The following is a 60645-nucleotide window of genomic DNA, read 5'->3' as shown; positions in this document are numbered from 1 at the left end:
AAGTGGTTTCTGATTTTCATTTGAATGAAGACCTCGTGCTGCCTTCACTCTGTCCCAAGCTCAAGCATCCTAAGGAAATTGCCTTGTATTCTTTGGATGTGGTTCGAGCGATCAGGGATTACCTGGCAGTTACTGAGTCTTTCAGAAAGTCAGATGCTCTTTGTCCTTACTGAGGGACCTCCTAAGGGATTGGCTGTGTCTGCTGTGACCAGTTCCAGGTGGATCAGGCAGACGGTTGTATAGGCTTATTCGCTAAAGGGTCAGGTTCCTCCCTTTTCTCAGTGACGGCTCATTCTACTAGAGCGCTGAGTGCCTCTTGGGCTTTTCGCCATCAGGCGTCAGTGATGCAAGTTTGCAAACCGGCAACTTGGTCGTCTGTGCATACGCTCACAAAATTCTATAAAGTTGATGTGTCGGCTTCTTCGGATCCCTCTTTTGGCCGCAAGGTTTTGCAGGCTGCGGTTTAAAGCAAATGTTTTTTTGTTCTCTTTGAGGGTGTATGTTTATGCTAGGGGAGTTCCAGTTGTTCCTGGTTGAGCTCCATATTACCTTTTGGCTATGTTTAGCCTTTGGGGAGTTGCGTTCTTCTTTGCGTTGTCTTCCCACCCCTCGTAAAAATACTGCTTTGGGACATCCCAATGGTCTAAGAAGATATGGAGCTGCGTCTGTCGATTTGATAGAGAACTGGATTTTTGTACTTGCGTAAAATCCTTTTCTCTGCACTTCGACAGACGCAGCACCCGCCCCCCTTGTGAATGGGTTTTTTTTGTCTTCTAAACACTGCTTACAAACGAAACTGGCTGCTGTAGTAGAGTGTGTGGGGGTTATGCCTGCAGGGACAGCCCACATAGGCGTGGTAAAGCTTTTTCCTGCCTAGTCCCTATTCCTGATTGGAGGAGCATAACCTAAGGAGATATGGAGCTGTGTCTGTCGAACTTCAGAGAAAAGGATTTTATGGTGAGTTCAAATATCCATTTTTTTCCTTTTAGTCTGGCTGGTCTCCAGATGGGGGGCCATGTTTGTGTAGCCCAGTGATGTAACGGGGGCCATTTTCCCTTAGTCTGGCTTGTCTCCAGCTGGCGGCCATGTTTGTTTAGCCTGATGATGTCATGGGGACCATTTTACCTTAGTCCGGGAGATGCTGGAGACGACCCAAGCCTCGTAAGGATTCCAGCACTCCCCTTGCTCCTCCTCCTCCCCTTGCTCCTCCTCCCTTGCTCCTCCTCCTCCTCCCCTTGCTCCTCCTCCCCTTGCTCCTCCTCCTCCTCCCCTTGCTCCTCCTCCTCCTCCCCTTGCTCCTCCTCCTCCTCCCCTTGCTCCTCCTCCTCCTCCCCTTGCTCCTCCTCCTCCTCCCCTTGCTCCTCCTCCTCCTCCCCTTGCTCCTCCTCCTCCTCCCCTTGCTCCTCCTCCTCCTCCCCTTGCTCCTCCTCCTCCTCCCCTTGCTGCTCCTCCTCCTCCTCCTCCTCCCCTTGCTGCTCCTCCTCCTCCTCCTCCCCTTGCTGCTCCTCCCCTTCCACAGCCCAGGACATATGAACAGGGATGGCTTACATGGTGATGCTGGGTCCGAACTCTCGGCGCTCCTGCAATCAGCAACCAAGACCCCCAAGGACTCATCCTATCGCTCTATGCTGATTACCCTGAGCCTTTGGGGGGGGGGGGGATCCTTTAGTGGTATCAGATCAATTTTTTACTGCAAGATCTTCCTTTCTTTATGGAGCATCAGGGTCACATCTCCGCCACTGACCCCCTCATGGAGGTTCCCATGGTTGCACTGATGGTGGTCCTGCAGGCCTTAGTGTCCCGGGTGGAAGTGGCGTGTCGGCAAAGGCCCAGGAGGAAGTGTCCCCCCCCCCCCCCCACCTTTCCCTGCTGTCTCCTGATTCTGCTCCTGATGCCACCGTGGACACGGCCGTCCAGGGGGGCTTAATATCGCACCCCCAGATCTATCGGATAGTGAGGATGATTCCTCCATGGTCGCAACAGTGAATTAAAAAGTGCTAGTAGATGCACTGATCACTGCAGTGCGTGAGATTTTAAAAATGGAGGATGCTGCTGATGTAGCTGTGACATTTTGTACACATAGGTCACCTCACACTCCAAAGGTGTTTCCTTATGTTCCCTTTTTTTTTTTACAGGTTTTCCTGTAAGGCATGGGAACAACCAAAATTACCCTTTGTGGTCCCCAAACGTTTTGCTGTACATTATGCTTTTGAGGAGTCACTTGTAAAAAAGTGGACTAGTCCACCAGTGGTGGACCCTCCTATTTCCAGGTTGAACAAAGGTACCATGATCCCAGTAGAGGAATCCCTGTCCTTTAAGGACTTGGCTAACAGAAAAGCGGAGGCTGTGATATGCAGCATGGCTGGTTCGACATTGCGGCCAGTCTTTGCCTCAGCCCCCAACTGAATATGCCAAGCTTGTGCGCCAGGGCCTGGGGGGCGCAAGGTATCAGAATTGGCAGCAGTATCCTGTCGCAGTCCCTATTTAGTGATCCATAGGTATAAAATGATTCTTCGTCCCTGTCCATCATTCCTGCCCAAAGTTGTCTGTCTTCCATTTGAATTAGGAAATTGTGTTGTCTTCCTTGTGTCCCAAGCCGGCTCATCCCAAGGAATTTGCTTTGCATACCTTTTGGATGTTTTTCATGCGATTCGGGTGTATCTGGAAGCTACTGAGTCCTTTTGGAGGTCAGTCTCGCTTTTTGTGGTTACGGATGGACCAAGAAAAGGGCTGGCTGCTTCTTCGGCTACCTTCTCCAGATGGATCAGACAGACGGTGACTCAGGCCTATTCCATTAAAGGTCAGGTTCCACTTTTCCCTGTCACGGGGCATTCTACTCGGGCACTGAGTGCTTCTTGGACCTTCTGTCATCAGGCATCAATATCGCAAGTTTGCAAGGCGACCACTTGGTCGTGGGTGCATACCTTCACAAAATTCTATAAGGTAGAGGCTTTGATAATTGCGGATGCTTTTTTCTTTTTTGCAGGCTGCTGTTCAAGAGGGACTGTTCCTTCTTGAGCAGTGTTTTTTATTTATTTTTTCAGACTTTGCTCCTGTGTCCTGGTTAAGGGCACCTATGTTTAGCCTTAGGTTATTTTCCCCACCTCTTTTTTCCTTTTGGCACGGCTTTTGGACTTCCCGGTAGTTATGATTTATGGAACGCTGTCTGTCGAATGATAGAGAAAATGTGATTTTTGTACTTGCCATAAATCCATTTCTCTGAGTTCGACGGACACAGCACTCACCCCTCTATGGAGTTCTGATACTTCTCATATGCTATTGAACTGATTAACCTAGAGCAGAGAGGGGGATTATTTACCAAGCTGAGGACGGCCCATGGGCATAGCCAGGTTTTTTTTTTTTTTTTGTTTTGTCTAGTCCTACTCCTGGACGGGGCAATATAACCCAGTAGTTATTTATGGAGCGCTGCGTCCGTCAATGAACTCAGAGAAATGGATTTTACAGTAAAAAATCCCATTATTGCAACCAAAATTTTTTTCTTCCATTCAGGAACCTTTTGCAGCTCATAACTCATCCAAAGTGCAACTTCTCCCTTTTTATAAGGTACTAAAATGTTACAAAGCATTTTTAATGCAACACGTCAAAAACTAAAAAAAAATTATTAAAGTTTTGCTATGAATAGTAAAAAAAAAAAAAAAAGAGAGAGAAAAATTAAGAAAAAAAAAATAAGGTTTAGTTTGTTTTTCATGTTTCCCTGTCCTAAACACCCACTCATATTATGAGTTAAATGACCAATACAGTATATACTGCTGCCTAACAAACAGCATGTATACTTCTTATATGTTGCAGATATTGGTTTCTGCAATGTTTGTAAAGGATCAAAGCTTGGGGGGGGGGGGGCAGTGATATGATCAAATGTGGCAGAATTTGTGAACAAAATATATTTACAGCAAACAAAGAAACATACTCAAATGAAAGAAGACAGCTTGGTAAACTTTGTATTGCTTCTTTATTTTATATAAATTCTTTTAATCATAATTTAAAAATATATATCCAAATAGTAAAAAAAAAATAATAATTTGGCTTTGGTTTACAACATGAAATTATTCTCTATAAGTAAGGATAGTGGACTTTATCCGAATAGCTAAGGGAAGACAAGCTACCCATAAATTCCCCTAATAAAGACTGCATGTGGGGAAACTAACATTGCTAGCAATCAATTGCCTCTATTGAAACATATGACTGGTAATGGAAGCAAGTGTGATTTAAAGCAAAATTCAACTTTAAAAATATAATATGCTACAAAGTAGGATTTTTTGACAGAAGAGGCATGCTAACTATCTTCCTCTTTTACCTAGCAATTTTTTTTATTATCTTTGTAGTTGTACAGCGCATGCACAGTGCAGTGTACGCTCCCAGCTCATTGGGCCATGGGTCGGGGATGATGTAACTTCTGTGCGCAAATGCAGAAGTCACATTAGTTGTTGCTGAATTGCTGAGGGTTTTCAGAGTACCCAAAATAATCGTAAGCAGAGATGGCAGTGGCAGAGGATACAACTGTGATGGGTGCCTGGACCAATCATTACTTGAGCACAGCATAGAAGGGTAGGTAGGTGTGTGCCATACCTGCAAGTATGGCAAAAGCTCACCCCCTCCAACAAAGTTTACTTCCTCTTTAAAACATATAATCAAGCAAACGATCATGGGACAGTAACAAATGCTACAAATTGGTCATATTTTATCTCTGTTTGCAAAAAATAAATTCTGATACACTCCTGAATTTTAATAGAAGTTAATGTTGAAGGCATTTCACTGCTTGTCCAAGTAGATTCTTCCTTTTAAATTGGTGTCAGGGACATACCCCATCATTTATATCCACACGGGCAACTCAGTCACCTTCATCCAATCACTATGGAATGTGTCCAGACAGATTTTACACAAGTCACATTCCATGAAACTGTTGTTTATCCAGCATGTGCTTGCTTTCTGAGACGTGGGTGCCATTCTCTATAATAGCAGGATGGAGTCTTTCTACCACATAGAAAATTGGGATACAGAGTATACTTGTTATTGTAAGGTGCTTGTCTCAAACATTCAGCTAATTGTTTGTCACAATAGCACAGAATTTTTTGGCAGCGATCATTTGTTTTACCTGAAAGAAAAACATATTTTTTTTTTCATTAGTTAGAATCTAGTTGTATCATAGCTGGCATTTTATTTACCTACTAATTATAGAAGACAGATTCATATTAAACATGTACTGTATCTTGAAAAGGCCATGGACATTGCAGCCAACCACTTTCAGCATGATCCATTGCTCTAGGGCAGGAATCTCCAAACCTTCTAAACAAAGGTCCAGTTTAGTGTCCTTCAGACTTTGTGGGGGCTGGACAGTGGCCAGTGTGAGTAGAAACTGCTCTGGCGTCAATTGGAGTAAAAATGCCCCATTATTGGCATTAGTGGGAGGAATAGTGCCCCATCATTGATGTCAGTGCTAAGAATAGGCCCCATCTTTGGTGCCATTGGGAGGAATAGTCAACAGTCCATATTCCTATCGCACACATTCCTGGAATAAGCTCTTAAGGTACTGGGTGCTGTAGCAACCGCCAGCTGGATGCTGGAACCTGTACGATTTGTAGATATGCGCCTGCACACCAAGGATCATCAATTTCATCCAAACGGTTTTTATGAAAGAGAGATCACATGCCAGAGAAAGGTGTTCTGTGTGGCTCTGAAACATTGCACTACACCGTTTTTGTGATGTGATCTTTCTTTAATAAAATCAGTTTAGGACCAAATTTATGATTCTTGGTGTGCTGGCAAATATCTACATACAGTGCATCTGGAAAGTATTCACAGCTCTTCATTTTTTCCACATTTTGTTATGTTACAGTTTTTATTCCAAAATAGATTAAATTAATTTATTTTCCTCAAAAATTCTACAAACCATACCCCTTAATGACAACGTGAATGAAGTTTGTTTGAAATCTTTGCAAATTTATTAAAACAAAAAAAAAGTACACAAGTATTCACAGCCTCTGTAATTGGTGACAAAGGTTCTTCAGCAAAGTATTGGGCAGTCTTATTTATTTTATTTTTTTTGAGTATGATGCTACAAGCATGGCAAACCTATTTTTTGGCAGTTTTCACCCATTCTTCTTCGCAGGACCTCTCAAGCTCAATCCGGTTAGATGGGGAGCGTCGGTGCACAGCCATTTTCAGATCTCTCCAGAGATTTTCAATCGGGTTCAAGTCTGGGCTCTGACAGAAATGTCCTGTAGCTACTTCTTTATCTTGGCTGTGTGCTTAGGGTTGTTGTCCTGTTAGAAGATGAACCTTCACCCCAATCTGAGGTCCAGAGCACTCTGGAGCAGGTTTTCGTCAAGAATGTGTCTGTACATTGCTGCATTCATCTTTCCCTCAATCCTGACTAGTCTCCCAGTTCCTGCCACTGAAAAACATCTCCACAACATGATGCTGCCACCGCCATGCTTCACTGTAGGGATGGTATTGGCCAAATGATGAGCGGTGCATTGTTTCCTCCAAACATTACGCTTGCCATTCAGGCCAAAAAGTTCAATCTTTGTTTCATCAGACCAGAGAATTTTGTTTCTCATGGTTTAAGACTCCTTCAGGTGCCTTTTGGCAAACTCCAGGCGGGCTGCCATGTGCCTTTACTGAGGAATGGCTTCCGTCTGGTCACTCTACCATACAGGCCTGATTGGTGGAGTGCTGCAGAGATGGCTGTTCTTCTGGAAGGTTCTCTCTCCACAGGGAAACGCTGGAGCTCTGTCAGAGTGACCATTGGGTTCTTTTTCATCTTCCTGACTAAGGCCCTTCCCCAAACACTCAGTTTGGCCAAGCGGCCCGCTCTAAGAAGAGTCCTGGTGGTTCCAAACTTTTTCCATTTATGGATGATGGAGGCCACTGTGCTCATTGGGACCTTCAATGGTGCAGATATTTTTATGTACCCTTCCCCAGATCTGTGCCTCTATACAGTCCTGACTCAGTGGTATACAGACAATTCCTTGGACTTCATGGTTTGGTTTTAGCTCTAAAAAGCCCTGTTTAACTGTGGGGCCTTATATAGACAGGTGTGTGCCTTTCCAAATCATGTCCAATCAACTGAGTTTACCACAGAAGGACTCCAATCAAGTTGTAGAAACATCTCAAAGATGATCAATGGAATCAGGATGCACCTGAGCTCAGTTTTGAGTGTCATGGCAAACACTGTGAATACTTGTGTATTTGTGATTTTTTTTTTCGTTTATTTTTAATACATTTGCAAAGATTTCAAACAAACATCTTTCAAGTTGTCATTATGGGGTATTGTTCATAGAATGTTGAGAAAAAATTAATAATGTAATCCATTCTGAAATAAGGCTGTAACAATGTAGCACTGCCCTCTTGAGGGCTGCTTGATATTGCACTTTTGGGTACCCCCCTGGGTTACCATTAGCAACACTGGCATTCACAATTTAACACTTTACTTCTTGGCTCAGTCAATGATCAGTCCAGGGGTTTGTAGTGGTTTTTGGTGTTTTATTTACATCTGAAGATACAGTCAGGCTGCTTTTTCACCCTGCCACTAGGTGAATTTGGATTGATGGACTAAATTATCTTCAGGACACTCTCCTAGTATCCTCTCTCTTGACCACTGACACCCGTCCACTGACTATCTCACTCTGGGGTGGCCCTCCTCACGTAATGCCCCTTGACACGATCCCCTGTACTTGCGATACTGTTTTTCTACGGTCTCCAGTGTCTCCCCCTCAGTCAGCTTTCCTGGACCTCTGGGTTCAGTTCCGTTCCTCTGGCCCTCAGGATGACCTCCTGATACCACTGCTACAGAGGAGGAGGCAGCCGCCACCCTCCCTCCGGGATTCTGTTTACCAGCCAAAGACCTTGCAGCACATGTGCTGCTGGCTTTTATACAGTATCCAGAAAGCACCACGACAGCCTGTCTCTACCAATCACCAGGACTGTATCAAAGCCTATGTATCCATTTGGTGAGGTTTCCTCCCACTGTCCAACATGCCTCCCTATTATTGGACCAGTGTGAAACACTTCTCTAGACTCAATGAGTCACATACTGAGCAGACCTAACTCACAGATCCTGCTCTCTGCTAGACATAAAGCAATATAGATTTGCCTGCTGCTCCTTTGATAGGCAGACAGAGCCAAAAACTATACTCTCTCATGAGCACCTACCTAGGAGGGTGCTACAATAACAAAATGTGAAAAAAGTGATGCGCTCTGAATACTTTCTGGATTCCCTGTATAGTGCAAGTAATAGTGCCCTATCATTGATGTCAGTGAAAGGCCTAGTGCTCCATCATTGGTGTCAGTGGGAGGAATAGTGCCCCATGGACAAGACAAAGGCAAGCAAAGGGCTGCAGTTTGGAGACCACTGCTCTAGGGCAACCATTCTCAACTAAGGTTTCTCAAGGGGTTGCTGTGGTTCCTTGGGCTTTGGCTCATTAACCCCCCCATCTGATGGTGCTTGCGTAGTCACAGGGCTTACACGACTTGACATAGGCAGCAGCATAACACCAATTACCTTTTTTGCTGTTAGGTTCTCTTTCAAAGGGACTCTTTCCACTGACCACCAGTGTAAGGGATATTTTCTCCACTGTCGCACAGTAACTTTTAGAAGGGGTTTCCAAAGACTTAAATATTATTTTAAGGTTTCTTTTGGGGTAAAATGGTTGAGGGGCTGCTCTAGAGCTGCTTACTTTTCCCAGCTTTATGATGATGCAGACTGTTTGCCTGGTTGGCTATTGTGTTTAGCCTTGGGATTAGAATTTTTGTACTTATTGTAAAATCCATTTCTCTGAGTTCATTGACAGACAGAGCACCCACCCCTCTATGGGGTTTTGATACTTTCGACACTGCTTGTTACTAAACTGAAGGCCTATAGCAAAGAGGGGGATGTATACCACCTAGAACTGCCCATAGGCATAGCCAAGTTTTTTTTTTTTTTCTGCCTAATGTCCTACTCCTGTAGGGTTCTGAATATGGAGAGCTATGTCCGTCATTGAACTCAGAGAAATGGATTTAGGGTAAGTTCAAAATCCTATTTTTCTCCACCAACTGCCAATACACTAGCACTTCTGCTTATTGCTGCTGCACAAACTGCCACTGCACCTGCGCCTTCTAACTTCTCCACTGTATCCTGAGTCCTGACCACCACTGCAGCGTAGCACTTTTCCTCTGACCACAAATGTAGGGGTGTAGTTCTCCACAGACTGCCAATGTAACAATGCAGTTTTACACAGTACTGACGTACGATGCACTGCAACTTGGTATTGTACAATTATAGCAATGGAATTTTTTTTAATTGAGATATTTATTTAACTGAACAAGTATAGCTTTGACTAGTACAATACAATGCTTTTCTAGATACAGTATATCTAACTTATGTTATGACTAGTAACAACAGTACAAACAATAGTACAAACAAAGGGTGTTAGTTTATAGTATTCCTCCATGCTATTCGACATACATAAGCAGAGATTTTATTTTTGTCTCTGTAGAGGCGTTAATACTCAACTGTCCCACCTCCTAAGCACCACCTCTCCACTCCCTTTTTTTTAAAGAACAAGAAGCCATATTATTATGCAGGCATGGATATAGCACTATATTGTAAAGCACCGCGCTTTATAAAAAAAAAAAAGAAATCTATACGGAAAAAGAACTTTGCACACAACCGCATAATACAGTCTACGATACAAAACCTAGATTAGCCACTGCAAATGTACATCAAGGTCTACATTTTATTATAATAGAGACTATAATAGCTATATAAATGCTAAGCAGTGCTCACAATATACTGTAACATAAAGCATTGTAAAACATGGCCAGAATATAGGACCTTACTAATGCATTACAGTATCTGCCCTTTTACCTTCTATGTAGCAAGAATAGTTTGGGGAGAATAATTAAAGCACACTAGAAAACAGTGACTATCTTGTTGGTTTCTTTTTTACTAGAATGACATTCTAATATAAATTACACAGCCACTTTTTAACACTTATTAACAGTTAGGCTCCATTCACACCAATGCGTTTTTTAATGCTTTTTGCAGAAATGCAGGACATTTTTTTAACATGGGTTCCTATTAGACACATTCGCATCAATGCATTTGACTTTTTTTTTAAACGCAACCTGTTTTTTTTTTTTTTTTGCTTTAACTGAGAAGCTGCAGAAAAGCATGTAGTGCGTTTTTACTGTGATTTTGCCGCAATTTCTGCTTTGCGTTTTTTAATCTGCCCAACAACAATTTAAAAAAAAACAAACGCAAATCGCAGCAAAATCGGTGTAGAAAACCGTGGAAAGCACAGCAAAAAGCACTACAGAAACGCTAAAAAGCAACATGCATAGGTGTGAGTCAAGCCTAATGGGCCATACACACTATCAGATTTCCTGAAGACTTTTTCCTTTAGACTTACCAAAACCATATAATATGAGGTCAGACCTAAACACTTTCAATTTGCATGCAATCTGGCAGGATCTTGCACTACATAGAAAAGGTAAATCTGAAGGAAATCTAACCACAAAAGTTGGATAGTGTGTATCCAGCTTAAGATATGTTCTGTTACCTTATTTTCTCAATTATATTTAATTTACCCCTTTTCATTACTTTATTTTTTATCATGCTTGACTTTTCTATTTCCTCTTGGATCTGTAGAAGAATATAAGGTCTTTTTTTAAAGAGGATCTTCAGGCTGTATGAAAAAAAAATTGTCAGCAACCACAAATACTGTAGTTGCTGACTTTTAATAAAATGACACTTACCTGTCCAAGGATTCAGCGCTATCCTTGCCTGGGCCGGTTTTTCACCAGTCTTCGGGTTACTGGTCCTGGCAGGTTTACTAAGGGCTCCTTGCGGCTTAACAGCCAGGTTCCCACTGCGCATGTGGAAGCCAAGCAGAAGTAGGGGGCGGTATCTGTCAAAACCAGGTGCCCACTCCCAAAAAAATAAATTCACCCAAAAGTGATTGGGGAGGAGGTGGGGAAGCTGAACTTCTCCTTTTGGGTGAAGTTCTGATTTAAGTTGGGGTTGCGCCCTAAAGTTGCTTGGCCATCTTCGCATGTCCCTCACCCAGGGTATATAAGCAGTGGGGGGGGGTGGAGGGACTGGGCTTTATGGTGGGCAACAGTGCAGCAGATGAACCCTTCCTGGCTAGAGCCTGCACAGAAGACAAGAGTGCACATTGATTGATTGTGCGCCTCCCTTGGGGGGGCACTTAGACTTTTCCTCACTGGAAAGGGGAGGGAAGCCTCGCTACCCCTTAGTTGGTAAGTGTTATGCAAAAGAAAGTTAGTGCATCGTGTTGACATGTTTTTCAAAGGGAGCTTAGTCAAAGAATATGTGCCACAGAAGTAACAGATGCTGTTAGAGATTTAGAGTTTAATATTTTAAATGAAAAGTCTCTGAAATGCATATGAATGTTATAATGTAATGTTAGTTTTGAAGCCATTTTGCTATGTATGTATATTTATTTTTGAACTTTGTCAGTATGTTGAGTGGAGTTATGTCTCTTACTATAGACTCAAACCATATATGCAAGAGTGGGTGTTACTTTTATATTTAGAATTACTACCTTTTCAGGACACACTTTTTGCTGACATCGTCTAAAGACAACTATATCTACAGACCAAGCAGAAATGAGAAAAGAACATCCTACACTCTGAAGACACGTAATACTTCTCTCTCTCCTTTTGACACGTGAAAACTTTCTGTCTTGTTCTGTTTTATATGTTTTGCTTTACTTTAAGAAAATAAACAATTTTCCTGAAGTATTGTAACAGCTGAGAAGTCTATTTCGAACAGATGGCTCTGTAGATGTTGGAAGCTATGGTACTGGAAATGTACAGTAAAGCACTTATCTTGCTAAATCTAAAATTCTAGCTTGGATTGTCGATATTTCATTAGGGGAAGTTCTCTTGATCAAGAACCTGTGTGCAGTGACAGGACAGCAAAGAGTATGGATTGCTAGTGAGACTATAATCTGGTTAGGCAAGGCTGGGCCTTGCCTTGAGTTCTCAAGGGGGTGATGCCTTCTCATTGTTCCATCCTTAAAAAAGTGGTAAATCTGGGAGCTCCATGCAGAAGAATACAGTGAAGCCACATTTATTGACCCAAGCCGTCGATGCTGGACAGCAAGGAGTTAATGCCCCAATTATATCTTCCCTAGGCATGTCACAGCTCTACCCACTTATGAATTTTAAGCCTCCTACTTGTTGTTTGTAGAATCTGAACAACAATTTTTATAGACCTCTGCTTAATTTTTCACTAGGGCCTGATATTGCTTATTTCTGGAATTTTATCATCCAATTAGAATTTATTGGCCATTGAGGCACCCTTGCTGAAAATGGAAGATGGCAGTTGCCCACAAGTCAGGCCCCGGCAGCAAAGTAAAACTATTTAATTCCTAATATGTGCAGTTCTCAATATGGTAGTAACTACACAAACTATTAGAAGTATTGTAAACATTGATAATAGTATGTCAAAAAACAACATAATAAAAGACAAAAAAATATATATATACTATATAGTCCACAGTGCAGTCCAAAAATAAAAAAATAAACACTTCCAGGCATTAAACATATGATTTGGTGGACTGATTAAAGGAGGTTTAAAATACTTCTTATAGATTTTAGTTGCTACCATATTGAGCACTGCATCTTTTGTGATTTTACAAAAAAGTACAATCAGGGTTGTTAAAGTGATATTTTAGTTACAGCTGCACGTGAACTGATATTTAGTTATAGCTGCACGTGAATGCTTAAAAATTTTCAAAGTAAAACTATTATCAAGAAGTACATACAGTAAAAGAGGATTTTCTGGCAGACACGGATAATGCCATGCAACTAGTGGTATCTGCTGGTATCATGATTATTAAAAACCTAAAACATTTGAGCGGTTCACTTAAAATTACTTTCCATAAATACCAAAACCTTGTTTAAAGGACACCTGATGTCCAGTGCCGCATAAACTGTCAAACCACTTCCTCCCTATATTTAACTATGTTAAGTCTATTTAGAGATATCTAGTGTTTAAATGATAAAAATATAAAGAACTTGGATATCCGGATAAAGCCACATAATGCACGTTTTGCAGCAAACATGACTGTAATTGTTGCATGTATACTTTGTGTGGTCAGAAAATACCACTTTGAATTGACTGTACAGAAATATTTTCCATAAACAGCCCACACATAACATGCTCCTCTTTAAACAAAATTACTAGGATTACATATCCCCACATAAGGTTTAAAATGAACCCAATGACGTGAGGTGTACTTCCCTCCTTCTCGTAACTCTTCTTTAGGCCTGTTCCCTTTTTAACTTTAATTCACCAATATGGAGGAGTTATCTCATGCTATTTTTTTTTCCTGAAATTGTTCAGTCATGTGAAATCGCTATTTCGAAGCATAATATGATAACTTTTAACTGTTGAAAGCTATATTTTCTCAGGAAGCAAAAAGAAAACTGTAATTAAATTCCTTAGGTGTTATACTTTTCTGAAAATTGGGCTTTTTATGTATTTCATTTAAAGCTTATCTCAACCCCAAACACAAAAATGCTTTTCTGAAAATTGGGCTTTTTCTGTGTTACATTTAAAGTGTATCTCAGCCCCAAACACAAAAATGCAACATGTTCCAGCCTACTAATCCTTAAATATGTTGGCTGCATTAGATGTCTTTTTTTTTTCCTGCTTTGTTCATGTATTTTCATCTGGTATTCCTGTTAATAACACACATTCTTCTCATAGGGTGGCTACACTCACTTCTCCCCCATTTCTATGAAGGAGCCAAAGTTGTCACACTTCCATCTCTATTACACTGGGGTGAGAATTGATATTTTACTAACGATAGCTTGCTTTTCCTTTTAATTCACTGGCATGATCAACAGGTAGTTTCTGTACTTGCTGAAAACAAGTTCAGTGTCCACATGTAAGAACTGGTAAACTGCAATATAATAAACTTTTAAGACCAACTGAAGTTGGGCATTGTACAAATAACTACCCCTTTTTTATAGTCTCACCTTTATTTTTCTGCTACAACAATTGTCCAGGGTGTCTAGATATGACTGTGCAGGTCAACAGGCACTAGAGTTAGACCCAGTGATCTCAGTAATCAGCACCCAATCTTACATACACACTCGTCTTCTGTAACGCAAGTTTGAGTGAGGAAACTTGTAATGAGGTGTGTGGCCTTTACTCAACTATGCCAGCACAAAGCACTGAGGGCAGGAAGCAGCATTTTCACTGAGATAATTTTTTTTCCTAATAAAGATCAGTAAAGCCCCATTCACACTTGAGCAGAGCGATTTTCAGGCGTTTTTATTTGAGAGTCTTGCAAGCGTATTATGAGCATTTTAGAAACCTATTACATGCATTTTACAGTTGTGCTCATGAGTTTACATATCCTGGCAGAATTTATGATTTCTTGGTCATTTCTCAGAGAATATGAATGATAACACAAACTTTTCTTTCACTCATGGTTAGTGTTTGGTTGAAGCCATTTTTTATCAATTAACTATTTTACACTTTTTAAATCTTAATGACAAAAGAAACTATCCAAATGACCCAGATCAAAAAAGTTTACATACCCCAGTTCTTAATACCGTGTATTGCCCCCTTTAACATAATTTTCCTGGCCCACCTCAGGTCAACACACAATGAGATACCATAGCTGAATATATGGTGGGAGAGAACACATGAAAAGAGACACTTACCATCAATGAAAAGCTGCTAAAGCCAAAAAGAATTGATCTCTTGTCCTAAACTTGCTGACCACACATCTAATTTGTAAGGTTGAATGAAGGCCACGCAAGAACTTCAAGCTAGCCATCTTACATAGATCTTCCAAGTAATCCTGGCATAACTGCCCCAAAGGCTGCCACCCTGCTAGTCAAATAACCTTGCAACTGTTTCAGAGCAGAAAGGCCTACTTCCTGCATGCCAATCGAATCACCCTGGTAATCGCACAGTGGATGACTCTTGACTCTAAATGAAAAGATTGTCCACTTTTCTCTTTGATCGAGTACACCATTAGCTACTTGATTATGTGTAAGGAACTGAAGTCTTCCTGCTGTGTACCCAGTGACTCTCGTGCGAAAACTCGAGGGACTAATTCCCAATTTTGCTGGAAACTGGATACCACTTTAAAATGTAACTTTAGAGATAGACTTGGTATCAATTTTTCTGGCAAAAAAAAAAAAGGACAAATACAAAAGGGCCCTTGCAGGAAAGTGTGGCACTCTTCAACATCCTTCTGTCTGAAGTAGTTGCTGTCAGAGGAACTAGTTTTACCGCGAGGAACTTCAATGGAAATGAAACCATTGGAGCAAAGGGTGCCTTTCAGTGCTTTCAGACTCAAGCCTAAGTCCCAAAGAGCTAACAAGGATTTTCTTTGCGGTCATAGAAAGATTGTTGACATCAAGAAGCATCTGGTCACTGACTTTTCCACCCATCTCCAGCCTGTGAAAGAAAAGGTAGAGATCTGTACCTTAAATTGAGTTGTATGCAAGACCACACTCTAGAACTCACTGTAAAATATCCAAGATATTGGCTAGAGCAGGGGACACAGAGAAATCTTTTGCTGAACAAACAAAACAAACTTCTTTCATATCCTCTCATATTTAGTGTTCATGAATGATGATCTGGTCTTCACCAAGGTCTGAAAAACCTCGGATCAGAATCCCTGCACCTCTAGTCTGGCCATGCTAATAAAGTAGTCTCATTTGATTGGGATGCTGTCACTGACCTTGCCATAAAAAATGTAATTTGACCAGAAACGGGTTTGGTGGTGCTGATGACATCTAGGGGAGCAGTGAAAGCCAAGGCCTTCTCGGTAGGTGGAAAGGACCTGTATGGCATGGACTCAATTCTGTCCAAATTTTCAGAAGCACCTTTATATTTAAGGAACCCGGAGAGAGACAAAGATCAAACGGAAAATTCCATAAAACTGTGAACCTATCTTGTATGATAAAGTCTTTGCATTGGAATCCTGTTGCAAATATCAGAAGCTACATGTTTAGTGGAGTCTCCCTGAGATCTACTGCTGGAAAGCCTCATTGGGACATTATTGGTTTGAGGCACTTGTTGAAAAAGGCTCTGCCTAACCGAACTGATAGTTGATTTTTCTTCCTGGCAAGAAGACCGTTGACTTGCTGTAAGTGGCTCTCTGCCCAGCAAAAAGTTTCTGTTGCAAGATGTAACAAGAAAAAGCTTCTTGTGTCCCCTTGGCAAGCAATGTAGGCTAATGCTGTTTTGTTGTCAATCAACTTCACTCAGGCCCCCTTAAAGAAGATCCTTAAAGGCTTTCAATGCTAGAAAAGGCTTCCTTCCATTCAAGATAATTGGGGAGTTTGCATTCCACCATGCTCCAATGGCTTTGCACCTGTTGCTTCAGGTTGTGGACTCCCCAACCCCCGGAGACTGGGATCTGCCATCAGAATCATCCGATCTCCTGGGCTGAGACGCATGCCCCAAAAGAAGCACAGTGGCCATGTCCAAAATTCCAAATCTTGCAGAATTTGTATAGGCACAAAGATTTTCTGATCCATAGACAGCTCAGCTCAAAGGCAAATTGAAACGCCCAAGGTACCACCACTGCCAACAAGATCTTCAAAAGATTCTGTAAAAGGCAGACACCTGAACTGGAAGGGACATCTGGCCTTTGATCAGTACATGGAAGTATGAGTCAGCAGGTCGATTGACACTAACTGGTCCTCCAGCTGAACTATCCCTGTGACTGTCTGCATGGACTCCATCTTGAACCTCTTAGTGTGTATGTACACATTTGATTCCTTCAAACTGAAACAGGCGATAAGGCTCCTGCCTTAGATACTAGAAATACTGGGGAGAAAAGCCCCCAGATGATTCTATGTTTCTGGCATCACTGGCTTGATGGCCTTGTAGCTGTATAAATTCTTAAACACAATCTTGCAAATATTTTCTCTTCTAAGATCTATTGGTCATGAATGAAATGCATTCAGCAGTCAACTTTGGAATTCTCCATTGTGCTCCCATCTAACTGTCTTCTGGGCCCACTGGTCTTTGATGATTGTCGTCTAAACCCTCCAGAAGAAGGCTACAGTCATTAACTTCACTCAGGTCTCCTGGCCCCAACTGGAAGAGACTATTTGGGTACACCTTCAAAAAGACCTTCCAGCCATCTTAGCAACTTGCTCTGGATTTGATTTCATGTAAAAGTAACTTTGAGGCACCTCCACTGTGATCTGTTAAATCTGCAGCCTGTCCTATAAGATTTGGCCCCCTGCACCCTTCAATAGGCTTGAGTAAACGATGGCTGCCTCCTCTTACTAGTCTGTGGCCACAGTCCAGACTTTTCCTCCTGTCATTCGCTTGTGGTGTTCAGTGTTTGACCAAACAAAAACCTCCCATTATAGGAAATGTTGAAGGCTTGTGTGGAAGTTCCATCTGCCCTCCAGTGGCATAGCCACAAAGCTCTCATGGCTGTGACTGATTGTGTTAGAGCTTGTACTAGGTCTATCAGGGTATAGGTTTAATTCCTCCAGAAACTGTGACAAATCTTGCAGTTTCCAGTCTTGAATTCAATGCCATTTATAAACAGTGTACATATCAAAGTTAACCTTGTTGCTTGTTGACAGGCAAAAACCTGTCACTGTATAGATTCTCTACAAGTCTGATGGCAGATCACCACAATTTCTGGGTTCCAGATGTGTTTCTGATGCATTCCAATGCATTCAATGCATTTTGCCACTTTCCAGATGTGCTCCATACAGAAACAATGTAACATATTCTATTTTGTTGACTGCACTAGAATTGGAATCCAAATTAAACCCTGTCCATGTGTTCTTGATGCAGAATAAAAAGGTACTGGGCTGCATCTGGTGTGAACAAGTCCACTTTCCCATCCATAGGATCTTCAACAAATTCCCATTTTCTCTTTGGGATTATTAAAGTATTCTATAAAGGCAACTGAGTTATAAAAAGGCAGACACTTGATGCGCCAGACGCTAGAGGGCAGCATCCACCCCTGGAAGCACAGTGCATAAACATGCATCAGCCATCTTATTTGGATAAAGCGGAGAGAACCTTTTACTTTAATTGATCTTCTGATGGGGTCTCTGCCATTCTTCTCCAACATTCTCTTACGTTCTGCCATTATGGGAAAAGAAGGCCCTTGGAAATATCTGCATGCTTTTTGCAGTGCTAGGGCATCTGGCCCCGGGTACTAAAGGAGCCAATGAGATTGAACTCTAAAGTATGTGAACCTGACCTTTCTTCATACATTCTTCAACTCTTCCGCTCTTTTTTGTGTTGCTTGTAGCATGGATATTTGCAGCATACTTTATCCACTTAAAGCGGTAGTATCCCGCTTTTTGACACTTTTACCTACAGGTAAGCCTATAATAAGGCTTACCTGTAGGTACAAATAATATCTCCTAAACCGGCATGGTTTAGGAGATATTTACAGTGCATGCAGCCGCTCTCGCGAGCGGCGCATGCGCTCTGAAGGTCCGGGGGGACCTTCAATTAACTTGCCGGGAGCTTGCCGGAAAATCACGTGCGCATGCGCGGGAGTGACGTCATCGCAGCTTCGGCCAATCACCGCGCCGGAGCCGTCTCTTCCGGCCAATCACCGCGCCGGAGCCGCCGAACCCGGAAGAGACGCCGAGGGATCATGGCAGCGCCCGCAGCGAAGTCCGGGGGTCCGTGTCGGGGCTTCGTTCTAAGGTAAGTTACACATAATGGGCTAGTATGCGATGCATACTAGCCCATTATGCCTTTGTCTTGCAGGTTTTTTTTTTTTTTTTTTACAAGGGTTTACAGCCGCTTTAAGCCCCGGAAGATTTTACCCCCTTCCTGACCAGAGCCAATTTTGCGATTCGGCACTGCGTGACTTTAACGGACAATTGCGCTGTCGTGCGACGCTGTACCTAAAACGTCCTTTTTTCCCCACAAACAGAGCTTTCTTTTGGTGGTATTTGATCACCTGTGCGATTTTTTTTTTTTTTTTTTGATCATGCGCTCTAAACAAAAAAAGAGCGTCAATTTTGCAAAAATAACTATTTTTCACATTTTTTATATGAAATTCCCAAAAAAAATGTAAAAATCCAACTTTCTTAACATTTTAGGCCAATTTTGTTTTATGCTACATATGTTTGGTAAAAAAAAAAGCGTATTTTGATTGGTTTGCGCAAAAGTTATTGCGTTTACTAACTAAGGGAAAGATTTTTGTAATTTTTGTTGTTTTTTTTTTTTCAACGAGTAATGGCGGCGATCTGCGTTTTTTTTTTTTTTTTTTGCGGGACTGCGTCATTGCGGCGGACAGATTTGACCCTTGACTGACATTTTTGACACTTTTGGGGTTACCAGTGACATTACTACAGTAAGTGCTACACATATGCACTGTTACTGTAAAAATTACACTGGCAGGGAAGGAGTTAACTTTATTTAAGAAGGAGGGGTTAAGTGTGTCCCTAGGGGCGTGCTTCTAACTGTGATTGGATGTGGCTTGAGGTGTAAGAACAGAGATCAACGGTCCTACATAGTAGAACCGTATGATCTCAATTCTTACACAGAGGGGAATGTCAAGCGGTTGTGTTTACATTAGCCGCCTGCCTTTCTCCCGCTGTAACGGACAATCACGAGTGTCCGCCGGGCACACGCGCGGGGGGGGTCCGTGAATGAGCGGGGGCGGGAGCGCGCCTGCGGCGGCGCGCGCTCGCCCCCTAGAGCCTCACAGGCTAGCGACGTAGTACTACGTCGCTTTGCCTGTGAGGGGCGGACTGCCGCAGTAAATATACTGTGGGCGGTCGGCAAGTGGTTAAGCTATAGCCTCCTCAATAGGGCTTAGAATTTTTCATATCCACTTCCTTGTGAGGCAATTATTGCAATTTCATTTCTCTGCCACTGCAAACTGCATGCAGGTCCAAAATGCACCCTGGGCTGGCCGAGGCATTTCCTTTTTATGCTGACAAACGCATGTGAGCCAGTGCCACATGAATTGCTTGGGGAGCATGAAAGCCACCCTGTGGAGGACTGCATGGGATTGTCCTGGGCAGGAAAAGATGATCGTTGGCGGTCTTATGTTTTTTGGACCATTTGAGTTCAGGATTTCTGCTCCTAAAATAAGCCAAAACATAATTTGCAGTCCTTTAGCACTCTTTTGAAAACATGTCCCACGTTGCCCCCTCCGCCCTTTGGTTGAATTTTTGTGCCACTAACTGGTGTGGCAAGCTCATCTTTGAACAAAATATATAGAAAAAATGATATTACCTCTCACGTAAAAACATGCACACTGTCTCTTTAAAGCCCCGTACACACGTACCGATTGTCGGCCGTAAATATTCAGCCAACGACCGATCGGCCGATTGTAGGCTTGTTAGTACGATGCTTCCGACAGCCGACAGCGCATTTTCGGCCGAACAGAATCTGTCGTGCAAGCATTAAAATTTTTGTTGGCCAACACCAGAACGGCCGATTGTTCGCCAGTCAGTACAGAATTCGGCCGACAATCAGCAGATTTGCAAGACTGGGCATGCTCAGAGAAGAAAAAACACAGGGAAAGTTAACCATCACATGACATCACTTCTGAAGTCGGCGGATAAAATTCGTATGCAGTCTTTTGCACTTTTCAGCGGACAGGACAGCCCTGGACAAAAGACGGCCGATCGGTACGTGTGTACGAGGCATTGGACTCCTCTGCCTTCATCCATTTACTTTAGAAGCAGCAGCAGGTGAGCTCAAGCAGCCCTTCTAGAGGCAGACAGGAGACACAGTCGGAGTCTGACACAAAACCAGTCAGGCTGTCAAACCCACAGGAGCACACAGCATAGCAGTGGGGCCAAGACAGCACATTCAGAGGCAAACAGGAGACACATCCAGAATCTGAGAAAAAAACTGACGGCTCCCCAGGAACACACTTCACAGCAGGGAGTAACAGCAACAAGTCTTCCTCTGTAGACTTCCAAGACTGTTTACGCCATTGCTTGACACCTAGCAGATACCATTCCGTTCTGCCCCAATCTCCCTGCCCCCCATGACATCATCCACAGCTGCTCTCAGGCTGAAAATAAAGTCAGGAGTGCAGTGGGGTGCACTGCATATACAAGACAGGAAAAAAACCAGAGGGAGAGGTAATGATGACATTGCAGAGCTTTTATAATACAGCACCTGTAAAATATCAATGCTGTGTAAGCATCATTTGCCCGCAGCCTAGCGCCCAGTTTTTAGAAGGGTTTACTTCCAATATTTTGGGTCTTCCAACTCCATGAGGGGCAGAACATGGAGGGGTAGGATCCATAGGGAGTAATGTAGTTGTAGCAAACAAAGTACTTACCAACTGCAATCAACAGGTGGCCTGGAGCATGACCAAAAAAGAACAACACTTTAGTTGGGGGAGGGGCTGTCTTTTATTTGGCTAGGAAGAGGTGGTTCTGTGGGCTCCAGAGGAGTTGTTAACCCATTGTGAGCTGACGTGAGGTGGGCCTGGACATTTAGTTTTGGATGAAAGCTGACTGTAAAGCAGCCTTTCTCAACCTTTTTTAACCCAGAGAAACCTTTGAAATAATTATAAAGTCTAGGGGAACCCCTACTAAAAACAACTCATTAGATAGCATTTAAAAAATGAAGCTTACATTGATGGTCAGTGAGAAGAACACCCCCCTTAAAGACAGCTAAAAAGATAATTTGTGCCATACTGCTGGCTCTTCAAAGTGATTTGGCCCAAAAACTCTGTAGCCACCATCAAATGGGAACTCAGCCAGCCCCAGCTCAAGGAACTCCCAGAAACGTCTGCTTGATTTTTATGGGTTCCATGGAACCCTGGTTAGGAATGACTGGTGTATGGACTATACGGACACCGGTGCATGATTCAGCGCATCACACAGCTCCCTTTTTTTTTGTACAAACTTGAATTGTACAAAATGCACACTTAATTCTTAGCAACGTATAGCGGTGTGATACGCTGTGCTCCTATACAGTGCCATACTATTTTGCACGGTGCGCTGCAGCATTTCTGCATTTTATTGTAGCACTCTGCAGCGCAGCTGTAGGCTGTGTTGCAATGTTAATGGGTCACATAGGAAAAATTGTTTCCTGTGTGTCCTTGCAGTGGCGGATATTTTACCCCGCATTAAAATATCTGCTACCGCATATAGTGTAAATATGCCCTAATAGTTGGTAAATATGAGTGTCAAATGTGACACAAAACATGAAACCGGGGATGCTAAGCACCTGCGGTCCATAAAAGTTTATTGAACCTAATACTGAGATATCTTTGAATAGTATATAAAAACTAAAATAAAAAATCACCACATTAATTAAAGCATCTATAAATTATGTAGTATAGTTACCACATTTGATACATGTGTCATCGGTACAGCTCCACTCATAAATATCGGATCTAGGCAAACATCCATTTTGCTCTGCAATTCCATAACAACAGTCATGTTTATGGCAGCACCTGGCAGACAGAATGAACATTGTTCAAGAATAATTTGTGTGTTGGCATTTTCCCCAATAGTGTAAAAGCAACAAACTAAATTAGTTGAATGAGCATAGGAAAAGATTGGGAGAACAGGGGGAAGAAGGGAGATAAAAGCACATGAATTAGTGATTAAAATGAAATGCTTTTTTACAAACTGCTACATTTTTGCATTTTATGTAAAAATTGTTTAGAAACATAAAGGAAAAAATTGAGAAATATGTAGCTACCACTGTTTAACACCTTTAAGACCGCCTGCCGCAGATTTACTGTGGTAGGCTGGCTCTCCTGCGCGAACCAACGTAGCCCTACGTTGCCGCCGAGCAACCGCGATCGATCCCCGGTAAGAGAGAAGGACAATCAGCTGTTGTAAACACAGCTGACCGTTCTTTTCTCTGAAATGATTACAGAGCACCTGTGATCCTGCTATATAGGATCACAGGTCTCTATGATCATTTCACAAGCCCTTCCCCCATACAGATAGTAAACACTCCCCTAGGCTCACACTTAACCCTTTGATCACCCCTAGGTTAACCCCATTCCCTGCCAATGTCATTATTACAGTAACAGTGCATATTTTTACCACTGATCAGTGATGTAGTAATGTCACTGGTCCCCCCAAAAGTGTCAAAAATGTCAGTTAGGGGTCCGATCTGTCCACCGCAATGTCGCAGTCCCGCTAAAAATCGCAAAACGCTGCCATTACTAGTATAAATAAAAAAAATGACATAAAGCTTTCCCCTAGTTTGTAGACACAATAACTTTTGCGCAAACCAATCAAAATCCGCTTATTTTGATTTTTTTTTTGGGAATGTTATGTAGCAGAATGTGAAACATATATATATATATATATATATATATATATATAATATTTTTTTTTTTTTTTTTTTTTCAGAAATGTTGCTCTTTTTTTGTTTATAGCGCAAAAAAATAAAAATTGCACAGGTGATCAAATACCACCAAAAGAAAGCTCTATTTGTGGGAAAAGAAGGGACATAAATTTTATTTGGGTACAGCATCGCACGACTGCAAAATTTTCAGTTAAATTAACACAGTGCGTTATCGCAAAAAATGGCCTGGTCATTAATCCTTCCGGTCCAGAAGTGGTTAAAATTCCAGTTTTTAAGCTGCCACACTTATATATTCACTTACTGCTCAACAAACAGGGCCTACCTAATCCCCTTGTATTGAATTGTATTATATGTGCTCTGGCTCCTTTGCAAGGCGCCGCACAAATTGTTGGCGCTATATAAATTCAGTATAATAATAACAATAATAATGGCCTGACTCAGTATAGGGCTTTTAGTACCTTTGCAATAAGACCACTGCTTCCCCAGAAAGAACCGGAACCCACCATGTACCTGCTGGCAGGGGAGAGGCTTTTCTACCCAGGATGCAGCTGCTTTCTAAAGAAAACCAACTGTAAACTTTGCACACCTTGTGTTTTTAATGACTTGCAATTTATTTAGTTGTTTTATAAACTACAGGTTTAATCAGGCTTTAGATTATTGTAACAAAGAAACAAACTGAGACAAATAATGTAACTGTGTTGTACACCCTGAAGAAGGAGGAATTTGTAACTCTCAAATCACATTGGCTATTACTTTTTAATAGTACTTTTAATAGGAAGATTAAAAACACACAAGCAGCGAAACTCTAAGTGCAGCATTTATGAGGGATACACGTTTAATATAGATACACTCAGATTGTTGTGAAGGAAAAAAGGCATGTAGCTGTATAAAGCTGTGTGGTGCCAGAATCCAGATGAGGAGCTGTCATCTGCAGGGTCCCGCATTGCCAGTGTTCTGTTGAAAAATGCCTCCCGTCGAAAAATGCATCCAAAAAACTGTGCAGTTTCTCTAAAGCATTATCTGACAAGAGGCAAACCATGGAGGGTGTAGAATCTAAGTGTCAGATATATAATATAATCTAATATAACCTTGGATTATTACAGATCTAAGGTAGCGGTATTACTGGATGAGACAATAATAGACAACAGTAGTGATATAGATGGGGCAAAACTAGATAGAATTGCAAAGGAAGGGCATTTCGGATATATGGTTAGAGGCTCTTAGGATATGTACTATAAACGTACTTATACACTGTACTGTATAAGGGGTATAAGGTACAAGAGTTAGGAACTGGAGTTATAGGATGGATTGGATTTCCAGTTCCTCATTGAGGCAAGAGTATAAATCCAGAAAGTCTCTCTCTCACAGAGACATTTCAAACGTTTGGCTCGGGGGAGATCCCTGGGCACGGACTCTATGATCCAGACCCTGAGTGCTGCAGCGGATTGTGGGTGGAATTCGTTAAAGTATCTGGGGGCACTATATTTATTGGTCTCTTGCTCTACTGCGCGCCCGTGTTCCCTGAATCTCTTGCGTAGTGTTCTGATGGTATGTCCCACGTAGAGGAGATTACACGGACAAGACAGGCAGTAGATAACAAATTCAGACAAACAGGTGTAAAAGTCGTTGATTTTGTAGGTTTTGTTCTTTGTAGTGAATTGTTTGAGCCTGTGTTGTACGCGTTTACAGGTGAGGCATTTTAATTTGGAATATTCCCTTTACATTGGAGAAGGTAGGATGGGGGATAGTAGTATTCTTGGTTGTTTTCATCTTATTGGGAGCTATCATGCATTTGATGTTCCGTGCTTTCCTGTACATAATTTTAGGGATGTCTGTGATGGAGTTTTTGAGGTGGGGATCTTGACAAAGTATCCCCCAATGTCTCTGAAGAAATTCGTGTTGGTTGTGGAACTTTGTGATGAACCTAACCAGTTGGTATTATGTGTCATTGGAGTTTTTATTGGTGTTAGGTTGTTCCGACAGGTATGTGGAGAAGGCGTTCTGGACCAAGGAGGATGGGTATCCTTTTTCATCAAATTTCTTTTGTAGAACGTGTTCTTGAGATATGTAGTCTTCGTTACGTGTACAGTTGTGTGGAAGATGACAAAATTCACTTTTCAGGATGTTTAAAATCCAGCGAGGATGGTGACAGCTGTGGAAGCGGAGGAAGGAATTTCCCACAGTGGGCTTGACATAGTTTTTCGCAAATACATTGCTATCTGTATGGCATGGTTTCAGACCTAGGAAAGCAAGGTTGTTGGCACAGACAGATGTGAAGGATAAGCCCCGGGGGGGTTGGAAATACAGTAGGCAACAAAGTCATCAACCAGTGTACGTAGACCATCCCAATGTCAATAATGTCATAGATGTACCTACCAAATAATACCAGGTTCCTAGAAAAAGGGTTGGTATGCCAGATAGACTGATGTTCCCAAAGGCCCCTGGTGAGGTTGGCATAGCTGGGGCAAAATGTGCCCCCATGGCTGTGCCCTGAATCTGCAGGTAGTAGTGGTCATCCAACATGAAGTAGTTGTGGCTGAGGCAGAACTGTGTGGCATCTAGTATGAACTGGGCCTGTTGGAGGTTGATGAGTGTATCTAGGACAAGGAAGTGTTGTACTGCCTGAAGGCCAACGTCATGGGGGATAGAGGTTTATAATGAATTGACATCCAGGGACACCCATAGATGAGTGGGTTCCCACCTGTAATTCTTCAAGGTGTCTGAGATTTATACCATCCCGTATGTAGGCTAACTGCTGAGCTAGAGGCTGAAGAAAGTGATCTATGTACATAGAGAAACAATTGGTGACACTTTTCGTGGCCAATATGGGGCTTCCAGGGGGGTTGTCAAGGCTCTTATGGATATTTGGCAGGTGGTAGAAGTAGGGCGTGCAGTAAACATCTCTGCTGAGGAAGCAGGCTTTAGCTTTGATGATGAGTCTATCGGCCAGCACTTTGGTGACTAAAGATCTGGCTTCTTCGCTGAACTGGGGTAGAGGGTCACTCCGTAGTCGGGAATAAGTGTTTTTGTCGGATAGAAGCCTGTAGGCTTCTTTTAGATATTGGTCTTTGTCCTGTATTATAATTCCTCCACCCTTATCTGCTGGCTTGATTATGATGTCGGAATTCTGGGAGAGCTTATTGGGGGCTGTTTTTTTTTTTTAACCACTTCTGGACCAGAAGATTTTCCTGCTTAATGACCAGGCCCTATTTTGCGATTCGGCACTGCGTTATTTAATGGACAATTGCGCGGTCGTGCGACGCTGTACCCAAATAAAATTGACGTCCTTTTTTCCCCACAAATAGAGCTTTCTTTTGGTGGTATTTGATCACCTGTGCGATTTTTATTTTTTGCGTTATAAACATAAAAATAGCGACAATTTTGAAAAAAAAAACAGTATTTTTCACATTCACATTAATGACATTCCCAAAAAAAATGTAAAAATCAAAATTTTTTAACATTTTAGGCAAATTTGTTTTCTGCTACATATTTTTGGTAAAAAAAAATCGCAATAAGCATATTATGATTGGTTTGCGCAAAAGCTGTTGCGTCTACTAACTACGAGAAAGATTTGTCATTTGTTATTGTGGTTTTTTTTTTTTTTTACTAGTAATGGCGGCAATTTTCAATTTTTTGCGGGACTGTGACATTGCGGCAGACAGATCGGACCCCTGACTGACATTTTTTACACTTTTGGAAGTACCAGTGACATTACTACAGAAATCAGTGCTAAAAATATGCACTGTTATTGTAATATTGACACTGGCAGGGAAGGGGTTAATTCTATTGGTGATCAAGGGGTTAAATGTAAGCCTAGGGGAGTGATTCTAACTGTGGGGGGGTTGGGCTTTTGAAATGATCACAGAGACATGCGATCCTATATAGCAGGATCACATGGGCTCTGTGATCATTGCAGGCAGAAGGACGGACGGACGGACGGCTGGCTGTGTTAACGTTATTCTCAGATGTTTTGGTTTTCCTCTTTAAGTATCTGTAGCCATTTGAGTGGTAGGTTACGCCTGTTGTGACCGAGAATCTCAATGAGCCTTTTTAGTGCCTGGGTTAATTCCTGTATTTTTAGGTCTCTCTCTGTTCAATGATGATACCCATCCATTTCTGGGAACAGGATTCAGAGATGTGTTCCCATTGTTGGAGTAGGTGGGGGATGAAGGAATGAGCATCTATGTTTGATCCTAAGCCCCCCGGGGGTGATTTTGGATTGTAGGCAGGGGTCAGCAAGGTGTCCGCACACTAACACTGGTGTCCGTGAGCGGTTGTTGCTGAGTCCGCCGCGCCGCCACTGACTTTTGGAGACTCGCCACTCGAGTCACAAGTCCAATCTCAGACCTGATGCGATGGCTCAGGGGCGGGGCCTCACTGATTCTGGCCTCCCTCGTCTCTGCTGCAGCCGAGTCCCTCCTCCCGCTCGGCTCTATCCCTGACCAACACTACCCACAAGTGGAGTGGTGGTGGCGAGAGACACCCGCTGCCTGCTGGCTGGGGGAGGGAATTTTCTAACCCTATCTTTATTTTTGGCATGATAATATTTACTTCCATTTCATTTTTATGTATGTATGCTCCAACAAAATCCCTTGCAAACCTCTTGTAATAGAGTTTTTAATTCTTTCATTGTACTCCATATTACTTTTTATCTATGAGCCGATATACCACATGATCACAGCACCTTTGATCACTCCTGTGGCCATCCACTGTGTGGTATGGTGTGGAAGGTAGGCGGAGTCGGCGCGGTGAGCCTTGTGATCTGCCAACTCCGCCACCTCTACTTAACCCCAGTGAAGATGGCAGCCCAGGAGGCTTGAAGAAGGAGCATGCATGCTCCGAATGCTCCCTCTTGATCCCGCCTACTGCTGCCTCACGATCATCTAGGTGATACCAAGCTGACTGCATCCCTGCCCACTGCCCCGGAGCCCCGGACACCACCGACGCAGCCGGCAAAGCAGGACCCCGCAGATGACAGCTCCTCACCCGGACTCTGGCACCACGCAGGTCTATACATCTACATGCCTTTTTCCCTTTGCAACAATGTGAGTGTATCTATATTAAACGTGTATCCCTCATAGTATGCTGCACTTACTGTAGAGTGGCGTCGCATGTGTGTTTTTATCTTCCCATTTCAACAGAGCTGCTACTAACTCTGACAGCTGGCTGCCCCTCTACCACAGTGCTCCCCATCAGAGCACATGGACTTTTTGTATTTTATCTAATTTGAACTTTTACCTACATGTATGAACTGAATACCACTATACTGGTTTGTTCGGTTTATGTCACCACCCTACGGTTCTTTCCCTCTAAAGCGCTCAACCTTTAATACTAATTTACTACTCATTTTTATTAAAGATGATAATTTATAATCACTACATCAATTCATTTTTCTTGGTGCCCTCTTTTCCTCTGCATTCCAAGTTTTCACACACGGTAGATAAATGGTAATTGTGGCTCAGGGACAGCCTAATTATATTATTGACACATGAAAACCTGCGATCCAGTAGCACTCTCAACCAAATCCTTCCAGTTTAGAAGTACAGACACATACCAAGAGATGTAACACAGTGCCTGCTGATTCACCTTGCTATTATCCACCATAAGCTGTTTGCTTTGGGTGGATTGACCCCGTACTAAAATTCATCATTTACATAAAAAAAACAAATTTGCATCCAAAAAATATTGCTTTTGTATATTGCAATATACAGTAAAAGCACAATGTTTATAAAAAGATATAGAATACACCTTACTATACCTTGCATTTAAATGTACATCTTAATATCCAACATTGTCCAGCAATAGCTTTGACATATTCAGAAATAACAAGACATCTGTAAATGAACATACCAATCTGCCCTGTCCTTTGGTGATCCTTCTCCTCCTATTCCACAATAACATCCATAACCAACATATGCCAGAGGGGAGCGCCCAGTACCACATTCAATCATTGCAGCAAGGTCCAGTATTGCCCTTTTGCGTCGTATATGAGTGTTATTTAATTCTTGATTCATACCTGTTTAAAACAAAATATTTAATTTAATCAAAAGCAAAATCTGAAACATAGTATTGGGCCAAGTAATATATTTCAAATAACACTCACAATCACTTGTATTTGTTCACCCAAATCTCAAATTTAGTTTAGCATACAGCGGCACTGTGTATTGTGTTGAGACTGCAACAAAGATAAGTTCACCCTGTTGATCAAGAAGTAGCAAGATAAGTGGAGGAAGCACAGATTAACAGAATTATTAAGCCGATACAGGCAGATCCTGCCACTGCAGGTCCTCGGTAGACTTTTCTCTCCAGCAAGCCCTCAACATACCAATTAACAGCTCAAAAGTGACATAATCAAATTTCACTCTAAATATCAGGACTAGCAGGCAGAAGCAGTAGTGTATTCGATGACCTCACACAGATATACACTCTAGGCCAGTGTTTCTCAACCTTTTTTCAGTAAAGGCACCCTTTAAAAATTATGGACAATCTCGAGGCACCCCATTCTAAAATGTAAAAACGATTCTGATAGTTTTACATAATGCAGCAACATCCACAAGTCCAAGTAAGTCACCCAACGTTATAGGCAAAGTATTCTTCCAAAGCAAATATACTTTTACACACTGGTACAGACTAGTATTCCAATGTTTCTCTTCTCCCTCAGTTTTTATCAATTACTCAGCTAATGTGAGCCCAAAACTAATGGCGAGGGGCAGGAGAGGGTCAGACAGGGATGCTTTGCAGGCAACCGTCATTCTCCTTATCAGCCGATGATGTCATTGGTCGTTAGGACACCGGCAGCTAGAAGGATTGTATTGGTGCACAATGAAAAGCTGTGGCTTTGTGTAACTAAAAGGCAGCCTTCATCCACACCCCGGCTTGTATACAATTTTTTGGGCAATTTTTAGGCATTTTGCCAAGGCACCCCTGAAGAAACCTCAAGCCACCCCGGTTGAAAAAGGCTGCTCTAGGCACAGTCACATGTCAAGAGCTGCACTGCTAATTTGCAGATCTATTCAAGACGCAAGATATAATTTTCAGTGTACTGCTAACCCTGTAAAATGGCAAATGTTCACTTATTAGGTTGATTTACTAAAGGCAAATAGACTGTGCACTTTTCAAGTGCAGTTGCCCAAGAGCTAAGTAAATAAGGGGAAGCTCTGCTGCTGACTTCCATTATCCAATCACGTACAAGCAAAAATGTGTTTTTTTTTATGTTCCCTGAATGTGATTGTGCATTCTTTACAAAAGAAGCTCCACCATTTACTAAGCAACTGCACTTGCAGAGTACACGGTCTATTTGTCTTTAGTAAACCAACCCTATTGAGTTCAGGTCCACTTTAGGATGTGTATTCAACACTCATATACTAGAGTGAAAGGATGTCCTGCGGGTTCAGGAAAGCTGCTTGAAGTGTGTCAAATACTTGCTAAAGCATTTGTTCTTCAAACCAAAGTTTACAAACTGTTTAATGAATACGCATGGTTTTTAGAACCATGGTAAACTGGCCTTTTGACATTCCTGATATTCACATGAAATAGAAAAATTGTAATTGTGACAAACTAGGGGCTTTGATTGAGAGAGCACAAAAGAGGGTGATTTACTAAAGGCAAATAGACTGTGCACTCTACAGGTTCAGTTGCACTCATTTTCCCCAGAGCTTATTAAATGTGGTAAAGTTCTGCTGATTTCCATCATCCAATCATGTGCAAGCAAAAATGCTTTTTTTATATTTTCCATGCACCTCATTGGGTATTCTTCACAAAGTCAAGCTTCACCACACTTACATTTACTAAAAAAAAAAAAGAGTGCAACTGCACTTGCAAACTGCAGTCTATTTTCCTTTAATAAATCAACCCCAAAGAGTCCAGCTACGAACATGAGGCCGTAAAGTTCATCTGGATGACAATCTAATACAGTTCAGCTAAGCTAGCCAACAAACATCCCATATTAAAATCCTGAAGTCATCTAAAGTATGAATTCTTTGAAGTCCTAACGTTAGAGCACAATGTGGATACAAAATAGTGATATGAAGGTAAGTGAGCGTAACCACTGAGATCAGCAGAGGACCAGAGGATCGATGTTTTGGGAAGTGTTTGCTGTGAAAATTTCAGAGGGCCTTTTTTCGCATCGGAGCATCATTCAGCAACACAGGTAGTACTCTTTTTGGGCAATTTCATTTTAGCAGCAGGGTGGCTTTATTAACCGGTCAAACCAGTAGAGAATAAGGTATCATGTCTCCATTTCCAAACATATACAAGGCACTAGTAAACAAGACACAAGTATTTTTGTTATACAAGGAGCAAAACAGACTGGAAAATTAGTCTTCTAACAAACTGTGGTTTGTACTACTCAAATATGAAGAGGATACTAGCTGACATTGACAACAAATGCTCTCTTTTTGCACTGTTCTCAATGCCTATGTTTTTAGCCTAATTTAGTGGCACAGAGTTTGGAAATCTGTGTCTGGATGACACTACAAAAGGAAGGAAATATAATAATATTAAGAGAATTATTGACATTGCCCTAAATAAGATAATTTCTTGGTATGTAGCCATATCAAAGATGGATCTACTGCCTGCACATAGGGTGTCTGCTCATTATAGGCCCCTGTCTGCAGTGGGTCCTATTGACAACAAAGAGAGAGCCGCTCAGGTGTCAGTTCAATAGGTGGTGCTGGTCAGATCCGCCGTCCAAGCTATGAAGAATCCAAAAAAGTAGACCGCACTCAGGAAAGTAAGATGAAAACAATCAAAACTCCTTTATTCTTCTTCGGTGTAGCAGACAGACAGTACAATGCACATAACAGACGTGCCGGGTTAACGCGTTTCACGAATTAAATCGCTTACTCATAACCATACACTGCAGTGGGTCCTAGACAGTGTTGGGCATGTAGCTTAAAAAAAGTGATTAATCATAGTTACTAGTTACTTCTCCCAAAAGTAACTGAGTTAGTAATTGAGTTACATCAGTAAAAAAGTGACTAATTACCAGGGAAACTGACTATTGCGTTACTTTAAAAAAATAATCAAATATGTCAAATAACTTGTATGCCTTCAATATTAAATATGTCAAATGGGTACCTGAGTGGTATTTGCTGAGTGGTACCGAGTGGTATTTGCTGAGTGGTACTGGCTGGCTGCGTGGTGGTGGTATAGTGGTACCTGACCTGAGTCCTGCTGAGTGACTCCTGACTGAGTGGTATTTTATTAAATTTTTTTTTACTCGAGTGGTACCTGCTGCTGCTGCTGCTGGTGGTGGTGGTGGTGGACTGGTGGTGCTGGTGCACTGGCGGTGGGCAGTGGTGGCTGGTGGTGTGGCACTGGTGGGGTACTGGCAGTGTGGTACGGTGGTACCTGACCTGAGTCTGACTCCTGATCTGATTCCACTCCAGTCCTGACTGTGGTATTTTATTTTTTTTTTTGTTTTTTTGGTACCTGCTGGCTGGTGGGGGTAGTGGTGGTGGCTAGTGGTGGTGTGGCACACTGGTGGGGTCTGAGTCCTGACTATGGTATTTTATGTATTTTTTTTTTGGTACCTGATGGCTGCTGGTGATGGTGTGGCCCGTCTGACTCTGTCCTCCAGGCTGTCTGTGACTGACTGTCCTACTGACTCCTCCTGTGCTTCTGTCCCTCCTGTGACTGACTGAGCGCAGATGGCTGTGCGGTGGTGGTGGTGTTTACATTTCTATATTTCTATTTATATCACTGGGGTACCTGGCCTGCTGGCTGGCATGCTGGAACTCCAGTCTCTCTCGCTCTCCACAGGCCAGTTCCGCGAGGAGTGGACAGCGCCGGCCGGTAGGGTCATAGAGGAGCGAGGAAAGAGGAGTTACACTACTACCCTTTAGTGGTGGTAGATGTAATTGCGGTAATGCGGCTTAAGTAATAGGAACGGCGTCACCACAGAGGGAAAAGTAATCAATTAGATTACTTGTTACCCGCAAAAGTAACAGCGTTAGTAACTAGTAGTTAACTTTAAACGCCGGTATCCCCATCACTGGTCCTAGAACTTTAGAGGTTATGGGCCAGTCAGGGTAATTTCAGTGATTAAAACTACCCTGACTGGCAATTAGGCTCATCTACGAGTAGACTGATCTCCTTCTAGTGGTGTGCACAGCCACTAAGAATAACTGACAGTGGGACCTGTGAATCCTCTGCAGCTGTTGATTGAGATAAATAATCTCTAGATCTTCCTTGCTCCAGCCACATGTTTCCCAGAACTAGTGGCCTTTCTGACGTCTGGATTTTACCCTTTAGGTGTCACAGCCATCGCCAATCAGATGTAGCCATGTTCTGAAAGGGCTGGTGTAGTACAGGAACAGATACCTGTGCAATGTTTGTGCACATGACATAGTCTCCACAGCTTTAACAAGCTTGCCCTGGTGTGCCTCTTTAAGTTCTGTAACTTCCTGAGCCTCTCCCACGGCTGCCTAGTCCACACAGTCTGTAGGCACTACTCAAAAGGTATGTTCCTAGCCACTGAAACTCTGCCTTGTATGCTTTATTTGTCATTCCTGGCTCATTATACTGTTCCTGGTACATTCCGTACTCCAGCCCTGGTCACTGGCACCATTCCTGGAATGTTCCAGCAGTTACTCCTAGGCACTGCGACTGCTCCCGGAGCGCACCACTTGTCAAACTCTGTTCATCTGAGCCCTTGCAGTCAAGGCAGCACCACCTTTCCATACACGATTGTTCTACAGCTTGTTAAAGGTATGCAACAGTGTAAATGCTGCTAGGTACTGAAAGATTTACTCTAACAATGGCAGGTAGTAGGGTACATGAACATAAGGCTATTAACACCCGTAAGATATTAAGGATTTGAACTAAAGACCCTAGAAGCAGAGAGCTGATAAAACCAAATAATTAGTGTGAATACCTTATAAAACAGTGTGTACAATGTAGGTTTAAATTCATATCTTCTTCATTTTTTTTTTAGTGCCTCCTAAAAAAATTCTTTGTATCAGAAGCCTAAGACGAGCACCATTTAAAAGAGGACAAATTGCAGAATATCATTTGCACAATTTGGATAAGTTATAAACTAGAAACTAAAACCTGGCTTTGTTTTACCATGCCGATTTTGGCAAAATCACACATTTATAACCTTAAATAAAAGTCCTTCCAGAGCTCTGGAAACACTACACATCACTTTACAGTAAAAAAAAAAAAAATCACAAAAATATGGCCATAATGGAATATGTATAGCCTGATGATGTTGCAATCCGATAATGAAACATGTGGAGCTGGGCTTCACGTGCAGTCACTTTCACTTTTTGGAATGCAGGTGGAATCCAAATCGGCGTTCCTGGTTTCAGTTTCTGTTGGCATGTATTTTTCAATGTGACTGTAAGTGCAAAACTATTTCCCAATGAGTTTACAATAAAATTTCTACATTATATGCAGTTCTCCCCATTCAGTCTTGATGATTGTACTGAGGATCTTTAAAGGGACTGAGGTATCAGAGATTTTAAAGGAGAAGGGCCCAGTGGCTAATAATTAACGAGACCAGGGACTACCATTTGCTACACATGACACACAACATCTGATGAGTGTGCTTTCTTAAAGGCACAGAAGAAGGCACTTAGCTTGGGCACAATGTGTTACTATTATATGGATTAATTACAGTAGCTCACAAAAGTGAGTACACTCCTCACATTTTTGTAAATATTATATTATTTTTTTTCATGTGACAACACTGAAGAAATGACATTTTGCCAGAATGTAAGGTAGTGAGTGTACAGCTTGTATAACAGTGTAAATTTGCTGTCCCCTCAAAAGAACTCAACACACAGCCATTAATGTCTAAACCACTGGCAACAAAAGCGAGTACACCCCTAAGTGAAAATGTCCAAATTGGGCCCAATTAGCCATTTCCCTCCCCGGTGTCATGTGACTCAGCGTTACAAGGTCTCAGGTGTGAATAGGGAGCAGGTGTGTTAAATTTGATGTCATCGCTCTCACTCTCTCATACTGGTCACTGGAAGTTCAACATGGCAAATAACTCTCTGAGGATCTGAACAAAAGAATTGTTGCTCTACATTAAGATGGCCTAGGCTATAAGAAGATTGCCAAGACCCTAAAACTGAGCTGTAGCACGGTGGCCATACATCGGTCTAACAGGACAAGCTCCACTCCAAACAGACCTCGACCAAATAGGTTGAGTGCACATGCTCAGTGTCATATCTAGAGGTTGTCTTTGGGAAATAGACGGATGAGTGCTTCCAGCCAGGGCCGGTGCAAGGATTTTTGACTACACAGGCGAAGGTGCATTTTGGTGCCCCCCCCCATTCTTCCGCCCACTTCAACCCCCCCCCCACCCCCCTTTCCCATATGGCATACACTTTATTTGTGCTCCATTAAGCTATAGTGGTTCTGCATGCATGGCACAAAAGACGGTCAGAGACTGGAGACATTTCACAAGAGACAGTCAGAGACTGCATACATGACACACAAGACAGTCAGAGACTGCAGGCATGCAACGAGAGATGGTCAGAGACTGCAAATATGGCACAAGAGATGGTCAAAGACTGTATACACGGCACAAGAGACAGTCAGAGACTGCATTCATGGCACAAGATATAGTCAGAGACTGTATACATATCACAAGAGATAGTCAGTGACTGTATACATGGCACAAAAGACAGTCAGAGACTGCATACATGGCTCAAATAATGATCAGAGACTGCATACATGTCACAAGAGACTGTCAGAGACTGCATACATGGCACAAGAGACTGTCAGAGACTGTATACATGGTACAAGAGATGGTCAGAGACTGCATACATGGCACAAGAGATGGTCAGAGACTGCATACATGGCACATGGGATTGTCAGGAATTGCATACATGGCACATAGGATGGTCAGAGACTGCATACATGGCACATGGGGTGGTCAGAGACTGCATACATGGCCCATGGGGTGGTCAGAGACTGCATATATGGCACATCGGATTGTCAGGGATTGCATACATGGCACATGGGATGGTCAGAGACTGCATACATGGCACATGGGATTGTATACATGGCACATGGGGTGGTCAGAGATTGCATACATGGCACATGGGGTGGTCAGAGATTGCATACATGGCACATGGGATGGTCAGAGACTGCATACATGGCACATGGGGTGGTCAGAGACTGCATACATGGCACATCGGATTGTCAGGGATTGCATACATGGCACATGGGATTGTCAGGGATTGCATACATGGCACATGGGATGGTCAGAGACTGCATACATGGCACATGGGATTGTCAGGGATTGCATACATGGCACATGGGATGGTCAGAGACTGCATACATGGCACATGGGATGGTCAGAGACTGCATACATGGCACATGGGATTATCAGGGATTGCATACATGGGACATGGGATGGTCAGGGATTGCATATATGGCACATGGGATTGTCAGGGATTGCATACATGGCACATGGGATGGTCAGAGACTGCATACATCGCACATATGATGGTCAGAGATTGCATACATGGCACATGGGATTGTCAGGGATTGCATACATGGCACGTAGGGGGGTTAGAGACTGCATACATGGCACGTGGGATGTTCAGAGATTGCATACATGGCACATGGGATTGTCGGGATTGCATACATGGCACATGGGATGGTCAGAGACTGCATATATGGCACATGGGATTGTCAGGGATTGCATACATGGCACATGGGATTGTCAGTGATTGCATACATGGCACATGGGATTGTCAGGGATTGCATACACACTTACAGCATAGCAGATGATGAAGATTCCCGGGCTGCTGTGATGTCTCCTCCTGTTTCTCCTAGCGGTGAGATCAGCCAACCTGAGGGTAGGAGTCTCTGAAGGAGGAGTGAAGAGGCAGCTACACCCCCGACCCCGCCCACCAACTTAGGCTGCGGAGATAGTGAACATCCAACAAGGGACAGTCACAGTCATGGTGATGTAGGGGATGGATGCTGCTGCTGCCTGTGAGCCTGGTCAGTGAATTAAACAGCGGCCGGGGGCGGGGCTGTGCGGAGCAGCCTCCTCTTGTCAGTCGACTGAGTGTGTACTAAGCTGCCGGGCTGGTACAGTGTGAGCAGGGCCGGCCAGCGGCTCCTCGCTCCTAGGGATTCCCTTGCTTTGGCGCCCGCCCCTCCTCTGGCGCCCTCAGGCGGCCACCTTGGCTGCCTTATGCTTGGTCCCGGCCCTGCTTCCAGCATTGCTGCAGAGGTTGAAGGGGGGGGGGTCAGCCTGTCAGTGCTCAGACCATAGGCTGTGCACTGCATCAAACTGGTCTGCATGGCTCTCATCCCAGAAGAAAGCCTCTTCTAAAGATGATGCACAAGAAAGCCCGCAAACAGTTTGCTGAAGACAAGCAGACTAAGGACATGGATTACTGGAACCATGTCCTGTAGTCTGAAGAGACCAAGATAAACTTATTTGGTTAAGATGGTGTTAAGCGTGTGTGGTGGCAACCAGGTGAGGAGCGCGAATATATTATTTTGGATCTCTATTGTTAATCAGGCTCTGCCTTTGTATAAAATGACGTATGAGGCCAGAGGCTGTCCGAAAAAGTTCCGGAGGATCTGGTCTTTTTGGGTAGACTCAGACCTAACTACCTCCTCGATATCTGATCCTACCTAGGTGATGTCCGGTACACCTTATTTTGTTGTGAATACGGTGATATGCTATTTATGTTGTTGCTCTGTCTCCCCTTATCTTCTCCCTTCGGGGAATCTCTACTATGTTCCTTTTGACAAGAAAACTGTATGATGTGTATACTGCTTCTGTTATGGCATTTGATTTGCGGAGAAGCCCTATGTGCTTATGGGTTTCTTCTCTTTTATACAGTATTGAATTTTTTGTTTTGTTGTGTTTTGTTTGTTCAATAAAAATACCTTTAAAAGGTGAGGAGAGCAAACACAAGCGTGTCTTGCCTGCAGTCAAGCATGGTGGTGGGAGTGTCATGGTCTGGGGCTGTATGAGTGCTGCCGGCACTGGGGAGCTACAGTTCATTGAGGGAACCATGAATGCCCACATGTACTCTGATATACTGAAGCAGAGCATGATCCCCTCCCTTCGGAGACTGGGCCGCAGGGCAGTATTCCAACATGATAACGACCCCAAACACACCTTCAAAGCGACCATTGCCTTGCTAAAGAAGCTGAGGGTAAAGGTGATGGACTGGCCAAGCATGTGTCCAGACCTAAACCCTATTGAGTATCTTTGGGGCATCCTCAAATGGAAGGTGAAGGAGCGTAAGGTCTCTAACATCCACCAGCTCTGTGATGATGTCATGGAGTGGAAAAGGACTCCAAGCTGTGAAGTTCTGGTAAACTCCATGCCCAAGAGGGTTAAGGCAGTGCTGAAAAATAATGGTGGCCACAAAAAATATTGACTCTTTGTGCCCATTTAGGGGTGTACTCACTTTTGTTGCCAGCGGTTTAGACATTAATGGCTGTGTGTTGAGTTATTTTGAGGGGATAGTAAATTTATACTGTTATACAAGCAGTACACTCACTATTTTATACTGTAGCAAAGTGTAATTTCTTCAGTGTTGTCACTTGAAAAGATATAATAAAATATTTACAAAAATGTGAGGGGTGTACTCGCTTTTGTAAGATACTGTATATTATATGGTTTGATGGTTTATGTACTAGAGCACTTTATTCATGAGTTTTTTTATATTGGATTTATGTTAACATGGTAGTCCTAATACTGAAGGACTTTTATCTATATCAATAGACATTTAGATGTCTTACTAACGGCAGCTCCTGAAGGGACTTTTATTTATATCAATAGACATTTAGATGTCTTACTGACAGCAGCTTCTTATCTTTGTTATTTTGTCATTTTGGCATACTATATATTTTTTTTCTGTTGACGCATATATATTCTGTGTGGACGTGGGTTTTTTTATGTACAGTATATACAATTTTAACCTTGTCACAACACCTCCCCCCAATCTGTTTAGTTGTCCTTAAACGAAAAGGTGGTAACCCTAGGGCCAGTGAATAGTGTCTTTAATTTCTGTACCCTGCACCAGTCCAGTCACTGTACATGTGAATGTGTAAGAACCATTTTTCTCAGTTTAGGGAGGGAGGGGGTTAGTACTGATTTTCGCCTTGGGTGCCAGAGGACCTTGCCTCGACACTGATTGATTGTCAGACAAACTATCAACAAATTAATCCACTGAAAAAGCACTCACTTTTGGCTGTGCTATCCTTGCATAATATAGCTGGCAACACCCAGATATTAACCATAGTGGTTAATAGAGTTAACTGAGAAAGTAGCTAAAGAATGTGCCCCTATAACACAACCAAGGACAATCCACTCTTCATATGTAGTTAAATATCAGTCATGAGGTCTTCCTGCTCCAAAATTGCAAACAAAAAAAAAGTATGGGACTATCAACCAGCATACGATGCAAAAAATGAGATTACATAAAATGAAGGAAAAAAATATTATTGTATAGTTAAGTAGGATTTGAATCAGCTACCATCCTGTAAAAGGTATAACCATACAGAAAGTCCATTTATTATATGTAGGTTGTAAACAGAATCAACAAAAAACAAATTCATCATAAGCTTGCTGCATCAAAAAAAAGCATTGTTTCTTAAGGATATTTAAAGCACATGTTTAAACAAAAACAGATGTAATAGCTAATTTCTCACTGACATTCTAGCAAACCAACATATGTCTCAATGAACAGAATATTATACTCTAATAATACTCACAAGTTTGAAAGAAAAATAAGAGCAATATCTGGAGCTTCATTGGTGAATCTTGATGAGAACCAGTATTGTGGTGGATGTTCTCTCTTTGGAGTCTTGTTGTGCATATGAAGTCAATATCCCTGTGTGTCCTTTTATACAGCTGTTCTGCAAACTTCCACTGGAACTATGATTAAAAAATAGCTTTCCCTCTATGCTCTATTACATGCATCCTCCTGACAGCTTCAGCCTTTTCCTGTGGGTGCCCTGGCTGTTGGCATTCTTGGCACATGACCTAGGAATCTCTTTAGTTAGCAAAGGATGATGAAAGTTATCTTATTATCCCACCCATAGTACACAATTTTATTGCAGTTTTTAAAGGTGATTTCAAAAGGCACTGCAATTCAACATATACAGTATATATTTGCCTGAAGCATAAAAACCATAACCCAGTTTCTCAGATCTGTGACTACAAGTCAGCCATACGTACACAATTTTATCTCGGGTACCAAGCTGGAACAACATTTCTTGTACTAAATGTAAATAACAAGCTTTATAAAAGTATGTGTTATCCTACAATTATTCTGTTCACCGTTATTCTATTCATGTTCAAAACTGTTCAAAATTTTGTGCATATGACCAGCCATTCTCAACCAGGGTTCCTCCAGAGGTTGCTAGGGGGTCCTTGACTTGAACTATGGCAAACTAGCCCCTCCTTTGATAGTGACTACATAGTGTTAAGATGCTGGTGGTAACCTGATGGCAGAGGAAGGCCCCGATGTTCGCTAGAGGGCGGAGTTTGGATGGGGACCCCCAAGGTAAGTGACACAGGCTAGCCTGAGGTGCGGAATCTAAGTATCCACCGGTTTTCGCCAGAGCCTTTGATGGTGAGGATGAACTTTACTGCGTGTGAATACCAGGTCGCGGTCCTCAGGGTCGCCCCACCAAGGGTGAACCAGTCAGGGTCCGAAGGCAGATAAACAGACAAGGAAGATCCGAGAGAATGGTCAAACAAGCCGGGGTCAGGACGGGCAGCAGATAAGCCGAGTCAGGGGCGAGCCAAAAGGTCAACAAGAAATCAACAGGAAACGGGTCACAGGTTCAGGAAACAACGTCAGGAGCTGTAGGCGAGGTGCAAGTGCACCAGCTGCCTTTAAATAGGCCCTTCTTGGCACCAAAACGCCCAGGTCAGCGTGCTATGTGTTCGCGCGAACGCATAGCGTGCATGGGGTCACGCACATCGCGCATGCGCGAACGCATCACAATTGCCATTAACCAAAGTAAGCTTAGAGAATGGTTTGGCGCCCGTTGAGCTTCCTAACACACAGTCTCAAAGTCAACACCACTTGGCAGATCCAGCAACATGATATCAATGATCTTATTAGTGATTTGTTTTTGTTTTTTGCGGACAGGATGGTCCTTTCAATTTGGGCTGCGGTCAAAGTAGTTTTCCACTTCTGGATGTAAGTTGCAGTAAAATCTTTCTGGAGGCGCTGTAAAAAGTTTATACATCTGGGAGAATAGTTGGGGTGTACGTTTCTGTTCCCTGCATAGGTCCTCAAAAGGAGTGGTTGGTCTTGGAGACTCAACTTACATCCAAAAGAGACTTCTCATCATATTAAATTTTCATATTCAGACCTTCTCAGAAAATATGGGTTCTGTAGATTCCCTGGTAATGGTTTGGGAGGCACATAAAGCTACCATCAGTGGTCATTTATTCCAACTAGCTTCCTAAAGGAAAGCTCTACATGAACAAAAAAATTGAAGAACTTTCCTCCCTACTAGTACAGGCGGAAGAACGTTGGAAATCTCAACTCGCTGTTTCCAAAAGGAAAACCTGAGATACCCCCGCAACAGAACTATACCATCTATTTACCTACCAAGTAGAAAAAGCCATTTGTTTGTCCAAGCACAAATTTTACTCCTATGTGAACAAACCTGACCTTCTTCTTGAGAGAAAACATACCTTGGCAGGGAAGTAATTTAAACTGATACATTTGAAGAACCAAAGGGGTGACCTCGCTTTTGATCCTTCTAAAATAGTTGCAAGCTTCGCTGATATTTTGATATTGTTGTTTGACAAACCTGCTTCCTTTTCACAAAATAAGGTGGACCAACAAATCCATTTACCCACTCCTCCCACAGCAGAAAATCGGCAACCTCAGCCCCATCTCAGAAACTGAGGTTTCTCTTGCCATTAAATCCCTCAAGCTGTCTACAGCATCAGGCCCTGACAGTTTGACAGGTCTTTACTACAAAAAGTTCTCCTTTTTGCTTGTTCCCCATCTTACAAGCGCACATTACCACAATACCCAAAGGCTCTTTGGGTGCACTTGAACTCCAGCACTTCTGATCCATCTCTCTCCTTAATGTAGATATGTAACTGAGTTTTAGGCAAAATATTGGGCATAGGGATTAGGTATCTGTCCTGGTACACAGGGAATAAGTTGGCTTCGTTCCAGGGTGCTAGGCAGGAGAAAATGTCTGCAAAATAATTTGCCCCATTCACTTACTATGGCATGGCAAAATCCCTGGATTCCTCCTTTACCTCGACCTCTAGAAAGGGAAAGGGAATTTTTGCAGTTTGTTTTACAACATTGGGGCTTTGATGCCTCACCTACATAGTTACATAGTTGGTAAGTTTGAATATAGACAACAGTCCATCCAGTTCAACCTGTGTTGGTGTGTGTGTGTGTAGAAAATCATTTCCCTTATCCCTGTATATTGTTTTCGTTAAGATGCACGTCCAAGAGTATTTTAAAACTTTACACACTTCCTGCCGATACCACCGATTGTGGAAGAGAGTTCCACATCCTTATTGCCCTGACAGTGAAAACCCCCCTACGCAGCTTAAGGTAAAACTGCTTCTCTTCCAGTCTCATTGTGTGGCCCCGTGTCTTCTTACACTCCCTGGGACTGAAAAGTTTCTTACTTATGCTGGGATCACCATTGAGTTATTTGTATATTGCTATCATATCTCCTCTCAAGTGTCTCTTCTCCAGGGAGAATACATTTAGCACTTGTAGTCCTTCCTAATAATTGAGGTCCTCCAGTCCCCATATTAATTTAGTTGTCCTTCTCTGGACTCTCTCCAGCTCCGGCAAATCCTTTCTGAGAATTGGTGACCAGAACTGGATGGAATACTCCAGATGCGGCCGAACCAGAGTTTTACAGTATAAAGTGTCAGGATTATTCTTGTATTTCTGGTGTAAATTCAATTTTTAATGCATACTACTATTCTGCTGGCTTTGCTTGCTGCAGCTTGACACTGCATGCTATTGCTCAGTCTTCTACTAGGACCCCTAGATCCTTCTCCATCCTGGAATAACCCTGAGGTTCTCCCCCGTAGTGCATTACCTTACATTTACCAAAGTTAAACTTAATTTGCCATCTAGTAGCCCACTCTATTCATTTATTCAGGTCATCTTGTAAAGTTGCTATATCCTGCTGTGATGTTATTGCCCTATTTATTTTTGTGTTGTCAGCAAACACTGAGATTGAGCTATTTATCCCATCCTCTATATCATTTATAAATAATTTAAACAGAATTGGTCCCAGGACAGAGCCTTGGGGTACCCCACTAACCACTCTAGACCATTCTGAGTACATGTTATTTATCAGTACCCTTTGGACAGGCCCCCATAGCCACTTTTCTATCCAAGAAAAAACCCTATGGTCTATACCCACCGACCTCAGTTTGTAGATTTTGCATTTGTGGGGGACTGTATCAAATGCTTTTGGAAAATCAAGATACACCACATCCACCAGCCTACCCCTGTCCAGATGGCAGCTAACTTGCTTGTAGAATGTTAATAGGTTGGTTTGGCAAGAGTGACCTTTCGTAAACCCATGCTGCTTACTGCTAATGATACTGTTTTCATCAGCAAATTCTTGGATATTGTCCCTTATCATCCCCTCAAATAGTTTACAAACTACCGATCTTAGACTGACAGGCCTATAGTTTCCAGAAATATATTTCTGCCCTTTTTTGAATATTGGTACCTCATGGGCATTTGCCAATCAGCTGGTACCAATCCTGTCAGTATGCTGTCCATAAATATTAGGAATAACGGTCTGACATTAACCTGACAGAGTTCTTTAAGGACTCTCGGGTGTAAGCTTTCTTGTTCTGAGGATTTATTTATCTTAAGCTTCTCTAATCCTTTCCAAGCTCCGGCCTCTGTTAGCCACAAGGGTAGATCCAGTGACGTGTTACAATACAGTCATGGTTGTTATATCCATCCTTTTGCTGTGTGAAGACTAAGAAGAAGAAAGCATTTAGTACTTAGAGCTGCCTTCTCCTTGTCATCTGTAACCATCTTCCCTTCCTCCTCCTTTATGGGGCCTATGTGTTCCAACCCCGCCTTTTTACTGTTAATATATTTAAAAAAAACATTTTGTTTTCTCTCCTCCAGTATGTGTCTCTCATAGTCTTTTTTAGCCACCCTGATTGTGTTTTTACACTTCTTATTGCATTCCTTGTAGTGTTGGAATGCTGACAATGACCCATCCACGTTTGTATTTTTTAAAGGCCATTTTTTTGTCTTTAATATTGGATTTTATGTTTTGGTTCAGCCACCCAGGTTTAACCTTTGTTCTTCTATACTACCCATTGGAATGCACTCCGTTTTTTAATATGTTCCTAAAGCACTCCAATTTTCCCCTGTGTTCAATGTTTCAAAGATTTGATCACACTTAATATCCTGTAGAGTTGAGCGCAGTTTGGAAAAGTGTTCTTGTACTCCCCTCATGCCTCCCTTTTCTTTGTTTAATGCTGAATGTAATAATCCTGTGGTCGCTAGTTCCCAAGTTTTCCCATATTGCCACATCTGCAATCAGATCTGTATTATTTGTAATTAATAGATCTAGTAATGCATCATTCTAGTCTGGGAATCCACCAATTGGGACATGAAGTTGTCCTGTAAGTCATTTAAGAAATAGTGGGCCTTTAACGAGCGGGCTGTCCCTTCCACCCAGTCAATGTCGGGATAGTTGAAGTCTACCATCACAACGACATTTCCCTGCCTCGCTGCCTTTTTTAACTGTGAAAGGTGATCCAACTCCACATCTTCCTTCAGGTTAGGGTGCCTGTAACACCCCCACTATTCATTTCCCGCTTACTTCTAACCATTGGAGTTCCACCCATGCGGACTCCACCTACCACCTTGCCCCATCACTAATGTCATTCCTCTTTTCTACCCGTGAATCATTCCTGATATATAGACACACCCCTCCCCCCTTCTACCCTCCCTGTCTCTCTGATATATGGAATACCTCTGGATGTTTGCCAGCCAGTCACATTATCAGGCAAACCAAGTTTCTGTTATTCCCATGCTTCTTTCGTGGATCTCAGAATTACACTTGGCCCCTTCGCCTACAGTTCGATATGCAAGCTATGACTACTGTTCTTTCAATATTTACCAAGGCACAGGTCAGGGCTGCCTACTTTCTCCAGTCCTTAATATTTTAGCAATGAAGCAATCTGAGGCATACCCCTCATCACAGGGCCCCTTAATGCATGGCTTCATTATGAAAGCAACCTCTTTGCGGATGATGCTCTCACCAATCCGCACACAATGCTTCCAAACCTCCAACACACCTTTTCACAGTTTGCAGATCTCTCAGGCCTCCTGGTAAACCCAGCTAAAACAATAGCTATTAGCATCCAACAGGAAATGGTCGCACAAATTTGATCTAATTTTCCTTACCAGTGGGCATCCACATCATTGGACTATTGGGGTGTAAAACTGACTCTGCATTACAACTCCCTATTCACAACTAATTATTATCCCCTGCTGCGTACTTTAACTTCCCTTAAAAAAAGATTTGAACTTGCATAGCTCTCTTTGCATAGCTGAATCAACTATGTAATAAAGCTGTAGCGCTAATCACACAAAAAATTCCAATGAAAACATGAAACATAAAAGGAGGTATGCCAAATATTGGTCAAATTAAAGTCCACAGAAATTCTTAGATATTCCAAACGGTGAATCCACACAGGCAATCCTGGAAATTACAGAGTGCTATAGGTCCACCACCAGAGGAAGGGTATCTCAAATGCCCTTACCGGACTGTTAGACCAAAAAGGTCATAAACAGCAGAAGATATATGTCTGTTAGTCCACGATCTGAAGTACTGCATCCTCGGTAGTAGTATCCCCACAAGTCTCCTACTCTGCATATGTACTCTCATAAAAAACTAGAAGGGCAAGAAAGGCCTCTCATAGTGTAGAATATCCAACAGGTTTTATTAGAACAAAAGAGAGCAACTTACAGTCATACAGATATGCTGCTGCCACTCTGCAATACTGTAAGTTGCTCTCTTTTGTTCTAATAAAACCTGTTGGATATTCTACACTATGAGAGGCCTTTCTTGCCCTTCTTGTTTTTTATGAGAGTACATATGCAGAGTAGGAGACTTGTGGCGATACTACTACCGAGGACGCAGTACTTCAGATCGTGGACTAACAGACTTATATCTTCTGCTGTTTATGACCTTTTTGGTCTAACAGTCCGGTAAGGGCATTTGAGATACCTTTCCTCTGGTGGTGGACCTATAGCACTCTGTAATTTCCAGGATTGCCTGTGTGGATTCACCGTTTGGGATATCTAAGAATTTCTGTGGACTTTAATTTGACCAATATCTGGGATATCTCTTTTTATGTTTCATGTTTTGGACTTAATTGTGTGATTAGTGCTACACCTTTATTACATAACTGTTTAATTGATTTTTCTGAATCTTTTCTGTGGCTGCTTTCATATATTATCTTTATATTACCATTTTATGTACTTTTAGCTTATTGTCACTTAGCGCAGCAATCTTTATATATATAGCTGAATCAACGCAATAACATGACCATTCTCCCTAAAGCCCTTTACTATTTCCGAATTCTGTCTATTTACGTAATCTTTCATTTGGGAAAATAAATCTCTGAGAATCCCTACCTGCAACCTCATAGACTTCAAGGGGGCTTATGAGTTCATAACATTGAACAATATTATAAAGTGGCATAAATGTCTCAACCCTCAATGTTGCATGCCACTTCAGATGTCCCCTTATTGGTATTCGTTGAATTACCAATTTGTGACCAGGTATCAATTATGCCCCTGCTCTGGCTTCCACCTAAAGTTCACCTGCCTCATCCTCAATTCTCTAATGAGACATAGGTGTGGGATTTGATTTATTTCCCAAGCAAAATAATTGTTTCCTTTTTCTGCCCCTACTTCGTATCATCAATAGCCTGCTTTTTTCTCTGGGCTCACATCAACCTAAATCTTTTGCCTGCAGTACCGCTGAAGGCTTCACACACATCCGCCACTTCTTGACCTCTCACGCTTTTTACACTTGGGCCTTTTTTCAAGAATATCAAAGGGGGCTGAACTCAGAACACTTTGGTTACTTACAATTTAAAGTTAAGTTGGCATGGGCAGGAAGGGGGTAAAAGTGCCTTCCAGAAGTAAAGAGTGCCCCCTTGTCCTCTGTGATGACCTTAAAGTGAATAACTCAACACCAAGTTCACTATATGGACCACTTATGTATTTATACATGTTGAACACCCAGATTCTTCTCCACTATTGATTCCCCCAGTTGTATGTATGATGCATGCATATATTTAGCCCCCAAGTGCATAACTTTACATTTATCAACATTAAACCTCATTTGCCACACATTTGTCCAATAAAACAGTGCATAGAGGTTGACTTGTAAGGTGGAAACATCCTGTTAGGCTTCATTGTTGCAGAGACAACCCTACTGGGGTTGTCTCTGCAACAAGTGGTTGAGGAGCCAACCCGGAGGGAGGCCATTTTGGATTTGGTATTCACAAATGGGGATTCGGTATATGATGTCATTGTAGGCGAAACCTTGGGATCTAGTGATCACCAGTCAGTGTGGTTTAATATAAGAACTGTGAAAGAGTCACACCACACAAAAACAAAAGTTTTAGATTTTAGAAAAACAGACTTTTCAAAAATGAAATTAGTCATAAATGAGTCCTTATCAGACTGGAACGGATTACATGGAGTCCAGGAGAAATGGGACTACTTAAAAGGTGCATTATTGAAGGCAACAGAATATTGCATTAGACTTGTCAGTAAAAGCAAAAAAAGGAAGAGACCACTGTGGTACTCAGCAGAAGTGGCCCAAATCATTAAAAATAAAAAGCTAGCATTTTGTAATTATAAAAAAACCCAGAGCAATGAAGATAAGGAAATGTACAAGATTAGGCAGAAAGAGGCCAAGCAAGTTATAAGAACTTCTAAAGCGCAGGCAGAAGAAAAACTAGCTCAGTCTATGAAAAAGGGGGATAAGACATTCTTCAGATATATAAATGAAAAAAGGAAATTAAAACAAGGAATAACTAAATTAAAAACAAAGGACGGAAGGTATGTAGAAGAGAATAAAGGGCTAGCCGACTGCCTTAATGAATACTTCTGTTCAGTTTTTACAGAAGAAAAAGAAGGAGAAGATCCTCCACTTGAAAGGATGACTAATGAATCGTTTGATGCATGTGTCTTTACAGAGGAAGACGTTCTAAGATTGCTGTCTAAAGTGAAGACAAATAAGTCACAGGGTCCTGATGAGATACACCCAAAATTATTAAAAGAGCTTAGTGGTGAGCTGGCAAAACCATTAACATTTGATTTATTTAACCAATCATTAGTAACAGGAGTCGTCCCGGAAGATTGGAAATTGGCAAATGTCGTGCCCATTCACAAGAAAGGTAGTAGGGAGGAATCGAGCAACTATAGACCAGTGAGTCTGACATCAATAGTAGGCAAATTAATGGAAACCCTATTAAAGGATAGGATTGTGGAACATCTTAAATCCCATGGATTGCAAGATGAAAAACAACATGGGTTTACTTCAGGGAGATCATGTCAAACAAATCTTATAAATTTTTTTGACTGGGTGACTAAAATAATAGACGGTGGAGGTGCAGTAGACATTGCATATCTAGATTTTAGTAAGGCTTTTGACACTGTCCAACATAGAAGACTTATCAATAAACTGCAGTCATTGAGCATGGACTCCCATATTGTTGAGTGGATTAGGCAGTGGCTGAGTGACAGGCAACAGAGGGTTGTAGTCAATGGAGAACATTCAGAACAAGGTCATGTTACCAGTGGGGTACCTCAGGGATCTGTACTGGGACCAATTTTGTTTAATATCTTCATAAGTGATATTGCAAAAGGCCTTGATGGTAAGGTTTGTCTTTTTGCTGATGACACAAAGATATGTAACAGGGTTGATCTTCCTGGAGGGAAACGCCAAATGGAAAAGGATTTAGGAAAACTAGAAGAATGGTCAGAACTCTGGCAACTGAAATTTAATGTGGATAAGTGCAAGATAATGCACCTGGGGCGTAAAAACCCAAGGGCAGAATATAGAATATTTGACACAGTCCTGACCTCAGTATCTGAAGAAAGGGATTTAGGAGTAATTATTTCAGAAGACTTAAAGGTGGGAAGACAATGTAATAGAGCAGCACGAAATGCCAGCAGAATGCTTGGATGTATAGGGAGAGGTATAAGCAGTAGAAAGAGAGAAGTGCTTAAGCCGCTGTACAGAACACTGGTGAGACCTCACTTGGAGTATTGTGCGCAGAACTGGAGGCCATATCTCCAGAAGGATATAGATACTCTAGAGAGAGTTCAGAGAAGAGCTACTCAACTAGTACATGGATTGCAGGAAAAAACTTACCAGGAAAGGTTAAAGGACCTTAACATGTATAGCTTGGAAGAAAGAAGAGACAGAGGGGATATGATAGAAACTTTTAAATACATAAAGGGAATCAACTCGGTAAAGGAGGAGAGCATATTTAAAAGAAGAAAAACTACCACAAGAGGACACAGTTTTAAATTAGAGTAATATGAGGAAGTATTACTTTACTGAGAGAGTAGTGGATGCATGGAATAACCTTCCTGCAGAAGTGGTAGCTGCAAATACAGTGAAGGAGTTTAAGCATGCATGGGATAGGCATAAGGCTATCCTTCATATAAGATAGGGCCAGGGACTATTCATAGGATTCAGATATATTGGGCAGACTAGATGGGCCAAATGGTTCTTATCTGCCGACACATTCTATGTTTCTATGTACATACAGCCTACTTTTACTACTTAAGAGTTGAAGTGTACATGATGTCTTAGGGTGCTTTTCCACTGCATAGCTTGGTACCATCTGCAAAGACTGAAATGGTACTTTTCTTGCTCAAAATTTTTAATTTGGAAGAAAATATGCCATCACAAACAGTTAAGCATAAGTAATACAGGGGAACAAAATTTACCACACAGGGAGAAGTAAGATTTACAATGTACAGTGCAGAACACAATATAAATTACCCTGGGAGTTGCTAACAATAAAGGTTGATTGATAGCTGCAGAGGGATGACATCAACAACATTTAAAGTGCAGTGGAGAAGAAAGAAAAAGAAATGCCAACCTTCCTCTGGTCCACCCCAGCAATAGCCGGGGGGAGTATAAGGAGCCAAACTGTGCTGGGTGAGTATGGAGCATATACCAGAGAATAAGAGGATAGAGAAATAAAAAGAGGCGTAAAGGGGGAGGGGAAGGGTGAAATGGTACTTTTAATCCCAGTAATTGGTACACTGACCATGGGTCTATGGATGGGTCCAGGAGACTCTTTAATGCTTCTTGGATTAGGCTTCCTGTTGGAGTTACAATATACTTGAGATGGAACTTATTTTCCTCTTTGAGGCATCTTAGATGTATATTGGTCGTGTTAGCTATAAATTCTTGACACAGGGGTCAATGGTAATAGATGGTGATAGGAGCTGGGAAATCCCAAAAAGTGGGAAAGACATTGAAATAACCCAGAGTATGGCTCCAATCATCAGATGTATTTGTAGAGATTGTACCTGACTTTGTGGGAGCCATGGAAGGGAGAATAAAGGAATCGAAGTGTATTCCTGGTCCAGTTGCAACCATGTTTCATGATGGTTTGAGTGTATCAACTGATGACACGCAATTAGTGCAGAGCCATATAATACTGTATCAGTTTCAGTAGTCCTATACCCCCCTGTACAATAGAGGCATTCAATTACATGGCAATTTATCTCCCAGATGAAATAAAGAAGTAAGGATCATAGATGTGTAAAGAACTGCTATGTAACTACTATAGGAAATGTATGAATTAAGTAAAGCACTTGAGGCAAAGTTGTCTTCTTAAATGTACTACTTTTGCCAAACCACGTAAGATTCAGCGATCTCCATCCTAATAGGTCTAAACCGATCTTGGTCAAAAGTGGACAAAATTTGCTTCCTACAGCTGAGCAGGATCAGGTGTGAATCTGATGCCCAGGTATTAAGACTGGAGCAGGTTTACTGAAGGGGAAAGAGTGACTTAAACTGCTAACCCTGGAAGGTTCTAATGAGATATGTATTGCCTCAAGCTTATCCTATAGCTATATAACTCCCCATATTGGCTAAAAAAGGACATCAAGTTTGGAATGGTGACTTCACAGTTGGAAACAAGGAATATCAGGTTGTCTGCATACGCCATCACTTTAGGATGGGTGTATTCACTCAGAATTCCCCAGATGTCTAAATCAGCCCTAATGGTGCAGAGAAGTGATTCAAGCATCAACACAAAGATCAGAGACAACAGAGGATACCCCTGTCTAATTCCTTTAGATATACTAAAATATTCTGACCATGTTTTGTTTATAGGAACCGCCACTTGTGGGTAGGAGTAGGGAGTCGGGATCCAGGCCTACATGTGAGCATCTAGGCCTATATATGACAGAGTTGGCTCCAGAAACTGTCAGTCAAATTGATAGAAGGCCTTTTTAACGTTCGCTGAGAGAAGCATAAGCGGTGAGGCCTTCGATTGATCCAAGTGGATCAGCTCAATTGCTCTTGCCCTGTTGTCCCATGCTTCTCTTTGAGGGATAAATGCAACCTTATTACTATGTATAATGTTAGACTTATGTGAAGAGAGCCTATTTGCTAATATGTTTGAGAAAAATTTGAGATTTTCATTTAGTAAAGCAATTGGCCAATAGTTGCCACATTGGGTTAGGGCATTTACTTGCTGTGGCCATACCATTATATGAGATCTTAGTGAGTCTGTAGGAAAGAGGACTCCTTCTTTCAGAGAGTCAAATTCCCTGCAAAAATTAGATCAGATGGTCTCTCGTGTTTTTTTGTTGTACTGAAGAGTTGGGTAGAGCTCCAGGACCAGATGGTCTGTCTTGGCAGTAGAGATAGCAAGGTACAACTCTTTTGCTGATATAGGATCATGAAGTGTCTCTATGGCCTCTTGGAGAGACTTGATTCTTTGAGATAGGAGTCAGTATGTGATTGGTGAGAGGCAGTTGAGTCTTGCGCAGAAGTCTTTAAGTTGTACAACTTATGGTAGAATGACTGAAACTCTTGTGTTAACATTTTTGATGTAGTGAATTTGATGCCTGAGGGTGAGTTGATATGTAGTATAAATGTCTTAGTATTTATTCCTCTCAGCACCCTCGCTGGCATTCTTTCTGGTATGTTGGGGAATTCGTAGAAAGATCTACAGCACTTTGAGAGTTTAACCTTAATGTTTTGTTATAAAAATAGGTTTAGTCTTTACCGCACTGTCTGAGCCCCACTGCAAGGGATATTTTTAGTGTACTTATTACAAGTACTTACTGTATATAGCACCATCAATTTACACAGTGCTTTACATATATATTGTACATTCACATCAGTCCCTACCTTCAAGGAGCTTACAATGCATACTAGAGCCAATTTAGACAGAACACAATTACCATACTATTTTGTCTTTGGATTGTGGTAGGAAACCTATGCAGGCACAGGGAGCACATGCAAACTCCAGGCATCCAGATATTAAAGCAGAGTTCTGCCCCCCTTAAAAAAAAATAAAAGTCAGCAGCTACAAATACTGTAGCTGCTGGCTTTTAAATAGTAGAATTTACCTTTCCAGGGAGCCCGCGATGTCGGCACTCGAAGCCAAATTTCGTATCAGCTCTCGGGTGCCGCCGCCGCCATCCAGGGTAAGGGAACCTGGCAGTGAAGCCTTTCAGCTTCACAGCTGGTTCCCTACTGCGCAAAGCGCACTGTGCTTTTCAATTGGCCCGGCGGTGGATCAAAAAGGAGGGGGCCGAACTTCTGAGGAACAGCGTCGCAGCGCTGTCTCCCAGGAAGTGGGGAAGGGTACCTGTCAAAAACAGGTACCCGTTCCCCCCCTCCCCCCTGAAAGCTGCCAAATGGGGCACCGGAGGGGGGGAGGAAGCAGATCAGCGGAATTCCACTTTTGAGTGGAACTCCACTTTAACCATAGTGGTTATTAGAGTTAACTGAGAAAGTAGCTAAAGAATGTGCCCCTATAACTCAACCAAGGACAATCCACTGTTCCTATATAGTTAAATATCAGTCATGAGGTATTCCTTCTCCAAAATTGCAAAAAGAAAGTATGTGACTATCAACCAGTATACGATACAAAATATGAGATTATATAAAATGGAGGAAATAAATCTTATTGTATAGTTAAGTAGGATTTCAATTAGCTACCACACCATAAAAGGTATAACCATACAGAAAGTCCATTTACTGTATTATATGTAGGTTAAAAAACAAGTTAATCATACGCTTGCTGCATCTATAACAAAAAAAGCATTGTTTCTTAAGGATATTTAAAGCACATGTTTAAATAAAAACAGATGTAAAACCTAGTTTCTCACTGACATTCTAGCAAACCAACAAATATCTCAATGAATATAATATTATACTCTAATAGTACTCACAAATATGAAAGAAAAATAGGAGCAATATCTGGAGTTTCATTGGTGAATCTTGATGAGAACCAGTATTGTGGTGGATGTTCTTTCTTTGGAGTCTTGTTTTGCATATGAAGTCAGTATCCCTGTGTGTCCTTTTATACAGCTGTTTTGCAAACTTACACTGGAGCTGTGATTAGAAAAATAGCTTTCCCTCTAAGCTCTATTACATGCATCCTCCTGACAGCTTCAGCCTTTTCCTGTGTGTGCCCTGGCTGTTGGCATTCTTGGCACATGACCTAGGAATCTCTTTAGTTAGCAGAGGATGATGAAAGTTTGCTTTATATCCCACCCATAGTACACAATTTTTTTGCAGTTTTTAAAGGTGATTTCAAAAGGCACTGCAATTCAACATATACAGTATATATTTGCCTGAAGCATAAAAACCTTAACCCAGTTTCTCAGATCTGTTACTATAAGTCAGACATTTCTACACTATTTTATCTCGGTTACCAAGCTGGATCAACATTTCTTGTACTAAAGGTAATAAACAAGCTTTATAAAATGATGTGTTATCTTACAATTATTCTGTTCACCATCGTTCTATTCATGTTCAAAACTTTTATTTTGTGCATGTAACCAGCCATTCTCAAACAGGGTTCCTTCAGAGGTTGCTAGGGGCTCCTTGAACTATGGCAAATTAACCTCTCCTTTGATAGTGTCTACATAGTTCCAAAGCCAACACCACTTGGCAGATCCAGCAACATACATAGTTAGTGAGGTTGAAAAAAGACACCAGTCCATCCAGTTCAACCTATGATGTGTATGTGTGTGTTTGCTGTTAACCGTATATTGTATACCCCTGTATGTTGTGGTCTTTAACTACCTCAATACTGGGCACTTAAACCCCCTTCCTTCCCAGACCAATTTTCAGCTTTTAGTGCTGTTGCATTTTGAATGACAATTGCGTGGTCATGCAACACTGTACCTAAACCAAATTTGTGTCATTTTTTCCCCACAAATAGAGCTTTCTTTTGGTGGTATTTGATCACCGCAAGGTCTTTTCTTTTTTGGTGCACAAATAAAAAAAGACCGAAAAGTTTGAAAAAAAAAAGTTTTTTTGTTTAGGTTATAGAATTTTGTAAATAGATACGTTTTTTCCTGCACTGATGAGCACTGATGACACCGCACTGACAGGCACTGATGAGGAGACACTGATGGGGTGGCACTGATATGCAGCACTGATGGGCACTGATAGGTAGCACTGATATGCCGCACTGATAGGTGGCACTGATAGGTAGCACTGATAGGCAGCGCTGATGGGCACTGATAGGCGGCACTGATGGGCATTGATGGGCACTGATAGGTGGCACTGATGGGCGGCACTGATGGGCGGCACTGATGGGCACTGATAGGCAGCACTGGTGGGCAATAATGGGCACTGGTGGGTGGCACTGATAGATGGCAATAATGGGCATTGGTGGGTAGCACTGATAGATGGCATTGGTGGGCAGACCTGATAGGGAGGGCACCACTGGCAGGCTCTCTGAGCCCTGATTGCCATTGTGGCCATGGTGGGCATCCCTGGTTTTCATGGGTGGGCATCCCTGGTGGCTCTAGTGGCACCCCCCCCAGGGCTGCACTGGTAATCAATGTTCTGATTACCAGCACAGATCCCCCCTGTGATCAGTGAGTAATTAGAAAAACTCACTGATCCCCCTGGCTGCAGCACAGATCATCTTCTTCTCCTCACTGACAGGATCTGTGTGAGGAGAAGAAGAGATCAAAGCCGTTACAACGGCTGTGTTTACATTGCATGACGGCTGTGATTGGACACAGCCGTCATGTGATCAGGAGGGCCAATCACAGGGCCCTCCTGCTGCAACTTGTTGCTTTGTGTCCAAGGGACACAGGCACATCGAGATTGCGCCGCTGTGCATGCCCGCAGCGGCGCAATCTCGCTCCTTCTGAAGGACGTTCCGAAACGTCTGATCAGAAGGACGAGATTCCCACCCGGCCGTATATGTGCAGTGGCCGGGTGGGAGGTGGTTAAGGTGCCCATCTAATAGTTTTTTGAAACTATCGATGCTACCTGCTGATACGACTGTTTGCGGAAGAGAATTCCACATCCTTACTGCTCTTACAGTGAAGAACCCCCTACGTATTTTAAGGTTAAACCGCCTTTCCTCTAGTTTTAGTGAGTGGCCACGTGTCTTATTGTATTCCCTTTCTCTGAATAGTTTGTTTCTTATGCTAGGGTCGCCAGTACAGTATTTGTACATTGATGTCATATCCCCCCTCAATCGTCTCTTCTGCAGAGAGAATAAGTTCAGTGCTTGTAGTCTTTCATCATAGCTGATGTCCTCCATTCCCCTAATTATTTTTGTTGCCCTTCTCTGGACTCTCTACAGTTCCAGCACATCCTTCCTGAGGACCGGTGCCCAGAACTGGACAGCATACTCCAGATGTGGCCGGACCAGAGTCTTGTAGAGAGAGAGAATAATCTCTTTATTTCTGGAGTGAATCCCCTTTTTTTATACATCCCAGTATTCTGTTGGCTTTGCTTGCAGCGGCTTGGCATTGCATGCCACTGCCAAGCCTGTTGTCTACCAGTACCCCCAGGTCCTTTTCTATCTTAGATTTACCCAGAGGTTCCCCCCCCTAGTGAGTAGCTTGCTTTCTGGTTTCTGGCACCCAAGTGCATTACTTTACATTTTTCAACATTAAACCTCATCTGCCATGTAGTTTCCCACCCCATTATTTTGTTCAGGTCCGCTTGTAAGGTTTCCACATCCTGCATAGAAGATATTGGCATGCTTAGTTTAGTATCATCCGCAAATACTGAGATTGTACTAGATATCCCCTCCTCTAGATCATTTGTGAATAAATTAAACAGGATTGGCCCCAGGACAGAACCCTGGGGGACCCTGCTTTCCACACCCGCCCAATCCGAGTACTACCCATTAATCACCACCCTTTGCACTCTCCCCTGGAGCCAGTTCTCTATCCAGGTACTCACCTTATGGTCCATACCTACCTTCCTTAGTTTGAACAGTAAGCGTTTGTGGGGAACAGTGTCAAAGGCCTTTGCAAAGTCCAGATACACCACATCCACAGGCTTACCTTTATCTAGGTGGCAGCTCACTTCATCGTAGAAGGTTAATAGATTGGTTTGGCAAGAATGATTTTTCATGAATCCATGCTGATTACTACTAATAATACCATTTTCATTACTAAAGTCTTGTATGTGGTCCCTAACATCCCCTCCAAAATCTTGCAGACAACTGATGTTAGGCTGACCAGCCTATAGTTACCCGGGATATATCTCGGCCCTTTTTTAAATATTGGTACCACGTTGGCTTTTTTCCAATCAGCTGGCACCATACCCGTCTGTAAACTATCCTTAAAGATCAAGAATAATGGTCTGGCAATCACCTGGCTGAGCTCTTTAAGAACCCTCGGGTGCAAGCCATCCGGTCCCGGTGATTTATTTATGTTAAGTTTCTCTAGTTTAGTTCTAAGTCTATCTTCTGTTAGCCATGGCGGTACTTCCTGAGGTGTGTTGTTTACTTTGGCCTTACAAGCTGGGTTAGTGTAGACCCCCAATTCTTTTGTGAAGACTGAAGAGAAGAAATTATTTAACACTACCGCCTTTTCCCTGTCCTCTGTGGCCAAATCTCCCTTGTCGTCTTTTATGGGGCCAATGTGTTCTGGCCTCGCTTTCTTACTGTTTATAAACTTAAAGAATTTCTTGGGGTTCTTTTTACTCTCTTCCGCTATATGTCTCTCGTGTTCTATTTTAGCCGCCCTGATTTCGTCTTTACATTTCTTATTACACTCTTTGTAATGCTTGAATGCTGCCAATGACCCCTCAGTCTTGTATTTTTTAAAGGCCTTTTCTTTAGCATTAATATGCATTTTTATGTTGGAGTTTACCAACCCAGGGTTTAGTTTTGCTCTTTTAAATTTATTTCCCTTTGGAATGCACTGGTCAATCCCTTTGTTAGGTATGCTTTTGAAGCACTCCCATTTTTCCTCCGTGTTCTTTGTTCCCAGGGTTCTATCCCATTTGATATTTTCTAGCAGAGAGAGCAGTTTTGGGAAAATGGCTCTTTTGAAATTCAGTGTCCTTATATTACCCTTGTGTTTCCTATTACTATAATTAATTATGAAACTAATTGACCTATGGTCACTGTTTCCTAAGTTGCCCCGTATTTCTATATCCGTGAGCAGGTCTGTATTGTTGGTAATCAGTAGGTCAAGTACCGCATTGTTTCTTGTCGGTGCATTCACCATCTGACTCATGAAATTGTCCTGCAAAACATTTAGGAACTGCCGAGCCTTGGCTGAATGCGCGGTTCCTTCTGCCCAGTCTATATCTGGATAATTAAAGTCCCCCATTATAATGACATTTCCCATCCTTGCTGCCAATCCTATCTGTAAAAGGAGGTCCGCCTCCCCCTCCTCCCTCTGGTTGGGGGGCCTATAGCATACGCCCAATATTACCTTCCCCACAGTGCCTTCCCTTTGAAGTTCTACCCATAGGGATTCTGCCTCGTCCATAGCTCCATTATTAATATCATCCCTCATATTTACCTGTACACTGTTCTTAATATACAGACATACCCCTCCCCCTTTTTTACCTTCTCTATCTCTACGATAAAGGGAATACCCCTGAATGGTCGCCATCCAATCATGAGAGCTGTCGAACCAAGTCTCTGTTATCCCCACAAAATCAAAGTCCTCCTCAAACATCAGCAGCTCCAGCTCTCCCATCTTGTTGGCCAGGCTTCTGGCATTGGTATACGAACCTTGTAATTTTGATCGGTTACATATATCCTCATTTGAGGTTTTTAGGCTGCTCTTGTGATTTTTTTCCCCATACCCAGCCTGGGTTTAGGAGCTCCGAACACCATACCGCTAATGTCCCAATTTGTGCCCTCTGAATCTTGCTTTCCACTGGCTAATTCTACATCTGTACCCTCCCCCCCATCACCTAGTTTAAAAGTCCCTCTAACTTTATGGCCATCCTCTCACCCAGTACGGCTGCACCCTCCCCATTTAGGTGCAATCCGTCCCTAAACATGACATCAATGATCTTATTAGTGATTTTTTTTTTTTATGTTTTCCACTTCTGGATGTAAGTTGCGGTAAAATCTTTCTGAAGGCGCTGTGAAAAGTGTATACATCTGGGAGAATAGTTGGGGTGTACAATTCTGTTCCCTGCATAGGTCCTCAAAAGGAGTGGTTGGTCTTGGAGACTCAACTTAAATCCAAAAGAGACTTCTCATCAAATTAAATTTTCATATTCAGACCTTCTCAGAAAATATGGGTTCTGTAGATTCCCTGGTAATGGTTTGGGAGGCACATACAGTAAAGCTACCATCAGTGGTCATTTAATCCAACTAGCTTCCTAAAGAAAAGCTCTACGTCTGGGGTCTTCAAACTATGGCCCTCTAGTTGTTCAGGAACTACAATTCCCATCATGCCTAGTCATGTCTGTGAATGTCAGAGTTTTCCAATGCCTCATGGGATGTGTAGTTCTGCAACAGCTGGAGGGCCGCAGTTTGAGGATCCCTGCTCTACGTGAACAAAAAATCGAAGAGCTTTCCTCCTTCCTAGTACAGACGTCTGGAAGTTGGAAATCTCAACTCACTGCTTCCAAAAGGAAAACATGAGATACCACCACCACAGAACTATATCATCTATTTACCTACTAAGTAGAAAAAGCCATTTGTTTGTCCAAGCACAACTTTTACTCCTGTGTGAACAATCCTGAACTTTTTCTTGAAAGAAAACATACTTAGGCAGGGAAGTCATTTAAACTGATACAATTGAAGAACCAGAGGGATGACCTCACCTTTGATCCTTCTAAAATAGTTGCAAGCTTTGCTGATATTTTGGCATTGTTGTTTGACAAACCTGCCTCCTTTTTACAAAATAAGGCGGACCAACAAATCCATTTACCCACTCCTCACACAGCAGCAAAACCGCAACCTCAGCCCCATCTCGGAAATTGAGGTTTCCCTTGCCATTAAATCCCTCAAGCTGTGTTCAGCATCAGGCCCTGGCAGTTTGACATGTCTTTACTACAAAAAGTTCTTCTCTTTGCTTGTTCCTCATCTTACAAGCGCACATTACCATGATACCCAAAGGCTCTTCGGGTGTACTTGAACTCTAGCACTTTTGACCTATAGCGCCTCGCTTACATAGTTGGTAAATTTGCATATAGACAACAGTCCATCCAGTTCAACCTGTGTTGGTGTGTGTGTGAAAAACTATACTAACTTCCTGCCGATACCACTGATTGTGGAAGAGAGTTCCACATCCTTATTGCCCTGACAGTGAAAACCCCCCCTACCCAGCTTAAGGTAAACCCGCTTCTCTTCCAGTCTCATTGTGTGGCCCCGTGTCTTACACTCCCTGGGACTGAAAAGTTTCATGCTTACGCTGGGGTCACCGTTGAGATATTTGTATATTGCTATCATATTTCTCTCCAGCATCTCTTCTCCAGGGAGAATAAATTTAGCACTTGTAGTCCTTCCTAATAATTGAGGTCCTCCAGTCTCCATATTAATTTAGTTGCCCTTCTCTGGACTCTCTCCAGCTCCAGCACATCCTTTCTGAGGATTGGTGACCAGAACTGGACGAAATACTCCAGATGCGGCTGAACCAGAGTTTTATAAAGTGGCAGGATTATCATTTTATCTCTGGTGTAAATTCACTTTTTAATGCATGCTACTATTCTGCTGGCTTTGCTTGCTGCAGCTTGACTTGCATGCTATTGCTCAGTCTTCTACTAGGATCACTAGATCCTTCTCCATCCTGGAATCCCCGTGAGGTTCTCCCCCTAGTGAGTAGCTTGCTTTTATATTTTTCCCCCCTAGTGCATTACCTTAAATTTACCAATGTTAAACTTCA

At 42.3% G+C, this 60645-nt stretch overlaps 1 protein-coding gene across 1 annotated transcript; it reads right to left on the bottom strand.

Moving 5' to 3' along the window:
- Positions 1–4329: 4329 nt before the first annotated feature.
- Positions 4330–40205, bottom strand: PLA2G10 (phospholipase A2 group X). Its single transcript, XM_082262482.1, has 4 exons — positions 40013–40205; positions 29153–29318; positions 22321–22430; positions 4330–5113 (listed from the first exon to the last, which is right to left on the bottom strand). The coding sequence occupies exons 1-4, from the start codon at positions 40050–40052 to the stop codon at positions 4926–4928; spliced, it is 504 nt and encodes a 167-aa protein (XP_082118608.1). The 5' UTR covers positions 40053–40205; the 3' UTR covers positions 4330–4925.
- Between the last annotated feature and the right edge of the window lie 20440 nt (positions 40206–60645).

Source organism: Pelophylax lessonae, assembly GCF_965119305.1.
Source record: "Pelophylax lessonae genome assembly, chromosome: 6".
In the NCBI taxonomy this organism is placed as follows: Eukaryota; Metazoa; Chordata; class Amphibia; order Anura; family Ranidae; genus Pelophylax; species Pelophylax lessonae.
This window is presented reverse-complemented; position numbering and strand designations above follow the sequence as displayed.

Bases quoted from the DNA above. Each gene is read 5' to 3' on its own strand.
- PLA2G10 (XM_082262482.1), bottom strand. From the start codon at position 40,052: ATGAAGCTCCAGATATTGCTCTTATTTTTCTTTCAAACTT. The intron at 29,319-40,012 runs GTGAGTATTATT...TGTTTTAAACAG, and splicing joins CTTATTTTTCTTTCAAACTT to GTATGAATCAAGAATTAAAT. The intron at 5,114-22,320 runs GTAACTATACTA...TTTTTCTTTCAG, and splicing joins TGACACATGTATCAAATGTG to GTAAAACAAATGATCGCTGC.